Source organism: Sus scrofa, chromosome 10 (genome assembly GCF_000003025.6).
Source record: "Sus scrofa isolate TJ Tabasco breed Duroc chromosome 10, Sscrofa11.1, whole genome shotgun sequence".
Lineage (NCBI taxonomy): Eukaryota > Metazoa > Chordata > Mammalia > Artiodactyla > Suidae > Sus > Sus scrofa.
Window position 1 is genome coordinate 28004136 of NC_010452.4, and position 72089 is coordinate 28076224.

At 44.4% G+C, this 72089-nt stretch overlaps 1 long non-coding RNA gene across 1 annotated transcript; it reads right to left on the bottom strand.

Moving 5' to 3' along the window:
* On the bottom strand, positions 1148-30951 carry LOC110255609. The gene is made up of 2 exons (XR_002336150.1): positions 30766-30951; positions 1148-1235 (listed from the first exon to the last, which is right to left on the bottom strand). It is a non-coding gene; the product is annotated as an uncharacterized LOC110255609 (long non-coding RNA).

Genomic DNA, 72089 nt, shown 5'->3' on the forward strand with positions numbered 1-72089 from the left:
TGTACATGGACAAAAAAAGTTCTTCCGAAACAACCATAGTTTGTGGAAGTTGATTTCTGTCAAGGTTTGAAAAAAAATTTTCTTCTCCCAAGGATTTATTGAGGGTCACTTTTCTTTTGGAGTTTTCTTTTTATTTGTGATTTGTCCTTTACATTTATTTGTCTTTAAGAGGTGATAACAGTATACTTCAGCCAACTGTAATGGAAGAACTTTGAAGGCAACAAGAATGATAGCTGATAGGGAGTTCCCGTCATGGCCCAGTGGTTAACGAATCCGACTAGGAACCACGAGGTTTCGGGTTCAATCGCTGGCTTTTCTCAGTGGGTTAAGGAGCTGGCATCTGTAGGTTGCAGATGTGGCTCGGATCCTGTGTTGCTATGGCTCTAGTGTAGGCTGGTGGCTACAGCTCCAATTTGATCCCTAGCCTGGGAACCTCCATATGCCGTGGGAGCGGCCCAAGAAATGACAAAAAGAGAAAAAGAGAAAAAAAAAAAAAAGGCATTTCAGAGTGCTCCTTCTGAGAGTCTCTCCTAAAAATAGCCTCTTTAGGAATAGGGCTATACTCCAGATTCTCCTCCAGGATTAAGCGTGGCTGCATATCACCAAAGACACTGGTATGCAACCAAACAAACTAAGGTTTGTTTCTTGGTAGACAGTCTAAGACAGATCAGGCAGTTGAAGTTCATGTCATCAGGGAGCCAGGCTCCATTAGTCCTTCTTCATCATCATATCAGCCAGCATCTTCCATACTCAGATGGCCTCGTGGTTCAAGATGGCATTTGGCACTTCTGCCACTAAATCTGAATTCATTGTGGAGAAGATGGAGAGAAGTGGGGGTGCACCTCTTGGCTGTGTCCATCCCCTTTATGAAGGTGGGTGGGAGCACCACCTCACCTCTGTTTATATCTCATTGGCCACTCCCAGCAGCAAGGAAGCCTGGGAAATGTAGTCTTTGAACTGGGCTATGCTTCTCTTCCATCAGTGAGGAAGACAGAAACAGGGATATTGCATAGGCAACTAGTGGTCTCTGTCATACACCACCCCCATCCCCAATACAGTATACATTCATGCCTCTCTGTATATCAAAAGTGTCCCGACTTGTCTCTGATTCCCAGAATTTTCCCTTGAATTTTTTTTTTTTTTTTTTCTAACAAGTTAGTGGTAGGAGGGTTTAGGATTCAAGGTTACTTCAGAGATGAACTGTCAGTAGCAGAATTTCAGTCAGTTGTGGCGATCTGAAGATAAGGTGAGGAGAGAAGAGAAATTATTAGGCAAATACACTTTGTACATAGACAATCCCACTGTATGTCACCTCCTCTCTCAGTCTCAGGGACTTGCTGGCCTCCCCTCCTCCCTTCTGTCTTTTCCAGAGCTGGATCATGCCTCCTTACTCTGGTTTCCAGGCTGCTCTGATTTCCAAGTCAGTGAGTTTTAACCCTGGTTGTGCTTCAGAAATATCCCTCTGTCCAAAACATATATCTGGGCTCTATCAAGACCTCTGAGGTTGCATTTTTATTAAAAATTTTTTTATTAGGACTGCACATGCAACATATGGAAGTCCCCTCTCTAAGGGTCCAATCCTAGCTGCAGCTGCCATCCTAAGCCACAGCCACGGCAACTTGGGATCTGAGACTCGTCTGCAACCTACACCACAGCCCACAGCAACGCCGGATCCTTGATCCACTGAGCGAGGTCAGGGATCAAATCCGCATCATCATGGATACTCGTCGGCTTTGTTTCCACTGTGCCATCATGGGAACTCCTGGTTTCACTTTAGAAAAAAAAAAATGTTTTCTATATGTTCGTGGAAAAGAGAGCAGCTCAGGAAAGGGGAAGGGCTGCTTAGTGACTGTGGGCATCCCTTCTGGGGTGACACCCCAGTTCATACTGATGGGCATTTTAGGTTGAGAACTATTGTTTTTAGACATTTCTGATCAATGTGGGGATTTTTTTAAGCATTCAGTCTCATCTCAAAAATAGCAAAAGAGGACTTAGCACTGAGCATGCCGCCCGCCCCAACTTTCATTAGCTCTGCCAGGGCAGGGGTGCCTGTTGGAACGTGGAATACCTGGAGTTCTCCAGCAGTGCCCAGTCCCAGACTTCTGACATTCAGCAGCCCCTGTTCTGAGAATGGGGCAGGGGACATACGTCTGAGATGCCGGAAAAAGGGGCTCTGCGGTTGGCTGAACTAGACTTTTCCTTGGACCCTCGTTTTAAACTGGGTGGCTCTTCCTTTTTATTTTTTATTTTTTTTTTTGTCTTTATAGCTATTCCTCAGGCCGCTCCCACGGCATATGGAGGTTCCCAGGCTAGGGGTCCAATCGGAGCTGTAGCCACCGGCCTACGCCAGAGCCACAGCAACGCGGGATCCGAGCCGCGTCTGCAACCTACACCACAGCTCACGGCAACGCCAGATCCTTAACCCACTGAGCAAGGACAGGGACCGAACCCGCAACCTCATGGTTCCTAGTCGGATTCGTTAACCACTGCGCCACGACGGGAACTCCAAAACTGGGTGGCTCTTCTGATGATACAATTTACCCTGGTGAATATCTGCATCTGGGAACATCTCTAAATTCCTAATAAGCTCTTTCTCTAACTTGGGCCATTCAGAATTCATTTTTGTTATCTGTATTCAAAGAATCCTGAATCATACAAAAATCGATGAGAAAGAGAATGAATGAAAATGAATGAATGGGTTGCAGTTTATAGCTCTTCAAGGAAAAGGCTTTATTAGAATTCATTATTAAATCAATATTAAGAGAAGGAGAAATTCTGGGGGCATAGGAATAGGATGGTTTTTAATATCATTGATTATTTTAATAACTGTATCAAACTTTGAAATTATTCCCTCAAAACATGGGATAAAACTCAGAATCTTTATGGGATCGTCGTTGAAATGTGTATTGTGTGGTCATGACCAAGGGTTTAAAGATAGCATATAACAGAAGAGAAAAATAGCAAAGTTAGAGTAAGAAATCTTTCATGTCATTTTTGTATTCAATTATATGTATATGTGAACTTATTTGTGATAGAAAATTTATTTTATGTGAATAAGGTAGGTTATGGCCCAAAGTGCTTGAAAAACACCAAGTATTTGTAGCTTGTTTTAGCTTGTAGATGTGGGGCTAAAATAGCTAAAAATAAAATGCCCAGACTGACTCTGCAGATTGCTCATTTATGCACCAGTTTAATTCATGATCTGACCAGGTCTCTTATTAAACCTTAGGGCTTTGACCAGGGACCCCAGTAATTGGAATGGGAGATATGGCAAGGTTCAAAGTGCTTTTCAAGGATTTTCTCTCACACTGTTGGTGGGAATATAAATTGGTGCAGCCACTATGGAAAACAATATGGAGATCCTTCAAAAAACTAAAAATAGAGTTGCCATGTGATACAACAATCCTGCTCCTGGGCATATACCCGGACAAAACTATAATTTGAAAAGATACATGAACTCTTGGAGTTCCCATCGTGGTGCAGTGAAAATGAATCTGACTAGTAGCCATGAGGTTGAGGGTTTGATACCTGGGCTTACTCAGTGGGTTAAGGATCCAGCATTGCTGTGGACTGTGGTGTAGTTTGCAGACACGGCTCAGACCCTGCCTGGCTGTGTCTGTGGCATAGGCCGGCAGCTGTAGCTCTGACTTGACCTCTAGCCTGGGAACCTTCATATGCGGCAAGTGTGGCCTTAAAAAGCAAAAAAAAAGAAAAAAAAAAAAAAGATACATGCACTCCTATGTTCAAAGAAGCACTATTTACAATAGCCAAGACATGGAAGCAACCTAATTGTCCATCAACAGATGAATGGATAAAGAAGATGTGGTGTATGTATCCAATGGAATATTACTCAGCCATTAAAAAGAATAAAATAATGCCATTTGCAGCAACCTGGATGGACCTAGAAATGGTTATACTAAGTGAGGTAAGTCAGAAAGAGAAAGACTACATGATATCAGTTTTACATGGAATCTAAAGTATGACACACAAATCAACATATCTATGAAACAAAAACAGACTCATAGACATAGAGAACAGACTTGTGGTTGCCAAGGGGGAGAGGCGTGTGGGGGAGGGAAGATTGGTAGTTTGGGATTAGCAGAGGCAAACTATTGTACATAGGATGGACAAACAACAAGGTCCTATTTGTAAAGCATAGGGAAATATATTCAATATTTTATGACAAACCATAATGGAAAAGAATATATAACTGAGTTACCTTGCTATAAAGCAGAAATTAACACATTATAAATATACTTCAATAAAATTTAAAAAGACAAGGACTTCCTGTCGGGGCACGGTGGAAATGAATCCGACTAGGAACCTTGAGGTCGAGGGTTCGATCCCTGGCCTTGTTCAGTGGGTTAAGGATCCAGCGTTGCTGTGAGCTGTGGTGTAGGTCACAGACGTGCTTTGGATCCTGAGTTGCTGTGGCTCTGGTGTGGGCCAGCAACTGTAGCTCCGATCAGACCCCTAGCCTTGGTGCAGCTCAGGTGAGGCCACACACACACACAAAAAAGACAATAAACAAAAACAAAGTGCTTTCAGGATTCTCTAAACTTTCTAAAGTCAGCATTTCCCTTGACAGAGAAAGCCGCATCTTCTATGTAGAAGAAAGATAATATTTTTTCACATGTCCCAACTTTTATTGGCTCTAAAGATCACCAGGATTAAACACAATATGGCTGGGAGGATGAAGTCCAAAATTTAGATGCTCTGTTTAGCACAACCTGCAAGAATTTGTAAATTTATATCATTAAAAGTCTAGGTGGGAAGTCTAGTTGTGGCTCAGTGGTAAAAAACTCAACTAGTATCCATGACAATGGGAATTCAATCCCTGGCGCCATCAGTGGGTTAAGGATCCAGGGTTGCTGTGCACTGTGGTGCAGGTCACAGATGTGGCTTGGATCTGGTGTTGCTATCTATGGCTGTGGTTTAGGCCTGAAGCTGCAGCTCAGATTGGACCCATAGCCTGGGAACTTCTGTGTGCTGCACTTTTGGCCCTAAAGATAAATAAATAAAAAGTCTAGGTGGATATTTTTGAAATGGATTTCGAGGATGTTTCACCAGGGATGGGACTCAAAGTATTCATTTGGGTGTACTTACTAGAGATTCAGCATAAATTATGCTAGGGTTAGTTAACCAGCTGTGTTTCTATTTGTTTTCTAGATTAATTTGTATAATCTTGGATTAGATGCTGGTCTTTACTAAAGGACACAGAAAGACCATTAAGAGTCTTAATCATGTTGGATCAGTAATTTTAAGAATTTGTGTAACAACAACAAAAAAAGGATTTCCCATTGTGGCGCAATGGAAACGAATCCGACTAGGAACCATGAGGTCGTGGGTTTGATCCCTGGCCTCGCTCAGTGGGTTAAGGATTGGGCATTTCTGTGAGCTGTGGTGTAGGTCGCAGATGCGGCTCGGATCTGGTGTTGCTGTGACTCTGGCATAGGCTGGCAGTTATACCTTCCATTATACCCCTAGCCTGGGAACCTCCATATGCCGTGGGTACATCCCTAAAAAGCAAAAAAAAAAAAAAAAAGGGAATTTGTATAACAGATGCCTAACTGAATCTATCACGAATGCCTTGCCGCCCCCTTATTACGTCCCCAGATAGAACTGAGGGGACTGTCCCTCTATCCTTGCCATGATGCTCTGTTGAGAGAAGTACCCCACTATTTTAAAAGAGCTTTACAACCTGTCCTTGAGAGATAGAAAATGCTGATGAAGTATGTTACAATGGAGGCAGGCTCCTTGATCTTGGTGTGGCTGAAAAAAGCTCGGAATGCCTGAGTTCAAGGAATAGCAGAGGCCACGTGAGTAGAGTCATCCCCTTAGGCAGCAGGGCAGGCCTGGTGTGAAGAATTTAAGAGGTTATCAGGCATGTATACATTTCTGGCTGGGGTTTTTAAATTACAGGGCCCTTAGAAATGAAATCAAGAGGCAGTCCATGGATGAAGGGAAAGGGATGTTTGGCTCAAGCCATTGCATTTGAGAATAAGCCTTCCTATCCCATGCCATGATACGAATCATTCAAAAAAGCGAGAGCCCTTGGAGTTCCTGCTTGGCGTGGTCTGTGCACGTGGGTCAGAAAAGCATTTCTGGACTCGTGTTGGGGTGAAAAGAAAGAAGAGTTTATGAGCATGGCGGAGTGGGGAGAACTCTTTTTATTGAGATAAGAGAAGCTGCAGGTGCAGTGGGACAACTTCCTGACAATCAGGGGGAGCCGACCCTGAAGAGAAGGAAGAGTTTCAGATGAGAGAAGCTGCAAGTGCAGGGGCCCGATCTCCTGATTGTCACGCAGAGCGCTTGGTCGTGTCTGTTTCTATAACCTGGGGAGAAGAGAGGTCTCGCCATACACCTGCTGACCTGCTGATTGGTTGGGGAAAGTGGGGTCTTAGGATACACTTGCTGGCTGGTTGGAGGCATATAAGACCCTATAGAGGCGGGGTGAGGAGTGGAACACATATTTTCCTAGTAGGGGCAGGAAGGAGTAGGGCAGGTGGCTCGAGGTGGGGGAGGGGACATTACAATGAGAGGGGTGGGGCGATGATAAGGGTCTGGTGATTCTTGTCTTGGCCAAAGGCTTTGAGTTCATTTTCCTTGAAGAGGCCTTGAAGCCCAACACTGCTGTGGGGCAGCGAGTTAAGGATCTGGTGTTGTCTCTAGAGCATCGTGGGTTCAATCCCTGGCTCAGTGCCGTGGGTTAAGGATCCAATGTTGCCTCAGCTGTGGCATAGGTCACAGCTGTGGCTCAAGTTTAAGTCCCTGGCCCAGGAACTTCCATATGCTGTGGGTGTACCTGAAAAAGAAAAAAAAAATCTGGAGCCCCTCGAATGAAGGTGAAGCTGAGTGCCACCAATAAAAGGATGATATTATAACATACATCTTCTTCTGGTGTCCCCCTCCTCCAATAATTGTGGCTGTTTTATTAGGAAAACTATTATATGATGAGATTAAATAAATGCCATTCATAAGAATGTCATTGTAGTTTACTGATCAGAGTAATTGGCTCAACTCCTTGGAGGGTGTATGGAAAACAAGATTCTATTTCTGGGGGAATTTCAGAGATTATGTTACAATCAAACATTGGAATACACAGGTTTAATGGTTCTTTATTGCATTCTGATATGTTTACAAGTTTGGCAAATGCAAAAAAAGAGGAATGGTCCTGTATAATGATGATAAATTATAAATTTAATTAATTTGTGATTTCCACTGTGAATGCTCATCCACACTGAATTTTATTACTGGAGCAGATCTAATGGGCAGCTATCTAGCTGGCATATGTATATATATATATATACTTTTTTTTTTTAGGGCTGTCTTCATGGCAGATGGAAGTGCCCAGGATAGGGGTTGAATTGGAGCTGTAGCTGCCGGGCCTACAGCATAGCCACAGCAATGCCAGATCAGAGCCGTGTCTGCAACCTACACTGCAGCTCATGGCAACGCCAGATCCTTAACCCACTGCAGGAGACCAGGGATCAAACCGCATTCTCATGGTTGCTATTTGGGTTCATTACCACTGAGCCACAACGGGAACTCCTGGCTGGCATATTTTTGATCTCTTTTAATAAGTGGAGAACTCGGGAACTACTTTGCTTTCATCCAGTGGGTCAGCAATATACGTTTGCCATCTTGCCACTGGGATGTATCAACTCTGACTCCGTGCCCCATCTCATCCATAAAGATCGCAACAAAACTATCATTTTAAAAAGTGTATACCACTAATCCGGGCATTGATGACATTAGACTGATAGCCTGTGGAGAATAGGAAGTAGCACGTTCTTTAGTTACTCTCATAAGGCATGTGAGTCAAAGATATTGCAAAATAATTTATGTAAAGTTTCCAGAGTCCCAGCGGTTTGGGGGCTCTTAGGCTATTACCCTTTCTCAGCCGGAAACAAATTCTGTTTAATGTTATTTTTCCTACCACCAAGAAAGAGGCATGATGCATAATGAGCCTCTTTGGATACTGGGTGTTTGTTTGGATCAGTTTACAAGTGGACCCCTGAGCTATCAGCTTTGTATGGAGTCCAGAATAAGACATGACGCTCCAATAGGCTGGCTTTAATTTTTCTCTTTTGGCTCAGAACATGCTTTCTCTATCCTGTGGCCTATCAGAATATATATGAAGCTCATGGCACATCCTGATCATCACAAAGAGCCCCAAGGAATACAGAGCAACGTCATACTCCTGTAAGCAAGGAACAATTTTCCTTTGAGAAACAGTTGCTGACTTGCTCTGGGGCTTAAATCTAGATGCATGATCATGACCTGACCACCCGGACTCCTGCTAAGAAGTCAGGTCTCAGTCATCAGGGGTAAGAAGGAGTAGATCTGGGCAGGCTTGGAGGAGGAGTAGACGTAGGAGAAGGGGTAGGAGTAGGTCTGGGCAGGCTTGGAGGACACAAATAGGTTTCACGACCCTGTGATTCAGACTTTCTAACACGCCTGCACTGTCCACCCCTCTGTCCTTCCTTCAGCCCACACTGGGGCTCCGTGGAGAGCTCCCTATGACTGACGTCTAAAAACCCAACCCAACCAAACCAAACCCAAACTGAACCAAACACAGCTTGATCCTGTTCATAGATGGTCCTTCGAGACTTGCCAGCCTCCTCCAGGCGTGGACAGTGAAAAACATCCACATGGTGGTAGTGAGGAAAGGAAATTCTTTCAGTTGGCAGGATTTATTTATTTTTCATTTTTTTTTTTTACTTTTCAGGGCTGCCCCGGTGGCATATGGAAGTCGAATATGATGAGGGGTTGAATCAGAGCGGCTGCTGAGGCCTATGCCACAGTCACAGCAATGTGGGATCCAAGCCATGTCTGTGACTGACACCAGAGCTCACAGCAACGCTGGATCCTTAACCTGCTGAGCAGGGTCAGGGATCGAACCCATGTCCTCATGGATACTAGTCAGGTTCATTACCGCTGAGCCACAACGGGAACCCCTCCCAGTTGGCAGGATTTTGAGCAGTGTACCTCTTTGTTGACGTTCCTACAAGGGAAAATTAGGTGAAATAACAAGGCTTTACTCTGATTTCTGAATGGTGGTTCTGGCCAGAGGTTCAGGGGTTTGGAAAGAACACGACTGGAAGGTTTGGACAAGGAGGTCTGGAAATAGCACCGACTTCTCAGAATGGGCCCAAAGTGTGAGCCTCATTGTGTCTCATTTGAATGGTGGGAAGTTCCCTGAGCTTCCCTGGGTATAAGATGAAGAGACCCCTCACCTGAGAAGGTCACAGGAGACGCTCCACCTCAGGGAAGGGCTTGTAGGTGAAGGGAGCTGCCCAAAGTTTGGGGAAGCAGGAGAAGAGTGAGAGTTTGCATCGGTGGAGCGTGGTATAGTGTAGGAAACCCTGGGCTTAACAGGGAACTTATATGCTGGGTTTTATTATTTTATTTTTTGTCTTTTTTTTTTTTTTTTTTTTTAGGGCTGCACTCACAGCATCTGGAAGTTCCCAGTTCAGGGGTCCAATCGGAGCTGTAGCTTCTGGCCTCTGCCACAGCCACAGCCACAGCCACACCAGATCCAAGCCATGTCTGCGACCTACACCACAGCTCACGGCAACGCCAGATGCTTAACCCACTGAGCGAGGCCAGGGATTGAAGCTGCATCCTCACAGATGCTAGTCTGATTTGTTACTGCTGAGCCATGATGGGAATTCCAGTATAGGCTGGGTTTTGACCATGGCTAATAGAGAGATAAGACATGGTGGGTGATTTGTCTGAAAGAGTCCTGAATTAGGTAAGAGTACCAGAGAAAGGTTTTTTCTCTTTCTTGTTTAATTAATTAATTAATTTTTTATTTTATTCTATTTTATTTGTCTTTTTAGGGCCACTGGATCTGCAGCATATGGAGGTTCCAGGGCTAGGGGTCAAATCGGAGCTATAGTTGCCGACCTATACCACAGCCACAGCAACATGGGATCCGAACCACGTCTATGACCTACACCACAGCTCATGGCAACACCGGATCCTTACCCCACTGAGCAAGGCCAGGGATCGAACCTGCGTCCTCATGGTTCCTAGTCAGGCTGAGCCACAATAGGAATTTCCAGATCCTCAGTTTCTCATGGTCTCCCTCATTCACTGCACCGGCTCTGGGCCTCCCCCTCTGGACATCTTGCATAATGAGAAAATGATCCCCTTACTTGTTTAAGGCACAGTTCCTGAGTTTCTGGCCCATACAACGGAATGCAATCCTAACTGATAAAGCTCAGTGGGTGAGGATGGATGCGTGGAGAGAGGCTTGAAGGATTGGAATCTAGTCTCCATTTTTTATTTATTTATTTATTTATTTATTTATTTATTTATTTATTTATTTATTGTCTTTTTGCCTTTTCTAGGGCCGCTCCCGTGGCATATGGAGATTCCCAGGCTAGAGGTCCAATTGGAGCCGTAGCCACTGGCCTACGCCAGAGCCACAGCCACGTGGGATCCGAGCCTCGTGTGCAACCTACACCACAGCTCACGGCAATGTTGGATCCTTAGCCCACTGAGCAAGGCCTAAGATCAAACCCGCAACCTCTTGGTTCCTAGTCGGATTCGTTAACCACTGAGCCATGACGGGAACTCCGGAATCTAGTCTTCAAATGCTGAATTTGTTTTCTTTCTCAGGACTTCATGGGTCTGGGGCAAGATGAGAGGGTGATACTGGAGCAGAGAGGAAGGGAATCCAATTCAGTTGCTTGGTGAGGTACGGACTTATGTTTATACACTCAGTACACTAAATAAATGGTAGTAAGATCTCTTGGCAGCAAGTAGCCCCAAGTCAGCCATATATGGGCCTGTATATTCTGGACTCTACCTTCCTGAGATTCCTGACCTGGTAAGATTCGAAGCACGGAGAAACAGAGGAGAAAGAGTGGTCAGAATCCCACGTGCCCACTGTTACCAGTCAGTGAAGTCACCTTATCTCCTGGGGCAGAATGTGATAAAAGTAGCCTGTGTTGTGCCCTGAAGCAAAGAGAAACACTGAGTCCAAGTGCATTCACACTTAGACCTTCTACAACTGCCAAAGCCTTTCGCAGGACTTGGCCAACAGGTTAGAGAGCCAGGTCCCTCAGGGCCCAGAGCCTGTTCCATCCATCATGGTTATGAATAAGAACTGTGGGGGAGTTCCCGTCGGGGCTCAGTGGTTAATGAATCTGACTAGGAACCAGGAGGTTGCGGGTTCAATCCCTGGCCTTGCTCAGTGGGTTAAGGATCCAGCATTGCTGTGAGCTGTGGTGTGGGTTGAAGATGCGGCTCAGATCCTGTGTTGCTGTGGCTCTGGCGTAGGCTGGTGGCTATGGCTCTGATTAGACCCCTGGCCTGGGAACCTCCATATGCCCTGGGAGTGGGCCTAGAAAAGGCAAAAAGACGAAAAAAAAAAAAAAAAAAAAAGAATATGGGAGTTCTCATTGTGACTCAACAGTAACAAACTCAACTAGTATCCATGAGGATACAGGTTCTATCCTTGGCCTTGCTTGGTGGGTTAAAGATCTGGCGTTGCTATGAGCTGTGGTGTAGGTTGCAGAGGCAGCTCAGATCCCCTGTTGCTGCTGAGGTTGTGGCATATATTTGCAGCTGCAGCTCTGATTCAACCCCTAGCCTGGGGACTTCCACATGCTTCAGGTTTGGCCCTAAAAAACAAACAAAGAGTAGAGAGGATTTCCTGGGGTCATTTAGAAAATATGCAATCCTGGTAGCTCTTTAAGAAGTACCACTCCTGGGAGTTCCTGTCACGGCTCAGTGGTTAGCGAATCCAAATAGGAACCATGAGGTGGCAGGTTCAATCCCTGGCCTCGCTCAGTGGGTTAAGGATCCGGCTTTGCCATGAGCTGTGGTGTAGGTCGAAGACATGGCTCGGATCCCGTGTTGCTGTGGCTGTGGCGTAGGCCAGTGGCTACAGCTCTGATTGGACCCCTAGCCTGGGAACCTCCATATGCTGCAGAAGCGGCCCTAGAAAAGGCAAAAAGACAAAAAAAAAAAAAAAAAAAAAGTATCATTCTTGGCCAAGTAACCAAAGAGGATGTTTTGATTGGAAGAAGAGTTTTGAAAAAGGAAATACCTAAAAAGCCTGCCCCTTATGGAGGTTCCATTATGCTGCACTCTGCTGCTCTCAGTGTCCTGGCAGAGGTGTAGGTGGATGTTTCTGCTTGTTCAAGGGACCCAGTGATTTATGGCTGGGAGATTTTAAAATAGGGTTAAATAACGTTTTATTTTGGTAAATGTATAACAACTGATTCTCCGGGGGGGGGGAACAAACCCTAATTTATAGCATTTGCCTATAACTATGGTGTAAATACTCTCACTACGGCCAGTTTCAAGCTACCAAAGTGTTCTCCCTGGATGCAGAGTTGGGAAGAGAAGCGCATAAGCAGCACACATGAATGGGTGTGAGCTGCTACCTTACCACCGAACAAGTTCCAAAGCCCACTGGTTAAAGCAGGAGCATTTCAGACATCTGCCAATAATCCTGCAAAATCCAAACTCTAAGAGGATTTAGTTCAAAGGGTAAAATGTCCAGAAAACAAAACCAAACCCAAGTGGCTTCAGGTCCACCAATTCAAAGATATGATTAACGAGCTTTTGAAGAAACAAGAGATGGAGCAGAATCCACAGTCCTTTATTCAGCAAAGTGTCTGAAACATTATAACGAGCACCAAATTATTACTTGCAAAACCTCAGCCATATTTGATTAGTGCCTGTACTCTTATTTTACTTAAATATTTTAGTTAATTTCACTTAAACCATTTCAAAAGCTTAGCTTCATCCCAAGCAACCATATTCATTAAAGCATGGAGTTGGTGAGCTGATTATGTTTTCAAATATATAATTAGAAGTTCTCCTTGTGGCTCAGTGGAAAATGAAGTCGGCTAGTATCCATGAGGATTCAGGTTCAATCCCTGGCCCCGCTCAGTGGGTTAAGGATCCAGCATTGCTGCTAGAGGAAGCATAGGTCACAGAAACGGGTTGGATCTGGCGTGGCTGTGGCTGTGGCTGGCAGCTGTAGCTCCGATTTGACCCCTAGCCTGGAAATTTCCATATGCCGCAGGTGTGGCCCTAAAAAAAAAAGTATATATATATTTACTCCATCCCTTGTGTGTGTGCATGTGTGTGTATATTTATAAAAACTTTAGGTTAATTGAGAACTATGTCTAGATACTCATGTTGCAACAGAACAAAGGGTGGGGGAAAAAAAGTAAATGTAATGTATACATGTAAGGATAACCTGATTCCTTTACTGTACAGTGGGAAAAAAAAATCTTTAGGTTAAACATTCATCTGATAGGACCTAAAAATCCCCTTGCATACCACCTGTGGTATTTAAACAGGTCCTTAGAAATAACGCACCAAATAAACACTGGCCATTATTAATATTTATCTTTGGAGGCCAAGTCCTGAAATGCTCCTTCGAATAAGGCAGGTGTTAAATTCTCAGTACTGTATTTAGAAAAATCATCAGAAAACTTGGATCCAAATATCCTAAAAAGCCTTGAGGAAAAATCTACTTGACCTTTCTCTAAAAGGTCACTGCTGCCAGGCACATCTTTCTTCCTGGATGCAGATTGCATTTCTTAGATTTTATTAAAATCTCGATGGCAGAGTTCCCATTGTGGCTCAGTTGTTAACGAATCTGACTAGGATCCATGAGGCGCGGGTTCGATCCCTGGCCTCGCTCAGGATCTGGCGTTGCCGTGAGCTGTGGTGTAGGTCGAAGACGTAGCTCAGATCTGGTGTTGCTGTGGCTCTGGTGTAGGCCGGCGGCAACAGCTCCGATTCGACCCCCAGCCTGGGAGCCTCCATATGCTATGAGTGCGGCCCTAGAAAAGGCAAAAAGACAAAAAGACAACAACAACAAAAAATCTCGGTTGGACTGGAGTTGTGTCTCTGTGTGACGTGTGCTCAGGAAAGGTCTTAGGGTTGAACACAGAATGTTCCTGAATTTCCTTCCCTGCTCTCAGACATCTGCAGGGGGTGGGGCCGGGGGTTGTGCTGTAGGCAACACTCGGTAAATTGGAAAAGGAGGAGCTCTGCGTTTCTACCACGGACCAGCCACCTACTCACTGGCTAATCACTGGGAGGCTTCCCAAAGCTTAGGTTCCCTGTTTGTCAAACCGGTTAGAGCAGGACTGTGGGGGAAGATCAGATTTCAGGAATGGAAGATATTTTGCCCCATTCTCCCCCGCCTCTCCCAGCTGATGGATGGCAATCATTAACCATCATAACCCATTGTGCGTAGTTTTCTTTGAATTCATGCATTTCTAACCATGATGAAGAGAATACCTTTACTGTAAACCTGGAAGAGATGTACTGTGCTCTGGAATTGTATTTTAATTTTATTTTATTTTAATTAATTTTAATTAATTATTTTAATTCATAAAATCATTTTATTTTAATTAATTAATTAATTTATTTATTTATTGTCTTTTTTGTCCTTCTAGGGCTGTACCTGCGGCATATGGACGTTCCCAGGCTAGGAGTCAAATCGGAGCTAAAGCTACAGCCTACACTACAGCCACAGCAACGTGGGATCTGAGCTGCGTCTGCGACCTATACCGCAGCTCACAGCAACACCGGATCCTTAACCCACTGAGCAAGGCCAGGGATCGAACCCACAACCTCATGGTTCCTAATCCAATTCGTTTTCACTGTGCGCCACGTCGGGAACGCCTTCTCCCTCATTTTAAAGGAGATTCTAGTGACTCAGCATACTGAACCTGACTAGCGTACATGAGGGCTTGGGTTTGATCCCTGGCCGGATCAGGATTTGCTCAGTCGGTGAAGGATGTGGCATTGCCGTGAGCTGTAGGTCAAAGACATGGCTCAGATCTGGTGTTGCTGTGGCTGTGGTGCAGGTTGGCAGCTGCAGCTCTGATTTGACCCCTAGCCTGGGAACCTCCATATGCCCTGGTTGCGGCCCTAAAAAGACACACACACACAACACACAGGAGATTCTAGCATTTAAACACAAGTCCAAATCCAAACCTAGTTTCTGCAGGTGGTTAATTGAGTTGGAAGAGTTGCTCATAATTATCAGCTGTTTCCTGATGGCAGACTGATCTGTATTGATCCATGACGACTGAAGTCCATTTAAGCAGCCTACACAGCCACTTGCCTTAATAGCCTCTACTTTTTTTTTTTTTTTTTTTTGTCTTTTTGCCTTTTCTAGGGCTGCTCCCGCAGCATACGGAGGTTCCCTGGCTAGGGGTCTAGTCAGAGCTGTAGCCGCCGGCCTACACCAAAGCCAGAGCAACATGAGATCCGAGCCACGTCTGCGACCTAAACCACAGCTCGTGGCAAAGCCGGATCCTTAACCCACTGAGCAAGGCCAGGGATTGAACCTGCCACCTCATGGTTCCTAGTTGGATTCGCTAACCACTTAGCCACGATGGGAACTCCCACTAGTCAGGTTCTTAACACCACTAAGCTACAATGGAAACTCCTTTATAGCCTTTATGTTATTTTATTTTTTCGTCTTTTTAGGGCCACGCCCATGGCATATAGATATTCCCAGGCTAGGGGTCACATTGGAGCTGTAGCTGCCAGCCTACACCACAGCCACCGCAACACCAGATCTGAGTCGTCTGCGACCTACACCACAGCTCACGGCAACCCCAGATCCTTAACCCACCGAGCGAGGCCAGAGATTGAACCTGCGTCCTCATGGATACTAGTCAGGTTCATTTCCGCTGAGCCACAATGGGAACTCCATAGGCTTCATGTTAGAAAACTGATGTCTTTGAGCCAAAGGATACATAACACAATGTTTACCGATGTTGAAACACCTGGATCAACTGTTCCAGAAATAAGACCTTGCAGAGAAGAAAGTAGTTTCTAACCCTCTGTCTCTTTTAAGCACAATTCACCCCAGCCCTTTCCCCCCAACCACAGAAATGTAAGGCTGGAAGATACGGGAAAAACCCGAGCTGCTGAATCTGACTTCACTGAAGAAGAAGCCAAGACAGTTCAGTGCATTTTCATGCTTTCCTTCTTTTTTTATTTTTTATTTTTTGCCTTTTTGCCTTTTCTAGGGTTGCACCCGAGGCATATGGAGGTTCCCAGGCTGGAGGTCGAATCGGAGCTGTAGCCGCCGGCCTACACCAGAGCCACAGCAACTCGGGATCCGAGCCGCATCTGTGACCTACACCACCGCTCACAGCAACACCAGATCCTTAACCCATTGAGCAAGGGCAGGGATTGATCCCGCAACCTTATGGTTCCTAGTCAGATTTGTTAACCACTGTGCCACAACAGAAACTCCATGCTTTCCTTCTTTTTTTAAAGTTGATTTACAAGGCTGTGATAATTTCTGCTGTATAACAAAGTGACCCAGTCATACATATATATATTCATTCTCTCCATTTCTTTTCCATATAGGAGTTCCCTGGGCTCTACAGCAGGTCCCCATCGGCCAATTATTCCATATACTTCAGTGTGCATAAGCCAACCCTCACCCCCCAGTCCATCAGTGCATTTACAACCCTCCAAGTATCAGCTGGTGAGTGGCTGGCCCTCTAATGTGTCACATTTTCAAGTTTAATGACTCCAATTTCTTTCTTGGCAACGGGTACCTGAATGTCCAGTTTCTCAAGAGACCAGTCGTGGCACAGGGCCCATCAGGAAGAGGATGCTTGCCTCTGGAGAGATTTATCACAAATTTAGAGCAGGGAACAGCCATGGTTTCTGTGAAGGAGGCTGTTCCTGGATCTGAGAGAAGGCCCCCAGCAACAAAGTTGGGCACAAAGGAGTCACGTGGGTGCCACAAAAATGCCAAGTGCACCACAGAGAAGACTCCCAGCAAAACGGATTTAGCTCGTGGGCAACTCTGATCTATGAAAAGAAACAGTCTCAAAGATTCTGACTTAAAATCCTCTTGGAGTGCGAGGGAAAACCACAGTCTCTATGATGCACGGGGTTGGCAGCGACCTGGTTAGACATGACATTACCTCCTAGCGTTGTGATATTAGGCGGGGCACTTAACTTTTTCTGAGTGTCTGTTTTCTCCCTCCCCGCCCCCACCCCTTTCTTTATTTCCTTGTCTTCTTTGGGCCAAACTCTCGGCATATGGTGGTTCCCAGGCTAGGGGTCAAATCGGAGCTGTAGCTGCTGGCCTATGCCACAGCCATAGCAACTCGGGATCTGAGCCATGTCTGGGACCTACACCACAGATCGTGGCAATGCTGGATCCTTAACCCACTGAGTGAGGTCAGGGATCAAACCTGCATCCTCATGGAGACTAGTCAGGTTGGTTTCTGCTGAGCCACAATGGGAACTCCAGGTCATTACAGACTCTTAAGTAGAGTTCCCTGTGCTATACTGTGGGTCCTTATTGATTATCTATTTTATGTATAATAGTGAGTATATCTTAATCCCAAACTCCTAACTTTCCTTCTTTTTATAAAGTAAAAACCTCATTCATGCAAGATCAGTCACCTACATTGACGTGAGCTGAGTTTACATTGATGGGGATCATTAATAAATCTATGATCTGTTCTGTGTGTTCCAAGTTTTTTTTTTTTTCTTTTTCTTTTATAACTTGGATTAGTTACACTTCATCATACTGAAACTTTAAAAATTTGATGAAGTCTGGAGTGTCTGTGGTGGTGCAGTGGAAACGAATCCAACTAGGAACCATGAGGTTGTGGGCTTTATCCCTGGCCTCCCCCAGTGGGTTAAGGATTCAGCGTTGCCATGAGCTGTGATGTAGGTCACAGACGTGGTTCAGATCCCGTGTTGCTGTGGCTGTGGTGTAGGCCAGTAGCTGTAGCTCCAATTGGACCCCTAGCCTGGGAATCTCCATATACCACGGGTGCGGCCCTAGAAAAAGACAAAAATTTTTTTTTTATGAAGTCAAATTTAGTGATTGCCTTATAATTTTGTGTTTTGTTTTCTTGCAATAGGAAGACCTTTCTTCACTAAAGCTTATTTTTCCATTCGTTTATTCACAATTATTAATGAAATGCTTCCACTGACTCAAGAATTCTTGTTGGCCCTGAGCATATATACTAGGCAATTGCCTTTGGGCAACTTGCAATTTTAGTTGGAGAAGGGAGACAATAACATTGGAAAGATAATTTCTTTTTTCTTTTTAGGGCCACACCCACCGTATATGGAAGGTCCCAGGCTAGGGGTTGAATTGGAGCTACAGCTGCTGGCTTACACCACAGCCACAGTAACACAGGACGTGAGCTGAGTTTGCAACGTACATCACAGCTCATGGCAACGCCAGATGCTTAAGCCACTGAGCGAGGCCAGGGATTGAACCTGCATCCTCATGGATACTAGTCAGGTCCATAACCTGCTAAACCACAATGGGAACTCCCAGGAGAGACAATTTTGGATTGTCATAAAGGCTTTGAAGGACATAAAGAGTGATAGGATTGATGCTTCCTGGGGAAGGGTTGAAAAGGCAACTTGAGATTGAATGCAAAGAGATCTGAGACTAAAGGATCAAGAGGAGACACGCAGTCTGGTCCTCTGTAGGGAAAGGTGCTTAGGCAGGGGGAAGAGTAAGAACAATGGTTCTAAGGCAAAGAGAAATGTGGCATGTAGTAGCAGCGGGCACAGATTGTTGCAGATGGAGTTTGTGAGTAAACGGACTGAATTCTAAGACCAGTGGGAAACTCCTGAAGGGTTTTTAGCAGATAGAGGCACGAGAGTGCATGTGTGCCCCAGAAAAGATGGCATCAGCCCTGCTTTAGTAGGAACTGGGGATAAACTCACTTGACAAGAATCGTCTAAAAAGGTTGGGAAACTTTTCCAGAATTTTTTTGGGGGGGCGGGGAGGACCAGAGCCAAATCTTTTATTTCAATACTTACTTTTTAGATCAGGACTAATTACATAAAAGTGTTTTTTATCATTCCTCTACTTTGAATAGAGGAATATATTTAAGGTAATCCATTGGAGGTTCTGCTTTAGGGGATGTTCTATTTTATTTTATTTTATTTTATTTTTAGGGCTGCACCCGTGGCATATGGAAATTGCCAGGCTAGCGGCTGAATCAGAGCTACGGCTGCTGGCCTACACCACAGTCACAGCAACATGGGATCCAATCCGCGTCTGTGACCTATACCACAGCTCTCGGCAACACCAGATCCTTAACCCACTGAGCGAGGTCAGGGATTGAACCTGCATCCTCATGGATACTAGTTAGCTTCTTAACCCGCTGAGCCACAAAGGGAACTCTGGGAATGCTCTACCTTAAAGGTAAACTGCAATCCTCTGGATGTGTCACGAACTCTGAAGCAGGAGTCTTTCAACAAACACCTGCAAGTGAATACTACGAGTTAAGATGCTATGCAGTAGACACAGTGTTATAAGAAGTTGTCTTTGTCCCCAGGAGTCCGACAACCATCAGTGAAGATAAGACAAGAATGTAAATACCTACAAGGTGTGATAAGGCTCTGAAACGGTAGTCTCATGCAGTTCAAGGTAGACCTAGGTGTGTGTGCTGGGGTGTCCAGGAAAGACTTCCTGACACAGGTAGTGTTTGAGCAAGATCACAGGGAGCCCTACAAGAGATGCCCCCAAGGGGACAGCAGTCCTGCCATAGAAAAAGATGCTATGAAGGCAAGAGAGCTTAGGAATGTGGGTAAGCCTGGTACCTCTGCATGACGATTGAGGTCCATTCGGGGAGGGGCCGGGTTAGTGAGATGGATGGCTTCATGGGGCTGGTGGAGGGCAGTCCGGGTTGGGGCACTACCCGTGGGAAGGTATATTTGAAACTGAATACTTACTCCCTGATTCTCCTGGGCTCTGTGGGGTCCCCTGCTCAGAAATCTTTTTTTTTTTTTTTTTTTTCAATCATGCATGTGCGTTTTTTTCCCAAAGGGATCTGGTGTTTTGATCTCCCAAGGTCCAGATCTGGTTCTTTTTCGGAGGATTGCCCTCAGGCTGCTGGAGCCACCTAATCTGCAAGATCAAAGAGCTCTGTGTTCACGTTCCTCCAGGGCTCCTGCAAGGTAGATTGGGAAAGCTCCCTGGCTTCGGGGCAGGACAACTCTGAGACAGAGCTGATCCTCCAGAGTTCTCTGCAGGAAGAGGCTGAATCCACTCCATGGGACTTGGCCTGAAATTGGGCCTGTACTTGGCTTCTTTCCCTTACTTCTGCTTCCCCCACTTCTTGGCCAGGAGCCTTGGAGAAACTTTCTTAATAAGTCACTTGGAAATGCCTTCTTGTCTCTGGGCCTTCTTCTGGGGAACATGTCCTAGGATGTCCCCAACTTGTGCAGAATGGATCCAAGGGTGAGAGGGTCTGCTGATCTGCCCTGAGGGCCCTTGGGAAACAGCAAGACGAAAGTCAAATTGCACAGATTAAAATGAGTGGGTATTGTGGTCATTGTGTCTTTCTTTTGGGATGTCCTACATTTTTTGAAACCTTTGCAATGTTTGGGGTATGTCTGGCCTTTTGCATCTTGCTTCACCAAAGCAGAAAACTCCCAGGCTCTACTGCACCCGGGAAGCAAGAACGTGACCCACACAGCAGTGATCAGACATGCTCATGTTAAAATCTGTTCAGAAATGAACAACTTGGGAAAAGAGCAATTTGTAGACTCTTCCATTATTTTTGTTGGGTGGGTGGCAACAGAGGTTTTGGTGTTTTGAAGAGCAGTGATTGTGAGGTTGCAGTCCCCACTTAAAAATAAGTGTTGGCGTTCCCCTTGTGGTGCAGTGGAAACGAATCCCATTAGTACCCATGAGGATGCAGATTTAATTCCTGGCCTCGCTCAGTGGGTTAAGGATCCGGCGTTGCTGTGAGCTGTGGTGTAGGTCGAAGATGTGGCTCTGATCCTGCATTGCTGTGGCTGTGGTATGGGCCAGCAGCTATAGCTCCAATTCGACCCCTAGCCTGGAAACTTCCATATGCCACCAGTGTGGCCCTAAAAAGAAAAATAAAAGTGAAACTGGTAGGGTGTGTCAGTGATGCTGAATTGGGGGACAATGGTGACAGCAGCCACAATGACGGGAATTGTCTCCTCAGGCCAATTCTGTGGTCTGGTTTGGCCACTCTTCCTGGCAATGTGACTTCAGCGACCTTGGGTCACCAGCCCTCCCCACAATGTCTTTTTAATAAATTCCTCTTCTGGAAGTTCCCATTGTGACTCAATAGGTTATGAACCCTAGTATCCATGAGGATGCAGATTCGATCCCTGGCATCGCTTAGGGGGTTAAGGATCTGGCACTGCCGTGATGTATGGTGTAGGTCACAGATGCGGCTCAGATCCTACATTGCTCTGGCTATGGTGTAAACTGGCAGCTATAGCTCTGATTTGACCCCTAGCCTGGGCAAGTCCACATGTCTCAGGTATAGACCTAAAAATAAAATAAAATAAAAATAAAAATTAAAAAATTAAATAAAAATTCCTCTTCTGAATACCTGGCATCAACTTGGGTTGTTTGAACACAGGAACTCTGCCCGAGAGAGTGGAGGATGAGACATTCTGGCCATCGTGGATGGGTGAAGAAGAGAGAGTGCCAGCCTATGCTGGCAGCCTCTATGATGGCCCTCAGGGTCATGGTCTTTTAGCGTTCAGGTACTTCTACCTTTTTTTTTTTTTTTTGGCCTTTTTAGAGCTGCACACAAGGCATACAGAAGTTCCCAGACTAGGGGTCAAACTGGACTGGCCCACAGCCACACAGCAATGCTCATGGCAATGCCAGATCTTCAACCCACTGAGCGGGGCCAGGAATTGAACCTGCATCCTCATGGATACCAGTCCGGTTCGTTATCACTGAGCTACAATAGGAGTTTCCAGTGTTCGGGTACTTCTGCTGTTCCCTCGCATGTGGAATTAGGTCTGGTGTTGGGGGGGCCAATAGAGGATATAACACTGTGTGGCTTCCAAGGTTAGTTTATGAAGGAATCATACTTCTGCGCTGGAAGGTGATCATACGTGTTGGGGACATGGCTCGGATCATCAGGGTCGAAAAATGAGTCACATGAACACAGGGAGCTCTTGACAAGGCTCTTTACTTCTGCAGAAGGGTGCAGGTACTCCAAAAAGTGCGTGTACGTGCACTGCGTGCGCTGAGCAAAAAACCCTCCCCTGTTTATCCCTAACACACGTGATGTACCTGCCCCCTTCCCATGGGTCAGATCAGGGCGCACATTCTTCCCAGTTGGCTAATTGAAACAAATTGTTACTGGGGAAAGAAGGAAAGAGGAGGAGGGTGTTGCAAGAAGGCCAACAGGAGCAAAATGGAGTAACCAAGATTTCCTTTGATAGAAAAGACATTAGGTTACTTTCCACACACGGACAGGGACGGTCTCGGTGAAGAGGAGGACGCTCTTTGCTTGAAATAAGAAGGAGGAAATATGGTTATTGGTGTCAAGGATGAGCATCAAGGAGCGGGGAGACTGGGAATTTCATCTCAGCAGAGTAGGTGCCAAGCAAGATCATCTGCAAAGACTGAGGGGGCTGGATTGAATGGGTCTATCTTTTTTTTTTTTTTTTTTTTTTTAAGTTTTACTGAAGTAGAGTTGATTTACAAGGTTGTGATAATTTCTGCTGTACATGTGATTCAGTTATATATGAACCCACATCCACTCTTTTTCAGATTTTTTTCCCCCATATAGATGATCACAGAATACTGGGTAGAGTTCCCTTGTGCTATATAGCAGGTCCCGTGGGTCAATTTTTTTTTTTTTCTTTTTAGAGCTGAATTTGTGACATATGGAGGATCCCAGGGTAGGGGTTGAATCAGAGCTGCAGCTGCCAGCCTACACCACAGTCACAGCAACACCAGATCTGAGCTGCATCTGTGACTTACCACACAGCTCATGGCAACATTGGATCCACAACCCACTGAGCAAAGTCAGGGATTGAACCCACATCCTCATGGGTACTAGTTGGGTTCTTAACCCACTGAGCCACAATGGGAACTCCCCATTTTTGTTTTTTTTTTTTTTTTTTTTTTTTTGCTTTTCAGGGCCACACTTGTGGCATATAGAAGTTCCCAGGATAGGGGTCGAATCAGAGCTACGGTTGCCGGCCTACACCACAGCCTCTGGTCTATGTCACAGCCACAAAAATGCAGGATCTGAGCCCTGTCTGCGACCTACACCACAGCTCACAGCAACACCAGATCCTTAACCCACTGAGCGAGGCCAGGGATTGAACCCGCCTCCTCTTGGATCCTAGTCGGGTTCCATAACTGCTAAGCTACTAAGGGAGCTCCCCCTGTGGGTCTATTTTTTAAGGTAATGCTTATTTAGGGTTGATTTTGTGCCAGGTATTGCGTTAGTCTCATCCAAGCATAATCTCATTTAAATATTCTACCAACTCAACCAGACAGGAGCCACTGTTTTTTAAATTTTGTAGATCACAGAGCAGAAGCTGATAGGAGTGAAGGAACTCGGCAGGCAAACCTGTTCTGCTGGACCCCAGAGGGCAAACCCGCCATCAGTCTCTACCCCCTGGAGTGATTCCCTTAAGGACAACTTCTCTGAGAAATTTTAAAGGTGAGTTTATGTGAGATGAGCCAAACGCAAAAGGAAAAATTTCTTCTGGAAAATATAGGGAACTTAATATTCACAATTTCTCTTTTTTTTATTACTCAGTGAAGTTTATTACATTTATAGTTGTACAAAGATATTCACAATTTCAACCACAAAAATAGCCATGGAGATAAACAGACTTTCCCCTGGCTGTTTAAAGAGGATTTTTAATATCCCCAACAACTAGGTAGGTCAAGAAGCAGGGAGTGGATATTGGTTTCATATATTTTCATAAATATATTTCATATATTTCAAACCATAATATAACGGTTTTCATTACATTTCTTTGGCAAAATATGATGAAACTTTGGAATCTTATGTCAAAAAGGTCTTCACATTCCAGCCTCTCTCTCTTCTTTCTTTCTTTCTTTCTTCCTTCCTTCCTTCCTTCCTTCCTTCCTTCCTTCCTTCCTTTCTTTCTTTCTTTCTTTCTTTCTTTCTTTCTTTCTTTCTTTCTTTCTTTCTTTCTTTCTTCCTTTCTTCCTTTCTTCCTTTCTTCCTTTCTTCCTTCCTTCCTTCCTTCCTTCCTTCCTTCCTTCCTTCCTTCCTTCCTTCCTTCTCTTGCTTTTTAGGGCTGTATCTGCAACATATGGAGGTTCCCAGGCCAGGGGTCAAATTGGAGCTGCAGCTGCTGGCCTACACCACAGCAATGCTGGATCTGAGCTGGATCTGTGACCTGCACCACAGCTCAAGGCAACGTCAGATCTTTAACTCACTGAGCAAAGCCAGGGCTGGAACCCGCATCCTTAGGGATCTTAGGTGGATTTGTTTCCGCTGAGCCATGACAGGAACTCCCTCCAGTCTTTTTTGGAAAGTCAAAGCTACTTTGAGGAGGCTACCTCTATTAATACCTAATGCACTACATTACAACAGCAAAAGATGACTGCTTCTTGGCTGAAAATGTATCCGTTCTTGGGTTGGATATTTGATTTATGCCATAAGGGGGTCAAAGTTGGAAAATAAAATCATCAAAGGGCACCTTGTTTGTAAAAACTGAGTTGGCCAGCTGTTTCAAGGCCGCATCTGAGACCTATGCCTCAGCTTGCAGCAATGCCGGATCCTTAACCCACTGAGCGAGGAATCAAACCCCTATCCTCGTGGTTACTAGTCGGGTTCTTAACCCACTGAGCCACAACAGGAACTCCAAGTCAGGTGATTTTGATTTTCTTCTCCAAAGCTCTCTAGATGTTCTGTTATAAGCATATTCTTTTCTTTTATGATAGAAAAACATTATTTTAGGTAACACTTTTCATGATCTGTGAAGATGGGCCATTGGCCTTTCTGCATTCAAGAGGGTTCCAACTGGGTAGAAAATTAGCCTCTAGTTTTAGCTCCAGAAGTAAAGCATGAGATGGGGTGGAGATCCCCAAGACATCTAAACTCAGGTTAGGCACCATTTGGATGAATGATTAAAGTAAGTCTCCACAAATTTTTCCTCCATAGAAACTCAGGAAAATGAGGTGACAAAGACACCAATTAAAGGGTCCACTACTGGTTTCAGTGCAATGCTTCTTAAACATTAACACACACACACACACACACACACACACACACACACACACAAACACACGCATCAACTAGAGATGCTGATAAAATACAAATAGAGGCATTCCCTTCGTAGGTCAGCGGTTAACGAACTGGACTAGGATCCAAGAGGATTCAGGTTCAATCCCTGGCCTCGCTCACTGGGTGAAGGATCCGGTGTTGCCATGAGCTGTGGTGTAGGTTGCAGATGCAGCTCAGATCTGGCATTGCTGTGGCTGCGGGGTAGGCTGGCAGCTGTAGCTCTGATTGGACCTGGGGACTTTCATATGCCGAGGGTACGGTCCTAAAAAGCAGAACAAAAAAAAAAAACAAAAAAAAACCCCAAAAAACAAAAACCAAAAAACCCCAAATGGAATTCAGGAAGCCTGGGTGGGGCCTGAGGCTTTGCATTTCTAACAAGCTCTCAGATAATGGTAATGTGGCTGGTCAGTTGATGTATCCCACTAAAGGCTTAGTGTCACTCCCTTAGAGGACAGCCCCGCATTTCCTGCTTGCAAGTACAAAAGATTTAGAAGCAAGTGCCATCAGCAAGCATTAATTAGGTGAGAAATATGCATCCAGAGTATGGAAGCCCCCATCTGGGGAGACGGTTCTGAAGTTAGGATTAGGAGGGCACTGGGACATTAGCAAATGATCTCGTGGTGCAAATGCACTCTGAGGAATTTGTGCATGCATATGTCTTTATTTATTTGTTTGTTTGTTTGTTTGTTTGCTTTTTAGGGTTACACCTGAGGCATACAGAAGTTCCCAGGCTGCTGGCCACAGCCACACAGATCCAAGCTGCGTCTGTGACCTACACTGAAGCTCACGGCAACGCCCGGATCCTTAACCCACTGTTTGGGGCCAGGGAGCGAACTTGCATCTTCATGGATCCTAGTCGGGTCATTTCTGCTGAGCCACAACAGGAATTCCACACATGTCTTTTGACATGTGCATTTGTGGTGAACGTGTAGGCAATTCTTGGGCGTGATATTTCATCTTTCCTGATAGTGTCGCATTAGTGATCAAAAGAGCAAACCACCAATCCTTTTCCCTTGACTTTTTTCCCCCCTTTCACAAAATCTGTGATCGCTGCCTGTGTGCTCAGTAATAAGAGAAGCCAAGGCCTCCTGTGGGTTCTAGGAAATGCATTATCTAATCTAAAAATAGACAAGGGCCCATTGTCTCATGCAGAAGTAAATCCCACATACTAATCCAGCAGAAAGCAATCTAGCCTTTTAAAAGATTTATTAGTTCCTAATCGTCTCTCTATGCATGACCATTTTTCATCTTATCCTGTGAAAGATAAATTGAATTAAGCAAGAGCTGAGCTAAAATAACTTCTTTTTAAAGATATATAAATCTTTCTGATACAGACCTTTGCATTTAGGAGGCCTCAAGGTACTTGAATACTCAAAGCATTAAGTGAGAAGGAAGAGAAAAGTAACTATTATTGTAGAAACAGATGAGTTCCCAGCAGTGGTGTGTTGTAAATGATTTAACAACCAGCTCTTGGAGTTCCCGCTATGGCTCAGCTGGTTAAGAACTGGACATAGTGTCCGTGAGGATGTGTGTTCCACCCCTGGCCTCACTCAGTGGGTTAAAGATCTGGCATTGCTGTGAGCTGTGGTGTAGGTCGCAGATGTAGCCTGCATCTGGTGTCGTGTGGCTGTGGTGTGGGCCAGCAGCTGCAGCTCCGATTTGAGTCCTAGCCTGGGAACTTCCACATGCCGCAGGTGCGGCACCCACCGCCCTCAGATTAAAAAAAACAACCCAGGACATGTCTTATTTGGGAATTCCAGATAGTCACAAACTACCAAAATATGGGAAGGGGAACTTCTAGTTTACAAAGTAAACCTGAAACCAAGGCTGTTCAGGGAAGCGCATCAGAAAAATTGTGAATGACTTCGAAATGAGCAAAGCGTACTACCAGATGTCTTGTATAGCATACATTTTCAGATTATCTCTGAAATAGTTTCATTGACACTTTCATTGCTGTTGAGCTATTTTACAACAAACTCATTTAACATTTCTAGGGAGTTCCCGTGGTGGCTCAGCGGAAATGAATCCAACCAGTATCCATGAGGATGCGGGTTTGATCTCTGGCCTCACTCAGTGTGTTAAAGGATCTGGCATTGCCAGGAGCTGAGGTGTAAGGTCTCAGACTCGGCTCAGATCCCAAGTTGCCATGGCTGTGGTGTAGGTCAGCAGCAGCTGCAGCTCCAATTCAACTCCAAGCCTGGGAACTTCCATATTCCTGAAAAGCAAAAAACAAACAAAAGAAAAAAACCATTTCTTGACGCTTGTATTTATGTCTGCTCTTTGGTTTTTCCTTTGAACTCATTGTAATACTGGTTTCCCCATCCTTATAATTGATGTTAGATAAAATCTTTCACTCATGTTGATTTTATATGACAGTTATGTTTTACTTTTTATTTTTATTTGTTTATTTAGTCTGTCCCTGCATATATATGATCCTGGGCCAGGGATCAAATCCATGCCACAGCAGTGACCCAAGTTGCTCACATGACAACACTAGATTCTCAACCCACTGTGTCACAAGAAAACTGTGATTTTACTTTTTTTTTTTTTGTCTTTTTGCCTTTTCTAGGGCCGCTCCTGTGGCATTTGGAGGTTCCCAGGCTAGGGGTCTAATAGGAGCTGTAGCCACCAGCCTACACCAGAGCCACAGCAACATAGGATCCGAGCCATGTCTGCAACCTACACCACAGCTCACGGCAACGCCAGATCCTTAACCCACTGAGCAAGGCCAGGGATCGAACCCACAACCTCATGGTTCCTAGTCGGATTCATTAACCACTGCGCCACGACGAGAACTGCCTATGAATTTACTTTTAAAAAGAATTGTCCTTAATGTGCGTCACAGTTACATACAACTTGTGAAATGAGGGATAAAGGGCGAAGTCCCTCCATGCCCAGCATGTCGTCGAGGTCCTGATGGAGAACAAACTGAGATTCAGAAGAGAGAAAACCTAGTAAGACTCCATCTATGGTGCAGTGGAGGCCGGCTTCTACTCCCCCCAGGAAGGGGGAGACCCACTCCTCATGCAGACCTTAGTATGAGGTCATCAGGTTTCTGGCCTGTGGGAGATTTAGTGGGTGAATCTAGGATGGATCCTGGATGGAGGAGGAAGGGTTATTGGATACTTTTAAGGGGTGGGAAATTTCAACCAGGATCCAGAAATATTTTCCCCGCTAAAGAACATTCGGAGATCTATATAAATTCTTTTTTATTTTTTTGCAATTTTATTTTATTTATATATTTATTTTTTTAATTTATATAATGATTTTTATTTTTTTCCATTATAGGTGGTTGATCTATATAATTTTGGACTACCTTAAAGAGCAGGATGGTGTGATCCTTATATGCACAGCATCATGATGCAGTAATGCTATGCAAATGAGGTGGTCCATATTAGGAGGTGAGGGGTTTGCTTCTGAGGGGTGATCCATTGAGAAAAACACGAGGATCTTGGTTTTCTCAGGATGGAGGCAGAAAGGGTCTCAGTGCCTCACGAGCAGCAGGAACAGAAAGGAGGCCACCCTACAGGACAGAATTAGCAGAGGAAGGAAAGAGGACTGAGGAGATTGACTCCCTGCACTCAGGGCAGCCTGATACGTCAGTGGTTTTCTTGGCTGTGAGCAGGAGCTGCCCAACTTCAGGTGTGGCAAGCATGTAACAGAGTGGAAGAAAGGGGATGAAGAGTTCCCACTGGGGCTCAGCAGTTAAGAACCAGACTGGTATCCATGAGGATGCACATTTGATCCTTGGCTTTGCTCAGTAGGTTAAGGATGTGAAGCTGTGGCATAGATGGTAGATGTGGCTTGGATCTGGTGTTGCTGTGGCTGTGGTGTAGGCCTGCAGCTGTAGCTCTGATTCAACCCCTATTCTGGGAACTTCCACATGCCGTGGGTTCAGTCATAAAACGCAAAAAAAAGGAAAAAAAAAAAAAAAAGGATGTGAATGTAAGGAATATCCTGTGGGGGGAAGGAGACACACAGAGATGGAGGTGATCAACATTAGAGTCTCCAAAGTATAAGCCATGTGAGAAGTGGCCAGAGAAGGAAAATGGATAGCATTACACATGTATATGACAAAAAAGAAAGACGATCAAAGTGAACTACAGCAAGAAAAGATATCCCAAGAAAGAATAAAACAAAAAAGATAAGCAGAAGGAGTTCCCATTGTGGCTCAGAGGTAACGAACCCAACTACCATCTGTGAGGGTGCAGGTTCGATCCCTGGCCTCACTCAGTGGGTTAAGGATCTGACATTGCCGTGAGTTGCGGTGTAGGTCCAAAACAAGGCCTGGATCCCGGTTGCTGTGGCTGTGGTGCAGGCCAGCAGCTGCAGCTCCAATTTGACTCCTAGACTGGGAACTTGAAAGCACACTCCAAAAAAAAGAACCCAACTAGTATCCATGAGGATGTGGGGTTCGATCCCTGGCCTGGGTTAAGGATCCAGCATTGCCACAAGCTGTGGCAGAAGTCAAAGATGCAGCTTGATCTGCCGTTTTGTTTCAACCCCTAGCCTGGGAACTTCCATATGCTGCAGGTGCGGCCCTAAAAAGCAAAAATCTTAAAAAAGGAAAGAAAAATAAAAAAATAATATAAAGAATTACACAAACATGTTTAAAATGTTCTCTCTAGATGGTGGCATTTTAGTTGCACAATTTTCTATATTATGCAGATGATCTACAAAAGGCAGCTATTATTTATATAATCAGGAAAAACTGAAAATCAACATATAAAAATTTGAATACTCCAGATATTGACATTCATATGTAAATGTAAATAGCAAATATACCAGAAGATAAACCCATAGGTTGGCATGGTTGTATCTGGCTGACGATTTCTTTTGCTTCTGTTTTTCTTTCTTTTCCAAATTTTCTGTAATAGCACATCTTTAAACCTTAAATATATCAATTTTTTAAAGAACACATTGAATATAAATGCAATAATGTGATTGCATAATAATAAGTAGTATAATGTCGTTGCTATAAATGTGAATTTTTTTTTTTTTTTTTTTGTCTTTTTAGGACGGCACACTCAGCCTATGAAAGTTCCCAGGCTAGGGGGTCAGATCGGAGCTGCTGCTGGCAGCCTATGCCACAGCCACAGCAATGCCAGATTCGAGCCACGTCTGTGAGCTACACCACACCTTATGGCAACACCAGATCCTTAGCCCACTGAGTGAGGCCAGAGATTGAACCCAAGTCCTCATGACTTCTAGCTGGGTTCATTACCACTGAGCCACGAGGAGAACTCCATAAATGTGAATGTATTTTTAATTTTTTTTTTGCCTTTTCTAGGGCCGCTCCCGCAGCATATGGAGGTTCCCAGGCTAGGGGTCTAGTCTGAGCTGTTGCTGCCAGCCTACACCGAGGCCACAGCAACACCAGATCTGAGCCACGTCTGCGACCTACACCACAGCTCACGGCAATGCCAGATCCTTACCCCACTAAGCGAGGCTAGGGATCAAACCTGCAACCTCATGGTTTCTAGTTGGATTCATTAACCACTGAGCCACGATGGGAACTCCATAAATGTGAATGTATTTTGTTTTAAATAATTATTCATGTTATTTCCATCCTCTCAACTTTTTAAACTTAAGATGAACCATACATAGTTGACCATACATCAACCCTGCATTGACCACGTATCCATGTAGGTAAAATTTAAAGTAAAGCTGTAATCATTTTTTCACACATTGCAAGACTCACCATGTATTTGATGCTTTGTTCGAAGGAAGCAGCCATTCCTCAGGCTCGCTGTCTCTCTGTTTAGTGGGTGCTGGCTCCAAGAGCCTAAAGGGGGGACACTGGCTTTTCAATAACCACAGGTCAGGTACAGGCTTCAGACCAGAATTCTGACTTTCCGATTTATAGGGGAAAATGCCCTTTAAGACATGGTCTCTGGGCTGATCGGTTCATTAATTTTAGGTCAGCAAGTTCATGGCAAAGAAAACAAGTGGTGACTTGCATTTTAATTCTAGTTCGTTAACATGTCTTCGAGGTTTCTTTGGGGGGAATGGTGGTTTTTCTGGAGTTAATGAAAAGGAATTCTGATCTTTGCTTCTAATTAATTGTTTCGATTTCCATTTGCATTTTATTTGTGAGAGTCCTTGCTGAGCTACATCTGAATGAAATAAGAATTCCCTGGGGATGGAGTACTTTCTCCTTATTTAAAAATCCACTTGTGAAAGAAAGAAGCACAGAGCAGGGACACTTGCAGTGAATGTGGTTGCACATTTGCACATCCCAAAGAACTCTTCTGGCTTAAAGCTATTTTCTATAAATTGTGATGGCTGAGCGCTTAGGCTAGAGCACCGAGGCACTTGAAAGGTGCACGTGGCATTCCTCTGTGCGTTATTTTCTTTTTTTGCCATCCCGGAAATTGGCATCTTTTCATGAATCAGACTCTCCTTTTAAAAACCCACGGGCCACGTTTCCAGAGCTGCAGCAAAATCACTCTTTGCGATCTGAGGCCATTCGTTGTATCTTTCATGCATGGAAGCCACAACTCAGGCCTGGGGAATTCTTTTCCTTTAGCTAAAGAGACGCCATTGCCTAAGCTTCCCTCAGGCTCCTGTGTGAAGTGGCAGGCCTTTTATGAAAATGTGTTCACTGTGGCTGAAGAATTGCCTTTGGCTCTTTTCGTGACTGCAGCTTTGTGTTTGTTCAGCTGGAGAGGTCAAATGGTCTGTTCTTCCAGAAGTTAATCATTTATGACAAATTTGCTTGGTCCACACGTGAGCTCCGGGCGGCAGACTAGCCGGCGAAGCACAGGCGAGCACACTTGCCTCTTTAAAGATGCTCATATTCCTCAGGGTAGATTTTCCTCTTCACACACCGGCCTCAGGCTGCCAGGGTTTTCTTGTCACCTTCTCTCCACCATTTCCTTCTGTCCCCTCAGTTCTCACCTTTTCCTCCGTTGTCAATTCAAGGCCCAGAAATTACCTTCACCTGCCAGGGCACATCAGGGATTCAAACATGGCTTCTCACGCTTGATCAGAGTGGGTTTTCTTTTTCTTTTTCTTTCTTTCTTTTCTTTCTTTTTTTAAAATTTTTTTTATTTTTCTGTCTTTTTGCCATTTCTAGGGCCACTCCCGAGGCATATGGAAGTTCCCAGGCTAGGGGGTCCAATCGGAGCTGTAGCCACCGGCCTACACCAGAGCCACAGCAACGCAGGATCGGAGCCGCGTCTGCAACCTATACCACAGCTCATGGCAACCCCGGATCCTTAACCCACTGAACAAGGCCAGGGATCGAACCCGCAACCTCATGGTTCCTAGTTGGATTCGTTAACCACTGAGCCACGATGGAAACTCCTTGGAGGGTTTTCTGAGGAAGCTTAGCTTCAGGCCCCCTGGCCCGCACCGGCCCTAGTAGTGCTTTCCCCATGTTATATACTGTATGTACAGCTGTCAGAGAGTTCAGCCTCTCTCTACTCCAGTTTCTCCTCAGCTACCTCTCCCCTCCTCAGGCTGGAGGTCCAGTGGCCAAGGATGTTCTTTGGGAACCATCTAAGGGACAGTTGAGTTGGGGACCCATCTCATTTGGATTTAGTGGAATGTGTCGTGGTCTGTGCCTATGGGTTGGAAAGAAGAATTTTTCTTATTCAAAGCAAGATGAAGAAAAGATGAAGTTTACGGAGGTGAGAGAGAGTGGGCCAACTTCCTGATGATCAGGGGCAGCCGACCCTGAAGAGAAATAAGAGTTTAAGATGAGAGATGCCAAAAGCATGGGCGGACAACTTCAACCTACACCACACCTCACAGCAGCAATGCCGGATCCTTAACCCACTGAGCGAGGCCAGGGATCAAACCCAAAACCTCATGGTTCCTAGTTGGATTTGTTAACCACTGAGCCACGATGGGAACTCTGAGGACAACTTCTTGATAATCAGGGAGAGCTGACACCCAGTGTGTGGTTGTGACTGTTTTTATAACCCAGGGAGAAGAGAGGTCTTGCCATACACCTGCTGACCTGCTGATTGGTTGGGGAATATGGGGTCTTAGGATATACCTGCTGGTTGGCTGGGGGGCATATAAGGCCCTATAGGGGCCAGGTGAGGAGTGGAACACATATTTTCCTAGTAGGGGCAGGAAGAAGGGGTATGGCAGGTGGCTCGAGGTGGGGGAGGGGGCATTATAATGAGAGGGGTGGGGCAATGATAAGGATCTGGTGATTCTTGTCTTGGCCAAAGGCTTTGAGTTCATTTTCCTTGAAGAGGACCTGAAGCCCAACAGAATATACTTACTTGGTTTCCACTCCATTCAAGTAGTTTAGTTCTTGTTCCTGTCCTCATGGAGGAACAGCCTACCCTGCTGCTCTCCTGGTGGGGAGACATGGAGGGCCCAGCACCCAAATATGTGGGAAATGGGAAGAAGCACAGTCAAAAGGGTGTGAAGGAGTTCCCGTTGTGGTCAGCGGGTTACAAACACAACTAGGATCCATGAAGATGCGGGTTTGATCCCTGTCCTTGCTCAGTGGGTTAAGGACCCTGCCTTGCTGTGGCTGTGGCATAGGCTGCTGGCTGCAGCTCCAATTTGCCCCCTAGCCCAGCAACTTCCACATGCCCCATGTTCGGCCCTAAATAATAATAATAATAATAACAAAAAGAATAAAAATAAAGGGTATGGTGTCTGGAGCTAGTCTGTGAAAACTCTTTCAACCTGGAAAGCTCATATGTGAAGGAAACTTGAGAGTTCCCCAAATTTGACAACAATTCCCAAAACATCATCAATAATAGTTGGAATTCTGAAGATTTTTCTAAACTCTTAAATTTTTTTTTTTGCCTTTTTTTTGGGGGGGGGGGCTGCACCTGTGGCATATGGAGGTTCCCAGGCTAGGGGTCAAATTGGAGCTACAGCTGCCGGCCTACACCAAAGCCACAGTAACGTGGGATCTGAGCCACATCTGCAACCTACACCACAGTTCACAGAAACACTGGATCCTTAAGCCACTGTTCGAGGCCAGGGATCGAACCTCCATCCTCATGGATCCTAGTCAGGTTCGTTAACCACTAGACACAATGGGAACTCCTCTAAGCTCTCAATTTAAAAAATTTGATCAACCACGCTAGAGAAAAGATCTTTGATCTTATATTTGTTGTTATAAAATCTTTGTCCTATGAAGAGGTGATCAGAGAGCATGCAACCAGAAATGTATGAAGGAAAGTATTATTGAGTGTCAGTGCTATATTCATTTTTATTTTTATTTTATTTATTTTTTATTTTTAAATTTTTTGGGGGTGGCCTTGAACATGGCATATGGAAGTTCCCAGGCTAGGGATTGAATCCAAGTGGCAGTGTGGCAAAGTTAGATCCTTAACCCACTGCACCACAGCCAGATTTTTACATTTTATTTATTTTTATATTATTTCCCCCTGGGTTTCACAATGCTTGTGATATTCATCAGTTTTCCAAAATTTGTATTTTGAGGTTATTTCTGATTTCCCTCACATCATATCCAATTTGCCTTCCCCCCCCCCCCCTTTAGTTTTTAGGGCCGCAGTTGTGGCATACAGAGGTTCCAATCGGAGCTACAGATTCAGGTCTACCCCACAGCCACAGCAACGTCAGATCCGAGCTGCATCTGCGACCTACACCACAGCTCATGGCAACACCGGATCATTAACCCACTGAGCAAGGCCAGGGATCGAACCCGCAACCTCATGGTTCCTAGTCGGATTCGTTAACCACTGAGCCACGACAGGAACTCCGCGTCTCCTTTTTCAAAAAGAGGAATCCTGGGCTGGTTTTAGCTTTAACACCTAGTTCTGTCCCTGGTCTCAACCATTTGAAATCCACTGTGATCTGTCTGAAAAATAATTTGTTTAGTAAAGCTTCTTTTTTTTTTTTATAATTTTTTAATTTTCCCACTGTACTGCAAGGGGGTCAGTTTATCCTTACATGTATACATTAGTAAAGCTTCTAAATCAGGATGTTTCAGCTTATAAGTTAAAACCTTAAAGGCAGGGAGTTCCCCTTGTGGTGCAGAGGAAACGAATCCAACTAGTATCCATGAGGATGCATGTTCAATCTCTGGCCTCACTCAGTGGGTTGGAGATCTGGCATTGCCGTGATCTGTGGTGTAGGTCGCAGAGGCGGCTTGGATCTGGCGTTGCTGTGGCTGTGGTGTAAGCCAGCAGCTATAGCTCTGATTCGACCCTTAGCCTGGGAACTTCCATATGCTGCAGGTATGGCCCTAAAAGGCAAAAGCAAAAACAAAAACAAAAACCCCAAAAACCTTAAAGGCAAAATTCCTCCTCTTCCTCTTTCTCATCTAGTGTGTCCCAAGTCATGTGTAACCAATATCATGTGCCTGGAGAGAAGGCCATCAATAATGAAAATTGCTCTGCTAAATCTTTCTGGCTTCTATAAAATAAGCTTAGAGGACATCCACGTCCACATGTTAGACCAACACTCAAAAATCTCTAAAAATATAAAGCAACCGTCAGTAGGAAGGAAGCCACGTCACGGGAATAATTTGGCTGGTTCTTGAGAACAGCTAGTAACGAACTGGATGCAGCCAAAATTGGTGTGTTTGTCTTCTACCATATCACAATACCAGGTGGCGCAGAAAAAGAAGGCGAGGAAATGCATGTGGCATGTGGCAGAGAGGATTGCTGTGTTATGCAAAAGGCATGGATCCCAGGGGAGGCATATCTATCTTATCCCTGCTGTGCAGATGGGGGTGGTCTGGTGCTCATGACTAGGGGGATTAACACACTGGTAGGACTTCATGGGGGAGGAACCTTCTAGTAGGGCTGGAAGAATAAGTGCCTTTGGACATACCTTCAGACATACCTTCAGATCCCATTATATTGTTGTGGTTCTCAAACTTGAGAACCAGCAGCACCTGAGGGCTTATTCAAACGGACTGTGAACTCCACCCCCAAAGTTTCTGTTGCATGAGTTCTGGGATGGGATTTGAGGATTTGTATTTCTTTTTTTTTTGCTTTTTAGGGCTGCACCTGTGGCATAAGGAAGGTCCCAGGCTAGGGGTCCAATTGCAGTTGCATCTGCGGGCCTACACCACAGTCACAGCAATGGCAGATCCGGGCTGCATCTGGGACCTACACCCCAGTTCACCGCAACCCCAGATCCTTAACCCACTGAGTGAGGCCAGGGGTTGAACCCGCCTCTTCATGGATACTAGTCTTGTTCTTAACCTGATGCGTCACAACGGGAATGCTGAGGATTTGTGTTTTTAACAAGTTCCCGGGAGATGCTGATGCTGTTGTCCAAGCCCCAGAAGAACCGCTAGAGGTTGATTCAGATTTGCATGTTCTTCTCTATTCAGAGTGGGCTGTAGCAAAGGAGCCAGTCACCATTACCTGCTGGCAGAGGTTCAAAAGCAGGCAGAGAAGTGGGGAAGCTTTAGAGTGGAAAAAATGGAAAACTTCACGTCTAGCAGAATGCCATGCCCTAGATATCAATCCATGCCAAGGGAGTTGGGTACCACGCACCTACCAATCCCAGGGAAAAGCTCTAAAAGCTGTGGGTTTTTTTTTTTTTTGGCCGTGCCCCCAGCATGCAGAATTTCCCTGGTCAGGGATCGAACACACTCCACAGCAGTAACTAGAGCCACAGTGGTGACAACACTGGATCCATAACCCGCTAAGCCATCCGGGAATTCCTGACTGTGAACAGTTCTGGCCCCTGCATCTCAAGTGTCAGAGTTGCTAAGGCAAGAAATGGATGGGACAACGTTCTCCTCACATAGAGAAGAGACGGAGCAAGATCAGCCTCAACAAGAGGTATCCATCCTGCATGGCCAGCAAGGGCTGGTTCGGGGTCACTTGCCTTTGTGCACCCCTCTTGTGTTGTAGTAGAAAGACCCCTCCCTCTCCATGGAGCACAGGTAACAGTGGGGTTGGCCAAGTGACCTATGATGAACATGCTTTAAGCAGAGACAAAAGAGTGTTCGTTAAGCTTGAAAAGGGAAAGATATTTCCATGTAAGGTGATACGTCGAAGGCTGTGAGGAATCTTTCTGTAAGAAACTGTTTAAGGAGTTCCCATGGTGGTACAGTGGAAGTGAATTCTACTAGTAATCCTGAGGATATGGGTTCGATCCCTGGCCTCACTCAAAGGGTTAAGGATCCAGTGTTAGGTCGCAGCTGCGGCTCAGATCCCGAGTTGCTGTGGCTGAGGCATAAATCAGCAGCCGTGGCTCCAATTTGACCCCTAGCCTGGGAACTACCATATGCAGTGGGTGCAGTCCTAAAAAGCAAAGAATAAAAGAAAGTGTTTAAGGTCCTAGGCCCGCTCGAGCTGTTGGGAAGGGGTTGAAAGACCATGAACATGAGACTGCCTTTCTCAACATTTCTGCGCCAATTGGAGACCTTTGACTTGAGGAGGTGGGCTAACTAGAAATGGACATCCTTTGTGATTGGTTCATGGTACATATTTGGCTTTCTCTGGTTGATCCTAGGTTAGAATGGGGACTGAAATTGGAGAAGCTGTCAGTTGTTAATTAAGTCCTAGGGATTTAGGGCTGACTGTTACAGGGGTTATTGTTTGGCATCCTGGCAGAGTTGCTAGAGGTAGTGGTCTGACTTCCTACTACTAGTCTGATTTACAGATTTATAGGCTGGATGAGTTTCCTGGACGGGTTGCTGTAGGCTGTGGAACAGAATTCTATTTTTATATATTGTTTGGCCTTTGTCCATTTGTGTAATAAGGCTCTCAGATGGTCCATAAAAGTTTATTGCCTCAATGAGCAAAATCATATTGACATTTCTTAGGTTTTTTTTTTTTTTTTTTTTGTCTTTTTGTCTTTTTAGGGCTGGACCCAAGGCATATGGAGGTTTCCAGGCCGGGGGTCGAATTGGAGCTACAGCTGCGGGCCTACAACACAGCCACAGCCATGCCAGATCCCAGCCACATCTGAGACATATACACCACAGCTCATGGCAACACCGGATCCTTAACCCACTGAGCGAGGCCAGGGGTCGAACCAGCAACCTCATCATATAGACATTTACAGTAGCTAAAAACCAAGTCCCTGTTTGTTCATTCATTTTTTTCGTTTTTTTCTTTTTAGGGCTGCACTTGCTGCATATGGAAGTTCCCAGGCTAGGGGTCAAATCCGAGCTGCAGATGAGGCCTATGCCACAGCCACAGTAATGCCAGATCCGAGCTGAGTCTGTGACCTACGCTGCAACTCGCAGCAATGTCAGATTCTTAACCTACTGAGCGGGAACAGGGATTGAACCCACGTCCTCATGGATACTAGTCGGGTTCATAACCCTCTGAGCCACAACGGAAACTCCTGTTTTTAAGTAAATTGTTTGCACAGATGAGCACTCTCTTGGTTGCCCTGTGGGAAGCACGGAGGATGAAACATCAGATTTACTCTGTAGCATAGAAGGAAAGCAAAGTCAATTAAGAATCTTCCAAAGAGCGTCAGGAAAGTCAAGGCATTCTTCTAAGTATGTTTGCTACGTGATCCAGGAAACAGGATCAGATCCCTGGATGAGAGTTTAGAGAGAGTCTTTTTTATCTGCCCATTTCCCCACCCTTCCACTCCCCTGTCGCTTTCATCATTTCATACAGGATAATGGCTTATCTTTCGGCTTTAACCGCAGGGCATCTTATTGCATGAGAGAGTCTGGTATTCTATTTTTTTTTTTTACTTTTAAGAGTAACACAATATGGTTGGTTTTGAGAGTGTCATGATTCTACCGCTTGATGTCTTCTCATGAAATATTTCCTGTAGCTGCTTATTTCAAATTGCTTGGAGTTACACAGGAAGTCAACAGATGGAAAACTATTTACTTCTTTTGCAGACTCTTGATACCAACAATCTCTTTAGCGCTTTTCAGGATTAAAAAAAAGAAAAAGAAAAAAAAAGAACACAGGTATTCACCAGTTTACCAGTTTTTTTTTTTTTTTTTTTTTTTAAATCAGGGGAGCCTCAGGAAACACAATCCATGGAAAAAAATCCAGTCCTCAGTTCTATAGCTGGCTCTCTGTTAAGATCATGGCCACGTTATCACCAGGTCTCGGCTGGAAGGATTAGACTTTTTAAAAATCCATGTTTTGCATTCCCTCAAGATTTTTTTAGAAAGCCTAAAGTTATAAGTTAATAAATCTGGGCTATTATTTTATAGATTCAGACAGGACTTGTAAGTACTTCACGATGCTTTGACGACATGGCAAGGATGGAAATTTAAGACACAAATTATATGTGAATAGAACCCTTAAATGTTTGTTTATTTATTTATTGATTTATTACATGATTATGAAAGTAGCTTAGGCTTATGTTCATTGTCTTAGTCCATTTGAGCTGATACAATAAAATACCGCTGACATGGTGGCTTATAAGCAATAAGCATTCATTTCTCCAAGTTCTGGAGGCGAGGATGTCCAGGATTATGGCCCAGCAGGTCTGGCGTTTGCTGAGAACTTCCTAATTCATAGAAGGCACCTTTTCACTGTGTCTTCACACGGCAGAAGAAGCAAGAGAGAGGATCTCCTTTATAAGGACACGCATCCCATTCATGAGAACTCTGCCTTCACGACCTAAGGATTTTCCAAAGGCCCGCCTCCCAATACCATCACTTTGGGCATTAGGATTTCAAGATAGGAATTTTGTGGGGACACAAGCAGTCAGACCGCAGCACTCACTCAAAGCAAAAAATACAGGAGTTCTCACTGTGGCTCAGCAGAAAGGAACCCATCTAGTATCCATGAGGGTTCAATATCTGGCCTCATTCAGTGGGAGAAGGATCTGGCGTTGCCATCCTTGGTGTAGGTCCAGTTTCGGCGGCTCGGATCCTGTGTTGCTATGGCTGTGGCAGCTGCACCTGCAACTCTGATTAGACCCCTAGCCTGGGAACTTCCATATCCCAAGGTTCGGCCCTAAAAGCAAACAAACAAGTAGTCAGATTTTAGGAATTTTCATCTAATGTAGACTCTAATGTGTATCGTATTTTACTTATTTTAGCCTAATCATTCCCTCCAGGTCATTAATATTTCTTTGCAAATATGCTTTCTTTTTTTTTTGGCCATGCTCACAGCATGCAGAAGTTCCCGGCCAGGGGGCCAGGGATCAGATCTAAGCCACGGCTATAGCAATGTGGGATCCTTTAACCCACATTGCTGGGCTGGGGATTGAACCTGTGTCCTGGCACGGCAGAGATGCTGCTGATCCTGTTGCTCCACAGTGGTAAATCCCTAAATAGACTTTTAGTGATTATATACTACTTTGTCTCATAAAATTTCCATATTTTATTTAACCATTTGTCTGTTATTGTTTCTAGCTTTTGCAATTACATGTAATACTATAATAACTACCTTGGTGTGTACATTTTTTGGTCTTTATTTATAATGTCCATAGATTTTTATAAATTCCTAGAAGTAGACTGAGTATTTTCAAAGCTTTTTTAAAGTTACTATTGAGATGACTATGTGGTTTTTCTCATTTGACTTGGTTTTTCCTTTTTCTTTTTTTCTTTTCAGGGCTGCACCTGTGGCACACGGAAATTCCTGGGCTAGGGCTCGGATATGTCACAGCCACAGCAATGCCAGATCTGAGCTGCATCTGCAACCTAGGCCTCAACTTGCAGCAACACTGGCTCCTTAACCCACTGAGTGAGGCCAGGGATTGAACATGCATCTCCAGGGATACTACGTTGAGTTCTTAACCCACTGAGCCATGACGGGAACTCCTCTTATTTAACTTGTTGATGCAATAAGTTGACCTCATTTAAAGAATAACTTTGGAGTTCCCTTCATGGCTCAGCAGTTAACAAACTTGACTAGGATCCATGAGGATATGGGTTTGATCCCTGGCCTCGATCAGTGGGTTATGGATCTGGCATTGCCACGAGCTGTGGTATAGGTCGCAGATGCAGCTCGGATCTGATGTTGCTGAGACTGTGGCGTCGGCCAGCAGCTGTAGCTCTGATTCGACCCCTAGCCTGGGAACTTCCATAGGCTACAGGTGCGGTCCTAAAAAGCAAAAAAAAAAAAAAAGATAATAATGTTAAGAAAAATTTGAAAGAGAGGCTACCCACCTACTTGTATAGCATGTTCATAAGGTTAAAGTAGGAGGATACTGGTAACTCAATGCAGGGGAGCACATGGATATTTAGTGAGTGTTAACAGCCTTTGCTGTAAACCGGCATGTGCAGAGGTCCAGAGGCAGAAGAGAATGGAACCAGAGCACAGCAGTAAAGGGTTGAGGCACATCCATGTTCCATTTCCCCTGTTTTCTTGCAGCATCTGGACTGCATCGGCTTCTTTATCTGCTGAGTTGACTCAAAACTTCAGTCCTGAGTTGACTCAAAACTTCAGTCATGTGGGGTCTGAGAACTTTGCTGTTTTTGTCTATTGTATTGCCTCAGTTTCCTTCCTTCCTTCCTTCCTTCCTCCCTTCCTTCCTTCCTTCCTTCCTTCTTTCTTTCTTTCTTTTTGTCTTTTTAGGGCCACACCTGCAGCATATGGAGGTTCCCAGGCTAGGGGTGGAATCAGAACTATAGGCACCCGCCTACACCACAGCCACAGCAACAATGGATCTGAGCTGCATCTGCGACCTACACCACTGCTCACGGCAATGAAGGCTCCTTAACCTGCTGAGAGATGCCAGAGATTGAACCCGTGTCCTTACGGGTACTAGTCAGGTTCCTTAACCACTGAGCCATGACAGGAACTTAGGCTTTTTTTTTTTTAAAGGAGCTTCCATATTGTTTTCCATAATGGTTTTACCAATTTACATTTCCACCAAGAGTGTAGGAGGGTTCCCTTTTTTTCCACCTCCTCTTCAGCATTTATCGTTTGTAGATTATTTATTTATTTATTTTTGCTTTTTAGGGCCACACCCGTGGCATATGGTGGTTCCCAGACTAGGGGTAGAATTGGAGCTGCTGGCCTACACCACAGCCACAGAAACATCACATCTGAGCCGCGATCAGATTCAATCAGAGTCTGTGACCTATGCTCTAACTTGCAGCAACACTGGATCCTTAACCCACTGATCGAGGCCAGGCATTGAACCCAAATCCTCATGGGTACTAGTCGGGTTTGTAACCTGCTGAGCCACAATGGGAACTCCCACCTCATTTTTCCATTGACCAGAAGTATTGGGCCAGGAATGAAGAGGCAGAGTCCACCAACCTTCTGCGTTCCAGACCTAGTGTTCCTTACATCTATTGAATTGCAGCTTCCAGTGTCTTCCTGTCCCCTTGTTGGTACAGAAACCCTCTCTATTTTGGGGTCAGTTGTGTAAAGAGTTCAAACTGGCCATGGAATAGTCTCAGCTCCTAATGTAAACGAGCCCAGATTGTATTTCCTGGGAGAAGAATTTCCCCTTTAAGCATTAGGACTCCCAAACCCTGTGATCCCAAGATTCGGAAGGGAAAATAAATCTTTCCCATGAAGTTAACTGGTAGAAAATGGAAAGTGGCCATTTCTACTCTCTCCCCTTGGTTCCCAAGCCTATACATCCTGTCTATGTGGAAAAGAGAAGCCACTCTCTTTGCTTTTTGCTTTGTTGTTTGTTTGGCTGTGCCTGCAGCAGGCAGAAGTTCTCACACCAGGGACTGAGCCTGCACCATGGCAGTGACAATGCTGGATCCTTAACTCACTGAGCCACCAGGGAACTCTCACCCCCTCTTGGTCTAATTTTTAATTTTTACTTATTTATATTTATTTAATTTTTTGGCTGTTTCTGCAGCTGTGGAAATCTCCATCCTGTGCCACTGCAGTGACCTGAGCCACTGCAGTGACAATGCTGGATCCTTAACACACTGAGCCACCAGGGAACTCTCACCCTCTCTTGGTTTAATTTTTAATATTTGCTTTTTTATTTTTAAATTATTATTATTATTATTATTATTATTATATGGCTATTCCCAAGCTAGGGGTCTAATCGGAGCTGTAGGCACCAGCCGACGCCACAGCCACAGCAACATGGGATCTGAGCTACATCTGCGACCTACACCACAGCTCACAGCAATGCCAGATCCTGGACCCACTGAGAGAGGCCAGGGGTCGAATCTACAACCTCATGGTTCCCAGTCAGATTTGTTTCTGCTGTACCATGACGGGAACTCCTATTTTTTTAATTTTTAAAACTTATCTATATTTATTTAATTTTTTGGCTGCTCCTGCAGCATGTGGAAGTTTCCATCCTGTGCCACTGCAGTGACCTGAGCTGCTGCAGCGATGACGCTGGATCCCTAACTCACTAAGCCACCAGGGAACTCTGCTCACACCCTCTTTTTAAACACTCCATCCAGAAGTAACCCATTCCCTCTCACACTTATGAGTCAAAACTCAGCAGCATGCCGACACTAACAGCAAGGGAGGTGGGAAATATATTCTGCCTGTGTGCTAGCAGGAAGGGAGCTGGAAAGGAGATGAGTCTTGTAAGCACATGGCAATCCCACCACACCTCTCTTGCCTAGACCAATTCAGTTGTTGCTGCTCTTTGCCATCCTTCTTCCTTAAATATGTTTCAAAATGATGGTGAAGTTCTCATTTCATTAAAGGTCCAGTTAAATACTTTTGTTTGTTTGTTTGTTTGTTTGTTTTTTGCTTTTTTACGGCCAAACATGTGGAAATTCCCAGGCTAGAGGTCAAATCATAGCTGTAGCCGCCGGCCTACACCACAGCCACAGCAACACCAGATCTGAGCCCCATCTGCAACTTACACCACAGCTCACAGCAATGCAGGATCCTTAACCCACTGAGCAAGGCCAGGAATCGAACCTGCATCCTCATGGATGCTGCTCAGGTCCATTACTGCCGAGCCACACCGGGAGCTCCTAATTACATCTTTAATGTTTGTTTTTTTTCCAAGAAAAGACGTGTCATGCCTCCATTTGTAACCAGAAACCTAGACACCATTGGTTAAGCTACCTATTTATTTCAGGGGCCGTATTCTAGCTGCTATAGATCCTCATGTTAGAAATCATTTTAGATTTTTTGTTCTTGGCTTGCAGATTACTTCTTTAGGTAATTAAATATAACTTGGTGCTGCCTGTTACATTTCTGAAAATACCTTAGACATGATTTTTTTTCCTTTACTTTGTATATAAAAGTATCCAGAAAAGTCCAAGGTCAAACACTAAATTCAATTGTGTAAGTTTTGCATGAAAATCTTGTGTGTTGATCGCAAGCTAAAAATCAGGAACAATGGTTTTTTGGATGAATACTTAGCACTTTCTTATATAAGAACTTCCAGCTAAAGCTCCTTTAGTGATAAGAATTCTTCAGCCAAGTCATAGCTGATTCAGAAAATCTGGAGTAATCGCTTCTTTGCCATGTGGCTGAGCAGAGAGTGAGTGAGGAGGATTTTCATCAGCACTTATTTATCAAGTGCTTCCTGGACACTGAGCCCTGCCTGGGAGCCTAGAACCTCTGCTTCTTGTAATAACTGCTGCTGTTAAGGACAGGATTAAGCGCGTTTGAAGGGTCAGAACGTTTGGTGTGGGTCATTAAAAACATTTTGTGGAAGCATCAAAGAAAGACCTTAATGTCAAATAAAAGACTTGTGCATTTGTTCATTCAGCTTTTGACGTTGAAAAATTTCAAGCAAACCTGATACTCTTTTTTTTTTTCAGGCCGCACCTGCAGCATATGGAGATTCCCAGGCTAGGGGTGGAATCAGAGATTCAGCTATCAGCCTACGCCACACACACAAGCAACGCCAGATCTGAGCCTTGTCTGTGACTTACATCATAGCTCAGGGCAACATCTGATGCTTAACCCACTGAGGGAGACCAGGGATCAAACCTGCATCCTCTTGGATACTAGCCAGGTTTGTTACTGCTAAGCAGCAACAGGAATTCTCCTGATGCTCTTTTCGAAAGAGCACATCTAGCATGTCTAGATGTGACAAAGGGGCTTTTGGAGACTAGAAATGTGCCAAAGAAATAGGCATTAAAAACTCACCACCCCATATTTTGGGGCCTCTCAACATCTGAGATGGTCCCCACTCTCTCTTTCTCAATAAATCAACTTCTTACCTATCTCTTTGCCTCTTGACGAATCCCTTCTGTGCTGAGACATAAAGAACTTGACCTTCAGCAAGTCCTGAGACCAGGTGTGTGATTTTAATTAAAAGAAAGTGGATTCTGGAGTTCCCTGGTGGCCTAGTGGGTTAAACATCTAGCGTTGTCAGTGCTGTGGCTTAGCTCACTGTTGTGGGGCTGGTTCCATCCCTGACCAGGAACTTACATATGCCTCGGGCATGGCAAAAGAAAGAAAGAAAGAAAGAAAGAAAGAAAGAAAGAAAGAAAGAAAGAAAGAAAGAAAGAAAGAAAGAAAACACATTTGTTTCAAGTCCCAATCTGATTCTTGGCTGGGTTCGAGTCCCAGCCCATGGGTTTGAGTCTCAATCTGAGTTGTGCAGTTTCAAATGGGTGTTCATTGAATGAATAAATGTTGACAGTGTCTCTGAGGTTTAAAAGATGCTGCTGCCCTGGTGGACGTTCCCATCGACCCATGCTTGTGCAGTGATAAAGATCTAGCCATACCAGCTTTACTAACTGGTACGTATGGGGGTGAGTTTTCCTTAGGCTTTTGGGCATAGTCCTTTTTTTTTTTTGTCTTTTTTGTCTTTTTGTTGTTGCTATTTCTTGGGCCGCTCCTGCGGCATATGGAGGTTCCCAGGCTAGGGGTCTAATCGGAGCTGTAGCCACCGGCCTATGCCAGAGCCACAGCAACGCGGGATCCGAGCCGCGTCTGCAACCTACACCACAGCTCACGGCAACGCCGGATCGTTAACCCACTGAGCAAGGGCAGGGACCGAACCCGCAACCTCATGGTTCCTAGTCGGATTTGTTAACCACTGTGCCACGACGGGAACTCCGGCATAGTCCTTCTTTTCACAAACAACCAATGTCTGAGTCTTCCCCTGTGGGCAGTGCTCTTAGGACGCAAACTTGATGATATGTGGCCAGGAGATCCTGGAACACCCACATCCCCTCTCAGAGCATCGACCCTGAGGGAGCTCTATGCACAATAGAAATATATCTTTCATGAGTGGTTGGAGGTTGTCCCAGACCCCTGATTGAAAGAGCTGGGCTGGACCACAGTAAACATGCAAATCACCCTGGGTGAGAACTTCAGTTTTGCTTTTCAGTGACTGTCGGAGGTGTTCTGTGAGTAGGCACAGTTTTAGGGGTCAGGCATGCAGAGGTAAGAGAGAGTCTACGAAAGGGAACAATATATTCAGGGATATGTCACTGGATGTGGTGAGGTTGACTTTGAGAATTCACATAGAGTTTTGTGTTGACTTCTAGAGGATTGCCCATATATTAGCGGTGGTATTGGAAGACTCAAGTTGGCCAGCCTAAGAACACAACTCTGGGAGTTCCCATTGTGGCTCAGCAGTGACAGAGCCATAACCATGAGGATGAGGGTTTGATCCCCGGCCTCACTCAGTGGGTTAAGGATCTGGCCTTGCCATGATCTGTGGTGTAGGTTGCAGATGCAGCTCAGAGCTGGCGTTGCTGTGGCTGTGGTGTAAGCCGGCAGCTGCAGCTCTGATTCAACTCCTAGCCTGGGAACTTCCATATGCTGCAGGTGCAGCCCTCAAAATTGGGGAGACGGAGGGAGAAAGAAAGGCAAGTTTGTACCACTCAGATGGCATGACAGGCACTGGGAGCTGCACAGGAAGCTTCTCCTTCTCAGGAAGGCCCCACCAGTTGCAATCAGAGCCCTTCTCGTGGGTTGTATGTGTACTTTGCTGCACTGGCGGAGTTTAGGACAAACCCTCAGCTATGCGCAAATGGAGAGAGTGTGAGATACCTGGGGTCTCCACACATTATCAATCCCTTGTGGTTGCCAGATTCTGCAAAAAGGCCTATAAACCCGGTGGTTTTGCTGGCATTTCCTTCCTCAGAAAAGCCTGATGATGTGCCCGGACCTAGAGCTTATGGAAGGGCTGTTATAAATAGCAATGCACTGGGATTTTCCTTGTTTATGGTGGAAGATTCCTAAGGCTGATGAAACTTGAGAAGAATTTGTTTTATTTATTTATTTATTTATTTATTTATTTATTATTTTTTGTCTTTTGTCTTTTCAGGGCCGCACCCGCTGCATATGGAGGTTCCCAGGCTAGGGGTCTAGTCAGAGTGGTAGCTGCTGGCCTATACCCCAGCCACAGCAACATCAGAACTGAGCAGTGTCTGTGATCTACACCACAGCTCAAGCTCATGGCAACACTGGTTTCTTAACCCACTGAGTGAGGCCAGGGATCAAACCTGTGTCCTCGTGGATGCTAGTCAGACTCATTTCTGCTGAGCCACAGTGGGAACTCCCCCCACTCCCCTTTTTTGAGAAGAATTTTATAAGATGGAAAGAATAGTCAGCAGGTTAGTGGAATCGAGCAGGACCCTGTGAGGCCCTTCCAGCGTGGCTCCCTACTTGTGAATTCCACCTGCCTTTTTATCTGTAGAAAAACTTTAGTCAAAGTATCAATTTTTTTTCTTTTTTTTTTTTTTGTCTTTTTGCCATTTCTTGGGCCACTCCCGTGGCACATGGAGGTTCCCAGGCTAGGGGTCCAATCAGAGCTGTAGCCACCGGCCTACACCAGAGCCACAGAAACTCGGGATCTGAGCCACATCTACAACCTACACCACAACAGCAGCAGGCTTATGCCACAGCCACAGCAATGCCAGATCTGAGCTGAGTCTGTGGCCTACACCACAGCTCACGGCAACGCCAGGTCCTTAACCCACTGAGCGAGGCCAGGGATCGAACCTGTGTCCTCACTGATACTAGTCAGGTTTGTTATTGCTGAGCCACAACAGGAACTCCAAAGCTACCTTTTCTGTTCCCTCCATCTCTGTCTCCACCTTTCTATTTGGGATTGGTGTACAGAGGCAGCTGAGATTTTGGCAACGATAGTGTATATTTTCCTTCAAATGACTTTGTTGAATATCATTAGGGCCTGGGTCTCTCCTTTCTAAGTCCTGGGACCACACTGGAGGAGGCTGGCAAGTGGAAAGGTGTAGCTGGCTTTAGGGGTGAGTGAGTGTGGAGATGGGACCATGAAAATTTGTTCCTGAACATGTAGTTGAAGTTGTAAACAGGAGAGGTTTGGAGAAAACACAATTAATTGGGAACAGGATGGTATATTTATGTCTCTTTAAAACCCATGACTGGAGAATTCTCTTTGTGGCTCAGTGGGCTAAGAACCTCACCATGAGGTTGCAGGTTCAATCCCTGGCCTCACTCAGTGGGTTAAGGATCCAGCATTACTGTGGCTGTGGTGCAGGGTGGCAGATGGAGCTCTAATTCGACCCCTCGCCTGGAAACTTCCATATGCTGCAAGGGCAGCCTTAAAAAAACAAAAGAAAAAAAAAAAAAAGAACCCATCAGAAATTGGGTAAAATTCACTCAGAAACCGTAGACATCTTGTCGGAAGATATTGCGGTTACTGAAATTGAAGAGGCGAGGATGATAGCCATGTAGCAGGTGGCAGTCCAGAAAAGAGAGGGCCAGTTCTGGCCTGAGTTAGTGCATGTGAAAAAGACCCCTGTATACGGGAGATTCGCTCTGCCTTGGTCACTTATAGGATGTGAAGAATCTCAAAGATATCAGCAGCCTCGGCGTTCCCACTGTGGCTCAGCTGTAACAAACCCAACGAGCATCTATGAGGATGCAGGTTTGATCCCTGGCCTCACTCAGTGGGTTAAGGATCTGGTGTTGCCCTGAGCTGTGGTGTGGGTTGCAGACGAGGCTTGGATCTGGCATTGCTGTGGCTGTGGTGTAGGCTGGCAGCTACAGCTTCTATTCGACCCCTAGCCTGGACACTTTCATATGCCACAGGTGCTGCCCTAAAAAGACCAAAAAAAAAAAAAAAAAAAAAAAAAAAAACCAAAAAAACAAAAAACCCCCAGACACTAGCCAATGTCTACTAGGAATTGTTATGGGTGAAAGAAAAAGAGGTTTGGAGGCAAAGAAACTCACCCTCCATCAGGTCTCCCTATGGTAAACAGTGGCTTCAGCTTTCTTGTGGTGAGTGGTGCCCTCAGAAAGCCTGATATATTTAGGAAGAGGACGCAGAGATGGTGTCACAGATGCTTTGCTGCATCCAAAAAGCTGTAGGAGAAAGGGGTAATTGTCAGAGCAAAAATAAAGCAGAGAGGAGTTCCCACCATGGTGCAGTGGGGTTAAGAATCCGATTGCAGTGGCTTGGGTCACAGAGGAGGTGCGGGTCCCCAGCCCGGTGCAGTGAGGGTTAAAGGAGCTGGTTTTACCGCAGCTGTGGTGGAGGTTGCAGCTGTGGCTCAGATTCAGTCTCTGTCTGGGGAACGTTCTTATGCTGCAAGTGTGGCCATAAAATTAAACAAAAATTTTTTTAATCGTGGTTTTGAAAGGAACAGATGAGAAAAGTGTGACAGTTCTAGCTGCGGTCGTTTAAAGCCACGTCCCCCTGTTCTTGGACATCCCTCTAATCAGGAGTCTGTTTCCCCTTCCCTAGAATGTAAGCTCACGCCTGATGACACCAAAGTGGTAGAGTGGCACTGTGACACCAGAGGCCAGCATTATAAGGTGTTCCAGGGAGTTCCGGTGGTGGCGCAGCGGAAATGAATCTCACTAGGAACCATGAGATTGAGGGTTTGATCCCTGGCCTCGATTAGTGGGTTAAGGATCCGGTGTTGCCGTGAGCTGTGGTGTAGGACGAAGATGCAGCTCGGATCTGGCGTTGCTGTGGCTGTGGTGTAGGCCGGCAGCTGTAGCTCCGATTCGACCTCTAGCCTGAGAAGCTCCCTATGCCTTGGGTGTGGTGCTAAAAAGACAAAAAGAGACACACACACATACACACACAAAGGAGATCCAGGAGTTCCCAAAGTGGCTCAGTGGGTAACAAAGCCAACTAGTGTCCATGAGGATGTAGGTTCAATCCCTGGCCTCACTCAGTGGGTTAAGGATCCAATGGTTCCGTGAGCTGTTGTGTGGGTTGTAGAACTGTAGCTGTAGCTCCGATTCAACCCCTAGCCTGGGAACTTCCATATACCACCAGTGTGACCCTAAAACAATTCATTAAAAAAAAAAAAAGGTTGGAGTTCCCACTGTGGCTCAGTGGTTAACGAATCCGACTAGGAACCGTGAGGTTTCGGGTTTGATCCCTGGCCTTGCTCAGTGGAATAAGGATCTGGCATTGCGTGAGCCTTGGTGTAGGTTGCAGATGCAGCTCGGATCCCGAGTTGCTGTGGCTGTGGTATAGGCTGGTGGCTACAGCTCCTATTCCACCCCCAGCCTGGGAACCTCCATATGCTGCGGGAGCAGCCCAAGAAATGGAAAAAAGACAAAAAAAAAAAAAAAAAAAAGGTGATCTATGACCTGGCCCTTTCTCCTGGGATACTTGCTCTGAGAACCCAGCTCCTGCTAGAAGCCCAGGATGCCTGGGGAGCCAAGAGTAGTTTTTCTGCCCAGCAGTTCCTCCTGAGCTCCCAGCCCTCAGCCAGCATGGCCTGCCAGGTCTGCAAGTGAGGAAGTGACAAGCAGACCCCAGTCACAGTCCTCTCAGGCAGCAGCCTCACAATCGACCCGGAGTGAGAGCTGACTCCAGTCCACACATGGAAACTGGAGAGGCTGACCTCTTTTTTGCCTCCTCTTCTTTTTTTTTTTTTTTTTTTTTTTTTTTTTTTTTGTCTTTTTGCTATTTCTTGGGCCGCCCCTGCGGCATATGGAGGTTCCCAGGCTAGGGGTCGAATCGGAGCCATAGCCACTGGCCTATGCCAGAGCCACAGCAACGCGGGATTCGAGCCATGTCTGTGACCTACACCACAGCTCATGGCAACGCCGGATCGTTAACCCACTGAGCAAGGGCAGCGACCAAACCCACAACCTCATGGTTCCTAGTCGGATTCGTTAACCACTGCGCCACAACGGGAACTCCTCGCCTCCTCTTCTTAATGAAAATCATTGCTGTTTTATGCTCCTTAGCTTGGGCTGGTTTAATACACAGCAATAGGTAATGAAAATATTAATCAATGGTTGATTTAAAAAAATGATCAGTAGTTTCCGTGGTGGCTCAGTGGTAATGAACCCATCTAGTATCCATGAGGACTCGGGTTCCATCCCTGGCCCTGCTCAGAGGGTTAAGGATCTGGCATTGCCGTGAGCTGTGGTGTAGGTTGCAGATGAGGCTCAGATAGAGTTGCTGTTGCTATGGCATAGGCCGGCAGCTGAAACTCCACTTCGACCCCTAGCCTGGGAACTTCCACATGGCTACCAGTGTAGCTCTAAAAAGACAAAAAAAAAAAAAAAAAAAGATTAAAAATTTCAAAAAAATTCAGGAGTTCCTGTTGTGGCTCATTGGAAACAAATCTGACTAATCTCCATGAGAACGCAGGTTCAATCCCTGACCTCGCTCAGTGGGTTTAGGATCCTGTGTTGCTGTGAGCTGTGGTATAGTCAGTAGATTTGGCATGAATCTGGCGATCCTGTGGCTGTGGCATAGGCTGGCAGCTACAGCTCCGATTCGACCGACCCCTAGCCTGGGAACCTTCCTATGCTGTGGGTGTGGCCCTAAAAAAAAAGACAAAAAAAAATTTACAGCGATCAAAGACCTCCTGCTAGTCTCCTCTGAATATTTTTTCTTTGTCCTTTGTGTATATTTCCGTGAGAAAGTGCCCTGAGGGTAAGACACAGGCGGCACTGCGGAGGTGAGTTTTGACTAAGCCTTGCCCTGAGGATCTGGGACTGTCTGACCTGACAGCATCCATTAGCATCCGTGAGCGAGACCAGGAACCGAGGCTGCAGACGCTTCTTCAGCATCTTCTCCTAAGGTGCTTCTCAGACAAAGGGTGAGATACCATAACACGTAGGTGGGTATTTACATTGTTTCCTAAAATAATGATGACGCCTAGGCTCTGGTGTAGCTTCTCCCCATGACTTCTTGGACTTGGGATCAGATTGTGGGGTATCGCCCGGCAGTGTGCAAACACTCCATTTGTGAGGGAGGTTTGTATGAGGGAGAGGAAAGTTCTAGACGGCAAGGGCAAGAGGAAAAGTGAAAAATCACGTAGGAGGGAGTAATAATAATTCTTAACTCCCATTGTACCTGTTGTCACATTATTCTTTTTGCATAATATATATTTTACCCTGTGAGTAAGATTCAAAAACTTTCAAAACCACTTTTCTCACTTTAAGTGGAGGATTTTATGTATCATTAAATGTGCAATTATACAGAAGCCGTAGCTATTTTGTATCTGGTGTGGGGCTCTTAGCAATACCTTGCTCAGGCATCTGCCCCACCTTTTTTGAATAAAGACATTTTTTGGTTTCCTTGGAATCAATTGTGCAGATGAGAGGGAGGATTGAGTATTTGTGAAGTCTTCTGGAAAGACAGAAAAGGAGGAGGATTGCCTCTAGCAGCAGGGCTACTCCCTAAAGAGTGTTCTTTTTTTTTTTTTTTTTTTTTTTTTTTTAAGGGCCACATGTGCAGCCTATGGAGGTTACAAAGATAGGGGTTGAATGGAAGCTGCAGCTGCCAGCCTACACCACAGCCACAGCAGCTGGGGATCCGAGCCGTTTCTGCAACCTATGCCAAAACTCACGGCAACACTGTAATCCTTTTTTTTTTTTTTTTTTTTTTTTTTTTTTGTCTTTTTGCCATTTCTTGGGCTACTTCCTGTGGCATGCAGAGGTTCCCAGGCTAGGGGTCAAATTGGAGCTGTAGCCACCGGCCTACGCCAGAGCCACAGCAACGTGGGATCCGAGCTGCGTCTGCAACCTACACCACAGCTCACGGCAACACCAGATCCTTAACCCCCTGAGCAAGGCCAGGGATCAAACCCGCAACCTCATGGTTCCTAGTCGGATTCATTAACCACTGAGCCATGATGGGAACTCCAACACTGTAATCCTTAACCCACTGAGTGAGGCCGGGGATCAAATCCTCATCCTCATGGATACTAGTTGGGTTCTTAACCTGCTGAGTCACAATGGGAACTCCAGTCATTCTCTCTCTTTTTCCATATTTGGAGAAGTGCTGTGCCACTGCAAGGGGAAGATGAGATGAGGAGCTCAGTTGAACATCTGTTTACTGAGGACATTCTAGATGCTGGGCTCTGGGGGGGATGAAGATGAGTGTAACAAAGACCCTGCCTTGAGGTAAACTCATAAAAAGTGATCTCTATAAAGAGCTCAGAGAGTGAGTTGGGAACCTTCTGGTGCTGTTGGTTAAGGAGGCCACTCTTGGTGTTCCCACTGTGGCATAATGGGTTCAGGATCCAGTGTTGTCTCTGTGTTGGTGAAGGTTTGATCCCCAGCCTGGTGCAGTGGGTTAAGGATCCAGCATGGCCGAAGCTGTGGTGTTGGTTGCAGTTGCGGCTCTGATTCCATCCCTGGCCTGGGAACTTCCATATGCTGTGGGTGCAGCCACAAGAAAAAAAATTAATTGCTTTAATTAATTTAAATTTAATTAATTAAAATTAATAATTTTAATAACTTTAAATTTATGTAGTTATATATAATATAACATATTTATATTATATTTATGTATTTAAATATTTTAAATTTATGCATTAAAATTAATTATTTTAAATTTAATTATTTTAAATTTAATTAATTAAAATTAATTATTTTAATTAAAATAATCAGAATTCAAAGTCTTTCAGCAATGCAAGTGTTTTCCACTTCACTGCAGGACTGTCGTAGAAGGGATTTATCTACATAACTAAATTTTAGATGCAAATGTGGCTTGGATCTGCGGTCTAGGCCTGCAACTGCAGTTCCAATTCAACGCCTAGCCTGGAAACTTCCATATGCTGAGGGTGCAGCCCTAAAAAAAAACAAAAAAAAAAAAAAAAAAGAAGAAAGAAATTTAAATTTGTATATGAGTAGGTAGTATATTCACATTGTTTTAATTCTATGCACAATATTTTAATTTTATTAGGAAGAAAAGAAAGGACATATAATAGGGAGTTCCCATTGCGGCTCAGTGGCTTAAAAACCCAGCAAGTATCCATGAGGACTCGGGTTGGATCCCTGGCCTCACTCAGTAGGTTAAGAATACGGTGTTGCTGTGAGCTGTGGTGTAGGTTGAGGATACAACTCAAATCTGGCATTGCTGTGTCTGTGGCATAGGCTGGCAGCCTGGACTCCAACTGACTCCTAGCCTGGAAACTTCCATATGCCTCAGGTGTGACCCTAACAGAAAAAAAATAAAAGGACATGTAGTAAAAATCAACCTTTAGCCCTGTTCCCCAACTACCTCACTTGCTTCAGAAACAACCAGTGTTATCAGTTTCTGAAGTGTTCTTTGGAGATGGTCAATGCAAACAGAAGCAAATCTCCCAGCATTCTCTTATGCATTTCTCTGTTTCCTCCATGGCAGGAAATACATAAACTAATTTAGACCTTGATTTCTCTATCAGGACATGATGGGGTCTGTCATTCTTTGTTATGATTGTATGGTACGTCATTGAATGCATACACCAGGATTTATTTAACCGGTCCTTATGGATGAGAAGTTTTAGATTGTTTCCATTCATTAAGCCTTTTAAAAAAGGATTGAGGAGTTCCCATAGTGTCGCAGTGGTTAAGGAATCTGACTAGGAACCATGAGGTTGCGGGTTCGATCCCTGGCCTTGCTCAGTGGGTTAAGGATCCGGCGTTGCTGTGAGCTGTGGTGTAGGTTGCAGATGCGGCTCGGATCCTGTGTTGCTGTGGCTCTGTCGTAGGCCGGCGGCTACAGCTCCGATTCGACCCCTAGCCTGGGAACCTCCACATGCCACAGGAGCAGCCCTAGAAATGGCAAAAAAAAAAAAAAAAAAAAAAAAAAAAGGATTGAATATCCAGGACCCTCTGAAGAACTTCAACTCCTCCTCCTCTAGAATGACCAGTTCAATAATGATGCATATGTATGAATTTCAATTGCTATTACTTTATCAGCATCTTGGTTCATTTAGAAATGATATGAATGTTACATATTAAAAGCTACTTTATCACTAATTGTCACATTTAGACTCTTACGGAGTTTTATGAGTCCCCCGCTCCCCTTTTACTAACCTCATAATGTTTTTATGTTTCCAATTTTTGCCATTGTGGATATGTCTGCTTTAGTGTAATTGATAGTATGACTAATTTGATATGCTGTCATGCTTCTCTACTACATCAAAGTACAGAACTGAGAAATATCATTAGCAATGATATTCATTAGCCATGAATAATATGGCTTTGGCTAGAATTATTTGTTTCCACTGCTCTAGAAGCCTGGAACACCCCATCTTGCTGGAGAAACACATGCTTTCCATTAGTTATATTTTTTTCATAAATAAATTCTTTTTTGTTTTGTCTTTTTAGGGCCATACCTGAAGCATATGGAGGTTCTTAGGCTGGGGGTCTAATCGGGGCTATAGCTGCCAGCCTACGCCACAACCACAGCAACGGCAGATCCGAGCTGCCTCTGAGACCTGCGCTACAGCTCATGGCAACGCCAGATCCTTAATCCACTGAGCGAGGCCAGGGATCGAACCTGCAACCTCATGGTTCCTAGTCAGATTCTTTTCCACTGTGCCGTGATGGGAACTCCTTCATAAGTAAATTCAATGTATTGGCCTCTTCAGGTGTTAAGTGATAGGTTCCCAGGAGGATGGAGACAGACCCTCCCACCGCCCAAATGTGGCTGTTCACCGTGGAGACCTGCTGTGGACACCCTCTCCCAGAATTCGGATGCTCGAGTTGGGCAGCAAGAAACAGTGACCTGCAGAAAACAGCTGCCTGCATGGATCAACCACCTACAAGGATGAACTGTCCTCTGTCGTGGGACTTGACCCCTTACCCCTCCCTTGACCTTCCCCTCTTACTTCTTTCTTCATTGCTCTTGCCAGGAGTTCCTGCCGTGAACTCCAACCACAGATTCTAGCCACAGATCCTTTGTAAACCCAGCACCTCCTCACAGTCAGAGCTGGCACCATCTCCAGCTCAGCCCATCCCCTGCTGATGCCTTAATCAATCTCTCTTGCTTTACTAATTTGGCCTGCGTGTTCCTCCCTCGGCAAACCTTAAGATTTTTAAGCAATTTCTGGATGAAAATGATATCTTCCTTTTCTACAACTGTGTCATTGTGTGTTGAGAGTCCATATGGGCTTTAATTAGATTTAGAATGGCAGATTATCCTTGAATGGACATGAAGGACACAAGATCTGGTCTTTAGTGACATCCCCAGCAGCACTCCTCTCCCTTGACCAATAGCTACCTTTGGTTGGCAACTGTCTGGGGGAAGGAAATCACACCCCACTAGGAAGATCATTCCATCTTTTTTTTTTTTTTTTTTTTTTTTTTTTTTTTTTTTTTTTGCTTTTTAGGGTTGCACCCATGGCATATGGAAGTTTCAATGCTAGGGGTCTAATAGGAGTGACAGCTGCCAGCCCACCCCATAGGCATAGCAACTCAGGGTCTGAAAGATACCTACGACCTACATTACAGCTCACAGCAATGCCGGATCCTTAACCCACGGAGCAAGGCCAGGGATCCAACCCGTGTCCTCATGGATACTAGTTGGCTTTGTTTTTGCTGTGCCACCCACGATGGAAACTCCCACACCCTTTTTTTAAAATATTTTTTTCTAATTTTTATGCTTCAGTATGATTATCTTCTTTTTAATCAAAAGAACAGCCTGTCATACCAGCTCTTCTGGTAACAGGATTAAGCTAAAAACAAATGATAGATGATATAAACCTAAAATCAACAGAAATCTGAAAAGGCATGAGAGAAATTTTCAAAAGACGCTGATTGTTTTCAAACGGAGGGTTATAAGTATCAGAAAAAAAAAGTGTTAAAAATTTTCTTTTCCTTGATTGCTCTTTAAAATTTGCCTGAATGAAAAAAAAAATAAAATAAAATTTGCCTGAATGGTCCTTGGGATGCTAGGGAGATTCACTAATGTTTGGAAGCATCATCTTATTCTGAAGATCCTGGCTTCATGTTGCTATGGTCTTCTTGCCCGCTATTGCTGTAAGTTAGGGCAAGGCTAATGGTCAAGAGTTAGGTGATTTTCAGGTGGCATTTGAAAATGAGATGGCTACAGTTGATTTGACACTCAAAAATGTTACCTTTTTCCATGGGTAACATGTGCATAATAATGATAATATTGCCAGAATTCAACCTCTGTTTACCGGGTGCCAAATAAAATGCAGAGACAGAGTTTTGGGTAAAGGAGAAAAAAAAAAAGTAGCTTTATTGCTTTGCTAAGCAAAGGAGGCTCACAGCAGGCTAATGCCTTAAAGGCTGTGTCCCCCCGACCTCCTTAGAAAGAACTGCAAGGTGTTTTATAATAAAAAGGAGAAAAACAGGTTTTTAAGTAGGAATCAGGATTGGGCAGACAGGCATTCTTCTTTCTTGGGGGGAATCTTGGTCATCAAAGCTGCTGTCAGGCGTGATCCTGGTGGTGGTTTTCTGGGTTATTGCCTGGAATAACAGTACTTGCAAAAAGGGCATATTGATCAGCGATTAGAACAAACTAGGAAGGTTCCTGAAAATCATCATGTGCTAATAGTCTTTAACCCATAGGCAGCTGTGCTCAGGACGCCTAATCTTTAGCTTATGGGTGATTGTGTTTAGGGTGCAATTAAGCCAGGAAGAAGGACAAGGAAGGACTCTGAGCTGTTCAATTGTGACGTATACATTTCAAAAAGAAGCATAAGGAATATAACTTTTCTCTCAGGGGTATGAAGGGCCTGCATCAAGAGTGATGCTAGGTGTTCCCGTCATGGCTCAGTGGTTAATGAACCCGACTAGCACCGAGGAGGACTCCAGTTCGATCCCTGGCTTTGCTCAGTGGGTTAAGGAACGGGGGTTGCCGTGAGCTGTGGTGTAGGTCACAGACAAAGCTCAGATCTGGTGTTGCTGTGGCTGCGGGTAGGCTGGCAACTACACCTCCAATTTGACCCCTAGCCTGGGAACCTCCATATGCCTTGGTTTTGGCCCTAAAAAGACAAAAGACAAAAAAAAAAAAAAAAAAAAGTAGTGATGCTATATTTATCCATGTGCTCTTTTTTTTTTTTTTTTTTTTTGAGAGTCAAAGGTCCATCTTCTAGTCTCTTGAAATCCCTGCTCAATTTTCCTTTGGAAAACAATACCTCTTCTATTGGATATAATGCCAACGGGACGGGAATCCAAGGCTTCTCTCAATCACTTGCTGTAGAGTGAGCATGTGATGCCAAGTTCAATCATACTCTCCATGGAATTTGAATGTCAGGCGCAGAGGAAAACAATTAGTATTCACTTATTCATCCAAGGGTATTACCCCAGAGAGATGAACATTTAGTGCCCACATGAGATCTTGTTCTTTAGCCTTGCTTCCCATTTTGTGAGCCATTCAATAAAAAAATCCATTTTAAAAAAAAATTTTTTTTTACTTAAATTAGCTTGAGCTGGTTTTGGTGCTTACAACCCCAGAACTCTAATGGATACAATAATGAAGACGGGATATTGCTTGCAAAAAATTTAGACATCCTCAGATAAGTAAACTAGGAAATCTATTTCTTTTGCAAAGGTTTTTAAACATGAAGCCAAATAAACCATTGTTGGAAAATTAATTGTGGAATCTTACATAGCAAATGGAGTTAGAAAAAACCATTTTTTTTGTCTTTTTATTTTTATTTTATTTATGTATTTATTTATTGTAGCTTTTTTTTTTTTTTTTTTTTTTTTTTTTTTTTTTTTTTTTTTAGGGCCGCACCTGCAGCATATGGAAGTTCCCAGGCTAGGGGTTGAATTGGAACTATAGCTGCTGGCCTACACCACGGCCACAACAACACAGGATCCGAGCCATGTCTGCAACCTACACCACAGCCCACAGCAACACCAGATCCCTAACCCACAGAGTGAGGCCAGGGATAGAACTTGAGTCCTCATGGATACTAGTCGGGTTCATTACTGCTGAGCCACAACAGGAACTCCTTTTTTCTTTTTGTTTTTTCAGGGCCGCACCCACAGCATATGGAGGTTCTCAAGCTAAGGGTTGAATTGGAGCTACAACTGAGGCCTATGCCTATGCGGACAAGGCCAGATCCGAGCCTTGTCTGCAACCTGCCCCACAGCTTGTGGCAACGCTGGATCCTTAACCCACTGAACGAAGCCAGGGATTGAGCCCACATCCTCACAGACCCTATGCTGGATTCTTAACCCATGGAGCCACAGTGGGAGCTCCTATAGTTTTAATTTCGAAAATAATTTTTTCTCAATAGGTGAAGACTGCCCTTACGACTCCATCTCTGGATCTTAAAATCCTACCTAGTCCTCAAGTGTTGTGAAAATCCCAGATATTTTTGTAGCATTTTCCCAGTCAACCACATTCTGACATGCTGTGATGCTGTGCCAGTTTTGTTGGCATTGCTTTGTAACCCGGCCCTTTCTTTACAAAGGTTATTTCCTCTCAGGGTCCCTTAGCTTCTGGAGGGGCAGGAGTTTACCTCTCCTAGGATGGTGGGGGTGATGAATGGCATCGTTTTGCAGCCCCCCTCCACCCTCCGCCCCAAACCACTGAGCTCGACAAGTGTTAATGAACCCTGTTACTAACTGATGGCGCTCATGAGAGTGTGAGTTCATGACAGAAACAGCCATAGGGAAATAAATATTCTGGCAGCACAGCAGAATCAGGGTGTGTTAGGCTGTGGTCCAGAGGCCATTGCAGTCCACAGACATGTCTCAAACTATGTGTTTAAAATAATTGTAGGAGTGGACTTCCTGTTGTGGCTCAGTAGGTTAAGAACCCAACTAATATCCATGAGGATGTGGGTTCCATCCCTGGCCTTGCTCAGTGGGTTAATGATCCAGTATTGCCAACAGCAGCAACATAGGTCACAGATGCAGCTCTGATTCCCCACCCCTAGCCTGGAACTTCCATATGCTGCAGGCATGGCCCTAAAAAGCAAAAAAAAAAAAAAAAAAAAAATTGGAGGTGTTCCTGCTGTGGTACAGTGGGTTAAGAATCCAACTGCAGTGGCTCAGGTGGCTGTGGAGGCATGGATTTGATCCCTGGCCTGGAACCTTCCATGTGCCATGGGTTCAGCTATAAAAAAAAAAGTAATAAAATCAAATAAAATAATTGGAATTTGAAGACTTTCAGCAATGCTCATGCTTCCCACTTCACTGCAGGATCTGTTTACACATTTATTACTTGATAGGCTCTGAAGACATTGGAGTTTGGGGCCTTCATTGTATTTTAAGTCTTGTTGCTCTATCGCTAAATACTCTGTATATCTGCCCTTTGGCCTTCATATTTCTCTAGTGTATGTGTTTAAAACTCCATGACGAGGAGTTCCCATTGTGGCTCAGTGGTTAACGAACCTGACTGGCACCCATGAGGATGCAGGTTCGATCCCTGGTCTCACTCAGTGGGTTGAGGATCTGGCATTGGTGTGAGCTGTGGTATAGGCCACAGCTACAGCTCTGATTCAACCCCTAGCCTGGGAACCTCCATATGCTGCCAGTGTGGCCCTAAAAAGAGAGAAAGACAAAACAAAACAAAAAACTCCATGACAAGTGTGATGCTTAATTATAGACCACTACAAAGCTGGTCCTTCACTAAATATTAGCAACTGTTGGAAGTTCCCACTGTGGCTCTGTGGTAGCAAGTCCAACTAGTAACGCTGGGCTCACTCAGTGGGTTAAGGATCCGGCGTTGGTGTGAGCTGTGGTATAGGTCGCAGACACAGCTCAGATCTGGCATTTCTGTGGCTATGGTGTGTAGCTCTGACTCGATGTCGAGCCAAGGAACTTCCAAGATGCTGCAGGTGTGGCCCTAAAAAGTCAAAAAGAAAAGGAAAGAAAAGAAAGAGAAATGTATATATACAAATTAAAGCAATATATGTACATTAGCAAATGTATCTATTTTAGCAAGTGTTGATGTTAAACTTGAGGTTGCTATGCCAGCCAGCAGCTCGGGCCATGGATCAATACAACATCTGGCTTTCCTGTTTTGAAGTCATGCTTCAGCCTCAGGTTGAGTTCTTCTCCTCTATGAACTTCTGTAAACATTTGCTCCCTCCATTGTGCTCTATTTCTTGGAAGAGCAAATAGCTTGAATAAAAAGTATATTTGTCAAAGTGCCTGTTTAGTGAGCCGGTGGCCAGCAGATGCTGTGTGACCGTCTGTGGATCTGTGGGGCCACAGCATAAAGGTGCTAAGCTCTGGGATTTTTTTTCAGCCATTGACGTTTACCAGCTGATGAACTAGTCTACTAACTAGATGTGCTAACACCGACTAGACCAACCAGCAAAGCTTTGAGGAGAGTTTTGTATTGCAGCCAGAGCTGGGCTCCCCCCGGGGATATGTAAACATGGTTTCTTGGGAATTCTTTCCTCAGTTAGAGTTTGTTCTAAGAGATCATTTTTCTTTCCCGAATTGACCTCAAGGCTCAGACTCGTTCTGAGACAGGCCAAAGAGAGTAGAGGGAGGTGTTCCTGTTGTGGCGCAGTGGTTAATGCATCCGACTAGGAACCATGAGGTTGCAGGTTCGATCCCTAGCCTTGCTCAGTGGGTTAAGGATCCAGCGTTGCTGTGAGCTGTGGTGTAGGCTTGCAGACGCAGCTCGGATCTTGCATTGCTGTGGCTCTGGCGTAGGCCAGCAGCTGCAGCTCCGATTAGATCCGTAGCCTGGGAAACTCCATATGCCACGGGAGTGGCCCTCAAAAGGCAGAAAGACAAAAAAAAAAAAAAAGGTAAAAATAGAAGGAGTTCCCTTTTGGCTCAGTGGGTTAAGGACCTGGCTGTATCACTGCTATGGCTCTGTTTACAGCTATGGCAAGGATTCAGTCCCTGGCCTGGGAAATTCTGCATGCTGTGGGCAGGGCAAAAAAAGAAAGAAAAAGTAAAAATAGATACAGAGAAAATGCAGAGATTTCAAATTTGTTTTTACAAATAAGATATATTATCTTAACACATACTAGGACTCAATGTGTATGTGTTGGTTATTGATAAAAAGAAAACATTTTCTTTTTTTTCCCTGGCTGCACCTGCAGCATATGAAAATTCCCAGGCCAGGGACTGAGTCTGAGCCAAAGCTGCAACCTATGCCACAGCCGTGGCAATGCTGGATCTCAACTCACTGCATCAGGCTGGGGTTCAGACTCGTACTGCCTCAGAGACAATGCCAGATCCATATATATATATATGTATACACACACATATATATCCATATATATAAAAGGATCTATCTGTACATACATCCATCTATATAAGGATATTTATCTATATCTCTCTCTATATATACCTTATATATATACATGTAAGGATATCTATATCCATCTATATGGATATCTCTATATATCTATCTATCTATATATGATATTTTTATCTGTCTGTGCATATATCCGCATGTATAAGGATATATATATCTATCTATACATATTTCCACACATATATATAAGGATATCTATCTATATCTATCTATCTATATATGGATATCTATATCTATCTATATATCTATATATCTATAGCTTTATCTATATATCTATAAATATATCCATATATATATAAGGATATCTATATCTATATATACACATATCCACATATATATAAGGATATCTATCTATATACCTTATATATATATCTATATATGTAAGGATATCTATATCTATCTATATATGTAGATATATATAAGATATCATGTATTTATCTATATAAGGATATCTGTATCTATCTATTGTCTATCTATCTATTTATGGATATCTATCTACAGAGAAATATATATCTTTATCTATACATATATCCATATATATATAAGAATATCTGTATCTATATATAAGATATCATATATACCTATCTATATATAAGAATATCTATCTACTCATATATATACACATATATGTATATATATAAGGATATCTCTATCTATCTATCTATCTATGCCATAGTGGGAACTCAGCTACAGTGGGAGCCACAGTGGGAACTCTAAAAGAAAGCCTTTTCTATTTTTTAAAGTCAAATCCTGTGTTATGCAGATTTCTTTGTGAATACATCCCGTATCACAGATTGTATTTTTTTTCACTTATTACCAGCTGGAAAACAAAACAATCCAGGAAACATAGGTAGGGAAGTGATACATCCTTTTCTTAATTTTTTTATGACCTCACCTGTGGCATATAGAAGTTCCCAAGCTAGGGGTCAAATCAGAGCTGTAGGAGTTCCTGTCGTGGCTCAGTGGTGGAACTAGGAACCATGAGGTTGTGGGTTCGATCCCTGGCTTCACTAAGTGGGTTGAGGATCCAGCATTGCTGTGGCTGTGGCGTAGGCCAGTGGCTACAGCTCTGATTTGACCCCTAGCCTGGGAATCTCCATATGCCTCAGGTGTGGCCCTAGAAAAGACAAAAAGACAAAACAAAACAAAACAAAACAAAAACCAAAAAAAGCAAAAAATCAGACCTATAGCTGCTGGCATACACCACAGCCACAGCAACAATGGATCCAAGCTGTATCTGCTAACTATACTGCAGCTCGTGGCAACACTGGATCCTTAACCTACTGAGAGGGGCCAGGGATTGAACCTATGTCCTCATGGTTACTAGTCAGGTTTTTAACCCTCAGAGCCACAATGGGAACTCTGGGAAGTGATATATCCTTAAACAGAAGAGCAGCCAGTTCAAGACTCTTTGTCTCTGAGATGAGTTTCAGTGCCTTTTTGAAATGGGGGTTAATCATTCAACGACATGCTCCTTATGCACATGGGTTCTATCTCTGTGCTCCTGGGTTCTAGGGGGTGAGGGGACAAGGCTGAATGCAGGACTGGTTCTGCCTCTGAGGGGTGTGGGGGCTGGTCCTTGCTTTTAGGTCCTTGTTTAGCCTGCCTGGATTCATCCACAGCATTTGGCCAGGAGTGTGATCTGTGCGCTTCTGTGGAGCAACAGCAGGTCACCCAGCATTATATTTTATCCTGTGTTACTTTCCTCTAAGGGCATCATTATCTAGGAACCACCTTCTCTTTGCCCGCATCCCTGGGAGGCATCGTGAAGAGTAGAGATGTGAAATTTCTGAATAATTTAAAGCTATGACAAGGGGACATCTTTTTTGTACAAAGTGGGGTTGGGAGAGGATGGGAGGAAATCTGTGCATTCGTATCTCCTAATTCTATTAGTTTATGAACATAAATATGTTAGCGCTAATTTAATTTGCTCATAAACCTCTCAGGCTAGGAATATTCTGGGATGCTAAAAGCCATCCATATCTTTTGCCTGGAAAATTACGATAGCTTTTTCATCAATCTCCTTACTTTTTGTCACTCCCTACGTGACACTGTGTTCTCTACTTAAGTTCTAACAGAGAACTGCTCATGGGGGCAATTTTTAGCACCTCTTTCCCCCTGGGAAAGGCCTACCCAGGCACATCCGCAAGCCTGTGAGACCTGGAGGCCCCCAAAGCCACTTGTGCCTCCCAGCTCTCTCACCCCCTTGCTTCAGTCCCACAGGGCTTCCTGTGACTGTGACCATGAGCTTTTTGGCCACATCGCTTTCTCTCCCTTTAGTGCTCTCTTTCTAACTTTCCTTCTCTAACCATTTAATCAATTTCATTCTGTTAAAAAATGTAGTTCAGGAGTTCCCGTTGTGGCTCAGCAGTAATGAACCTGACTAGTATCCACAAGGATGCAAGTTCAATCCCTGGCCCTGCTCAGGGGGTCAAGGGTCCAGTGTGGCCTTGAGCTGTGGTGTAGGTTGCAGACTTGGCTCCAGTCTGGCGTTGATCAGGCTGGTGGTGTAGGTTGCAGACTCAGCTCTGATCAGGCCTGTGACTGCAGCTCTGATTTAACTCCTAGTCTAAGAACTTCTGTATGCCACAGGTGTGGCCCTAAAAAAAGACCAAAAAATAAAAAATAAAACAATTTTAATTACATAGTAAAATGTGAATTTATTCCTGATTGTAAGAAATGAAAATAATGTACATACAAGTAAAGGCACTCTAAAATATTACTTCTGATCTCAGTTCTTTTACTATATATAATGCATGCCATGAATTTAGCGTGTATCCACTCAAACCTTTTTCTATTTACATACAAATTTTTTTTTTTTGTCTTTTTAGGACTGCACCCATGTCATATGGAAGTTACCAGGCCAGGGGCTGAGTCAGAGCTGCAGCTGCTGGCCTCCACCATAGCCACAGAAACAGCAACACCAGATCCAAACTGGGTCTGCAACCTGCACCACAGCTCACGGCAATGCTGGATCCTTAATCTATTGAGCAAGACCAGGATTTGAACCCAAGTCCTCATGGATACTAGTCTGGTTCATTACCTCTGAGCCACAATGGGAACTCCTGCATATGAAATTATACATGCCATTTTTTTTTTTTTTTTTTTTTTTTTTTTGCCTTTTGTCTTTTTAGTCCCGTACCCGCGGCATACTGAGGTTCCCAGGCTAGGAGTAAAATCAGAGCTGCAACTGTTGGCCTACACCATAGCTTCAGCAATGTGGGATCTGAGCCGCATCTGCAACCTACACCGCAGCTCATGGCAACTCTGGATCCTTAACCCACTGATCGAGGCCAGGGATCGAACCTTCAATCTCATGGTTCCTAGTCGCATTCATTTCCGCTGTGCCACGATGGGAACTCCTGTATTTTCTTTTTTATTAGAGCATAGTTGATTTACAATGTTGTGCCCATTTCTGCTGTACATCTATCTGCAGATGTAGCCTGGCTGCTGGGTTAGTTTCAAACAGCTCAGGGTCTGACACATCCACCAACTCAGGCTCTGCCCCAGTCCTGCCCCTGCCTTGATAGAGGCGTGAAGTGAGCACTTTGCCCCATTCACAAACTTCTTCTCTCCCTTAGCTGTGAGTTACTTGTTCATGAATTCTTTCCCCCTTCAGGAAGTTCCCTGATCTTGTTTTAATCTAATTCCATCTCCCCAAAATAAACCAACAAAAGCAAAACAAACCCCCAATCCAACCAAGGCTATATTATCCTAGTTGTGATTCTGTGTCTTTAAGAAATAAGTACATTGGGAGTTCCTATCGTGGCTCAGTGGTTAACGAACCCGACTCGTATCCATGAAAGCGAGGGTTTGATCCCTGGCCTTGCTCAGTGAGTTAAGGATCTGCCGTTGCCATGAGCTGTGGCGTAGGTCGCAGACGTGGCTTGGACCCCGCGTTGTGTAGGCCAGGGGCTGCAGCTCCGATTTAACCCCTAGCCTGGGAACCTCCATATGCCTCAGGTAGGGCCCTAAAAAGACAAAAGACTAAAAAAAAAAAAAAAAAAAAAAAAAAGAAGCAAGTACATTGATGTGAGGTCCTGGGTGAATTTTATCTCTTTGGTCCAACCATGCTTGATGCTCTGACACTGAAGCCTTAGGCTGTACTGATTAAAATACAAGCCTGCTCCAATTTCACTCTTATTGATATTTGCAGATGGGCAACAAAAAGGAAGCTTGTTCTCAGTCAGCGAGTCGAGTACCAGTAATAGGTGTGGGGCAGAGAGCAGTGGAGGAAGGAGAGGCAGGCATAGGGCCAGACATCAGAGTTGCAAATCCAGAAGATAAAGATCGAATTTCCAATCCTCCTTTAAGCTGGCTCCGCACTTGTTCCTAAAAGGGTGGGAGGAATTTCTCTCTCAAATTTATTAGACTCACAACATTTTAAGCTGCAAACATGACAGAATTAAAAGTATTTCTGGATTTCCCATTGTGGCTCAGTGGGTTCCAAACCCAACTAGTATCCGTGAGGACGCAGGTTTGATTTCTGGCCTCGCTCAGTGGGTCAGGGACCTGGCGTTGTGATGAGCTGTTGGTTGCTTGAAGTTGTTGGTGTAGGTCGCAGAGGAGGCTCAGATCTGGCGTTGCTGTGGCTGTGGCATAGCTGGCAGCTGCAGCTCTGATTCAACCCCTAGCCTGGGAACCTCCATATGCTGCAGGTGTGGCCCTAAAAAGAAAATAAATAAATAAATTTAAAAAAATAATTAATTAAAAAGAAGAGGAGAGACTTTTTATTTAAAAATAAAAAGAGAGACTTTTGATTTTGGCCAAGATGGAATAGCAGGGACTAAACTTATCCTCTGGTCTGAAATAAGCAAACAATCAAACAAAAATACACCAAAAAGTGCTATGCAAACATAGCGCATTGAGTAATAGAGGGCAATGGAGTTCCCATCGTGGCTCAGTGGTTAATGAATCTGACTAGGAACCATGAGGTTTGGGGTTCAATCCCTGGCCTTGCTCAGTGGGTTGAGGCTCTGTTGTTGCTGTGAACTGTGGTGTATGTCACAGACGTGGCTTGGATCTGGCATTGCTGAGACTGTGGTGTAGGCCAGTGGCTACAGCTCCAATTAGACCCCTAGCCTGGGAACCTCCATATCCTGCAGGTGCAGCCCAAGAAATGGCAAAAAGACAAAAAAAAAAAAAAAAAAAAAAAAGAAGAAATACGGAAGAGAGGAAAAATAAAGACCCAAGTTGAATTTCTAGAGTTAAAAACTATGATGTCTGAGAAGAAAAATACCCTGGGTGAAATAAATAGCAGATTAGATACTGCAGAAGCAAATATTAGTGAACCTGAACACAGCAATAGGCACTATTCAAAATGAAATTAGAGGGAAAACAAAAACAAAAACAAAACTTGAAAAGAACATCATTAAACTCCAGGGCAGCTTCAAGCAACCAAATGTATATGTAATTGGAATCCCCAAAAGAAAAGGGCCTACGAAATATTTAAATGGACAGAATTTCCCCAAATTTGTTAAAAACCATAAACCCAAATCTAAAGACGTCATCAAACCTGAAGCATAAGAAACAGGAAGGAAATGAGACCATGAGATATCAAGCATATTAATTAAAACTCAGTGAAGCAGAATGTCTTAAAAACAGTCAGAAAAAGAAAGATAATTCTATATAGAGGGGAAAAATTAAAATTACACAGTTTTCTTGTCAGAGCGATACAAGATAAAAAAAAATATAGCACACGGAAAGAAAAAACCTGTCAATCTAGAATTCATTACCAGTGAAGGATTCTTTAGTCATACAAAAGCTGAAAGCATTTATCACCATCAAACTTGTACTACAAAAACACGGTCTACAAAAGAAAAAAACTCTAAGTTTTAAAAATTAATTTCATTAAAATAAAAAAACTTCTCTTCTTAGGAAAACGGTGCTACAAGAATGAAAATGCAAGCCATGGATTGAGAGAAAATCTGTGCATGCCTCATATCTGGCAAAGGACTTGTGTAAATCATACAGACAAAAATAAGAAAACCTAATAAGAAGAAAAAAAAACAGTGAAAAATGGGCAAAAAGTTTGAATAAGTATTTCACTAAGGAAGATATATGGATGGGATTTACATGCATGAAATATTGCTCAGCATCATTTGTCATTATAGAAATACAAATTAACAACAGGGTAACACATACACCTACAAAAATGATTTAATTTTTTTTTTTTTTTTTGTCTTTCTGTCTTTTCTAGGGCCGCACCATGGCATGTGGAGTTTCCCAGGCTAGGGGTCCAATCAGAGTTGTAGCCACAGGCCTACGCCAGAGCCACAGCAACGCAGGATCTGAGCCACGTCTGCGACCTACACCACAGCTCACAGCAATGTCAGATCCTCAACCCACGGAGCAAGGCCAGGGATCTAACCCGCAACCTCATGGTTCCTAGTTGGATTCCTTAACCACTGACCTGTGATGGGAACTCCGGTTTAAATTTTAAAAATGGAGTGTTGGTGAGGATATGAAAGAGCTAGAACTCTCATATATCTCTGATGGAAGGGCAAAATTGGATAGCCCAAAAGGTTGGAGTTTCTTCTAAAGTTACCATCTATTGGAGTTCCCTGGTAGCTCAACAGGTTAAGGATCTGGCATTGTCATTACTGCGGCTCTGGCTACTGCTATGGCACGGGTTTGACCCATGGCTTGAGAAATTCTGCATGCTGTGGGCACAGCCAAAAAAAAAAAAAAGACAGGAATGACCATTGTGAGTCAGTGGGTTAAGAACACATGTTCATGAGAATGCCTGTTCCATCTCAGACCTTGTTCAGTGGGTTTAGGATCTGGCATTGCTGTGAGCTGTGGTGTATGTTGCAGATACGGCTCAGATCCAGTGATGTAGACTGTGATGTAGGCTGTGGTGTAGACTCCAGCTACAGCTCTGGTTCAACACCTAGCTTGGGAACTTCCCTATGCCATGGGTGCGGCCCTAAAAAGAAAAAAAAAAAAAAAAAAAAAGGAAAAAAGGACAGTTTTTGGATGGAAATGCTTTATTATCTTGATGCGGTGATGGTTTCACTGATGTACACATGTTAAATTTATCACATTTTACACCACACTCATGTGCAGTCTAATATGTCAGTTACATCTCAGTTAAACTGTTTAAAATAAAAGGCTGTGTTATAGAAACTCAGTCTGGGTTTAAGGAAGTAAATGATGTTTCTATAAACTAGAAACTTGAATCAGTGAAATCATAGGAGTTGCCACTGTGACTCGGTGGTAATGAACCTGACTAGCATCCATGAGGGTGCAGGTTCTATCCCTGGCCTCGCTCAGTGGGTTAAGGAACTGGCGTTGCTGTGAGCTGTGGTGTAAGTCGCTGACATGGCTTGGATCCTGAATTGCTGTGGCTGTGGTGCAGGTCAGCAGCTGCAGCCCTGATTCAACCTCTAGCCTGGGTGGAGTGTGCTGTGGGTGGAGCCTTAAAAATTAAAAAAAAAAAATCAATGAAATCATGGAAATATTAACGTATCTTACCGCTATTACAAGTAATTGAAAACAACCAAATATTGGAATCCACTGTAAAATATCCAAGTCAGAAAATAATTTTTCAGTTTGAAAACACATGGGTGAAGATACTGTCTGTGTGTACAAGATTTGGTCATTCCAAAAATGTTGCCATCTGCTAAATAATTTTGTTTCGATAGGGAGGAGTGATGATACAAATCTTGACATGGTTTGGTAGAGCGACAAATATCATCAAAACTGGTTAATCTTCTGAAAATTATCAAGGAACCAAAAAAAAAAAAATGAAATGTCATTAGTCAAGCAGTCACAGTAAATGTCATTAGTTAAGCAGTTTCACTAATAGAAACAATGATAAAAATGAAATTGTTGGGAGTTCCTGTTGTGGCTACGCTGAAGAAAGCCGACTAGTCCATAAGCATGCATGTTCGATCCCTGGCCTCACTCAGTGGGCTAAGGATCCAGCATTGCTGCGAGCTGTGGTGTAGGCCAGCAGCTGCAGCTCTGATTTGACCCCTAGCCTAGAAACTTCCATGTGCCGCCATATTACAGACCAAGTTTTGGGTCTGGATCTTTTTCTTTTTTGTCTTTTTGTCTCTTCTAGGGCCGCACCTGCGGCACATGGAGGTTCCCAGGCTAGGGGTCCAATCAGAGCTGCAGCTGCTGGTCTACACCACAGCCACAGCAACGCGGGATCCAAGCCGAATGTGTGACCTACACCATAGCTCACAGCAATGCCAGATCCTTAACCCACTGAGCGAGGCCAAGGATCGAACCTGAAACCTCATGGTTCCCAGTCAGATTCGTTAACCGCTGAGCCACGATGAGAACTCTCTGGATCTTTTTCTTAATTGTTGCAATTCATGTTGAGACTAAAAGATAGCATGGCATGTGTGAATGGAAATTACCACTGCATTTGCCAGATCTTCCTGCTACCTTCCTATGGTATTTCCAGAGCCCCTGAAAGTGCCCTAATCTTTTAGGCTGCACCGTGGTATATGGAGGTTCCCAGGCTAGGGGTCTAATCAGAGCTGCAGCTGCTGGTCTACACCACAACCACAGCAACTCGGGATCTGAGCCATGTCTGTGACCTACATCACAGCTCACAGCAATGCCGGATCCTTAACCCACTGAGTGAGGCCAGGGATTGAACCCACATCCTCATGAATACCAGCTGGGTTCTTAACCTGCTGAACCACAATGGGAACGCACTTAACTGATCTTAATTACCAGGTTTTTTTTTTTTGGTTGCCTCTGGGGGCATATGTGAGTTTCTAGGCCAGCGATCGAATCTGACCCACAGCTGCGACCTAACCCATTACTGCAGCAATGCTGGGTCCTTTAACCCACTGCGCCACAGCAGAACTCCTGGTCTCAATGACTATGTTTTAATGAGTTAAGGAATTTCAGGAATCATAAAAGTGACCTAGGCACTGCCATCCTTGTCTCTCACACTTTGAGAACTTGACTCGGAGAGACAGACCCCTTCCCTCTGGCCTCCTCGGCACATTCTTCTGTGCTTTCCATGAGAGGCTTTCCTGCCATGCCTGAGTCATTGTCATTTTGCTCTGCACATCTCAGAAGCTGACAGGCTTCAGGCATTGTTAGACAGGGATCCAGAAACTTGAAACACAAACTGATAGATGTCTGGCTTACTTAGCGCTGGTGGCCTTCTTTCTAAAGACCCAGACCTGATCAAAATGCTCCTGATCACGGAAGCTGAAAGCAGGAGAATAGACACTCATGGCTGTGATTCCGAACTTTCTTTCCATATACTACTGGGAGAAAAACGGGTGTTTGTTCTCCTGGGAACACCCTCTAGGGTCCACACTTTGACCCATCACTCTGCTTTTTTTTTTTTTTTAATTTCTAACCATGGGATCAAGGATTCACTTTATTTTATTTTTTGTCTTTTTGCCTTTTCTAGGGCCGCTTCCCACGGCATATGGAGGTTCCCAGGCTAGGGGTCCAATCGGAACTGTAGCTGCCAGCCTACACCACAGCCACAGCAATGCTGAATCCGAGCTGCATGTGCAACCTACACCACAGCTCACAGCCACACCAGATCCTTAACCCACTGAGCAAGGCCAGGGATCAAACCCGCAACCTCATGGTTCCTAGTTGGATTTGTTAACCACTGCACCACGATGGGAACTCCATCATCACACTGCTTTTTACCCTGAAGAAATTACAAATGTGCCCTTAACTTTCCAAAGCCTTTGCTTTTACAGCAAAAATCAATGTGGACTTTAATGGCATCTGGTTGACTTATTTCCAATATTAAAAAAAAAAAAAAACAACCAACCCCCAGATTTTCCTTTTAGCGCCTCTTAGTTATTTAAATAATTAAGCCAATGCTGAAAATGTATTGAAATAGATTTTTAGCAGTAACAGATGCCCTGGAGCTCCCTATTAGGC